This window comes from Zingiber officinale, chromosome 6A (genome assembly GCF_018446385.1).
Source record: "Zingiber officinale cultivar Zhangliang chromosome 6A, Zo_v1.1, whole genome shotgun sequence".
Taxonomy (NCBI): Eukaryota; Viridiplantae; Streptophyta; class Magnoliopsida; order Zingiberales; family Zingiberaceae; genus Zingiber; species Zingiber officinale.
In genome coordinates this window covers 79,182,630-79,254,718 of record NC_055997.1, presented here as the reverse complement: position 1 = coordinate 79,254,718, position 72,089 = coordinate 79,182,630, and the positions used below count along the sequence as shown (strand labels likewise).

At 39.6% G+C, this 72,089-nt stretch overlaps 3 protein-coding genes across 4 annotated transcripts; all 3 read right to left on the bottom strand.

Annotated features, from left to right (window-relative positions):
* Window positions 1-8,255: 8,255 nt before the first annotated feature.
* On the bottom strand, window positions 8,256-13,116 carry LOC121996683 (transcription factor-like protein DPB). Of its 2 annotated transcripts, XR_006116139.1 has the most exons (10): window positions 12,744-13,116; window positions 12,288-12,367; window positions 12,068-12,111; window positions 11,321-11,383; window positions 11,069-11,215; window positions 10,916-10,984; window positions 9,879-9,977; window positions 9,294-9,364; window positions 8,581-9,022; window positions 8,256-8,480 (listed from the first exon to the last, which is right to left on the bottom strand). XR_006116139.1 is itself a non-coding variant. In XM_042550727.1 (9 exons), exons 1-9 carry the CDS (start codon window positions 12,989-12,991, stop codon window positions 8,788-8,790), a joined length of 1,056 nt encoding a protein of 351 aa, XP_042406661.1. In that variant the 5' UTR covers window positions 12,992-13,116; the 3' UTR covers window positions 8,256-8,787. The 2 variants fall into 2 exon arrangements, 1 of the variants encoding a protein (XP_042406661.1); XM_042550727.1 differs by having other exon boundaries at window positions 8,256-9,022.
* Window positions 13,117-34,660: 21,544 nt separating this feature from the next.
* LOC121996682 (ranBP2-type zinc finger protein At1g67325-like) lies at window positions 34,661-38,396 on the bottom strand. Its single transcript, XM_042550726.1, has 8 exons — window positions 38,296-38,396; window positions 38,058-38,100; window positions 37,264-37,382; window positions 36,104-36,335; window positions 35,775-35,872; window positions 35,637-35,697; window positions 35,104-35,216; window positions 34,661-35,014 (listed from the first exon to the last, which is right to left on the bottom strand). The coding sequence occupies exons 1-8, from the start codon at window positions 38,308-38,310 to the stop codon at window positions 34,868-34,870; spliced, it is 828 nt and encodes a 275-aa protein (XP_042406660.1). The 5' UTR covers window positions 38,311-38,396; the 3' UTR covers window positions 34,661-34,867.
* A 1,454-nt stretch (window positions 38,397-39,850) lies between these two features.
* On the bottom strand, window positions 39,851-40,378 carry LOC121994966 (ethylene-responsive transcription factor ERF098-like). Its single transcript, XM_042548836.1, has one exon. It carries the CDS (start codon window positions 40,376-40,378, stop codon window positions 39,851-39,853), a length of 528 nt encoding a protein of 175 aa, XP_042404770.1.
* Between the last annotated feature and the right edge of the window lie 31,711 nt (window positions 40,379-72,089).

Here is a 72,089-nt window from a genome sequence, read left to right as displayed (position 1 = left end):
TCCGGGTAGCAGACCGAGTTCACACGAGATGAGGAGGGTATTATATACTTCCGAGACAGATTATGCGTACCTCAGTCTCATCCGGTCTTACAGGAGCTACTTCAGGAAGCTCATCGCTTTCGATTTGCTGTCCACCTAGGCGGTACCCATATGTACCAAGATTTGAGGTGTTTCTATTGGTGGAACGACATGAAAGACGACATGAAGGAAGACATCGTGGATTTTGTAGCTAGATATCTTGTCTGTCAGCAAGTGAAGGCTGAGCATCAGCGATCTGTCAGGTTACTTCAGTGGATTCCTATTCCTGAGTGGAAATAGGAACATATCACATTACCATGGACTTTGTGGTAGGTTTGCCGAGGACACGACGATGCCATGACGCGATTTGGGTAATCGTTGACCGATTAACCAAATCCGCGCACTCGTTAGCGATCCGGAAGACTGATTTCCTGGATCGATTGGTAGATCTATTTTGCCGGGAGATCATCATATCACGTGGTGGTTCGTTGACTATTATTTCAGATAGAGACCCCCGGTTCACATCTCGTTTCTGGCAGACTCTACAGCAGGCCTTGGGCACCCCGCTCCGATTCAGTACAGCTTTCCATCCTCAGACAGATGGATAGTCAGAGCGGACCATTTAGACTATAGAGGACTTGTTGAGACCTTGTGTATTGGATTTTGGAGGCAGTGGGGAGGACTATTTGTCATTGGTAGAGTTCGCTTACAACAACAGCTTTCATTCGGTTATCCAGATGACACCGTTTTGAAGCGTTGTATGGTAGGCCTTGTCGGACACCCACCCTCTGGGATGAGGTTGGGGATGCCCAGTTGTTGAGACCTCATAGAGCTCAGCATAAGGCAGAGTTGGTCCGTACTATCAGACAGAGGATGTCAGAGGGATAAGACTGCCAGAAGAGTTATGCTGACCGGAGTCGGAGACTCTTAGAGTTCTCTATTTGCGATAATGTATTTCTGCGAGTTTCAACCGCAAAAGGGGTGAAGAGATTTGGCTTCAGAGGAAAGCTAGCTCCACGATACATTGGACCTTTCTAGATCTCGGAAAGGATTGGAGTGGTAGCTTACCGGTTGGCACTACCACCGTCCCTGTCAGGCGTTCACGATGTATTTCACGTATCGAGGCTGAGGAGATATGTGCCCGATTCGACGCATGTGCTGGCAGATATTCCAGTTCTAGTTCAGCTTGACATTACATATGAGGAGGTTCCGGTACGGATTCTCGACCGGAAAGAGCGTTAGTTGCGGAACAAGACTGTCCGGCTGGTTAAAGTCGGATGACAGCATCATTCGGACGAGGAGGCTACTTGGGAGCTCGAGGATATGATCCGAGCTCGATATCCCCACCTTTTCACTCGAGGTATGTGATTTATTTACCGTTCAGCATTTATACTCTATATCTGTTATTAGTACTTGCTGATGGTAGATAACGAAATTTGGGGATCAAATTTTTATTAGTGGGGGAGAATGTAAAATACCGGAAAATAGGCGAATATTAATAAGAAAATTTTCTGGAATTTTTGGAAATTTTTCGGGAATTTTTCGGAACTCGTATGGACAAGTTAACGAGGATAAAATTTGGGTTCCCGAAAAGGCCTGTTTAGGCTACCAATTTAAGTGAGGAATTGTTTATTTTATAAATTCCTTTTTCTTATTTCTTTTCCTTTATTTTCTCTCTTCCTCGCCGTTTCCTTCTCTTCGCCCGCGCCTGCTCACCCGAACCCTAACCGCCAGCCACGGCGATTTTTCTTCCTCCCCTTCCATTTCTTCTTCTTCCCGAGATACCGCCGACCATAGGAGCCCTAGCGCCGACCTTCTGCCCGCGACGCTGGTCTCTCCTCTGTGCTCTAGCCTTGATTCACTGCCGACCTCTCCTCTACCCGCCGCCGCTGTGCCCTAGCCGGAAGCCGACGGCCACGGTTCCATCTCTCTCCAGCGGCCATTTTGTTGTTGTCCTTGCTATGCCCTAGCGCCGGCAGCCGACCACAGTGCCCTAGCCTTCCTTCTGCCGCAGCCGCCACAGGGAGCAGTGACGCCGCCTTTCCTCTTCTTCCTGTCCAAGCGCCGGTGAAGTGCAAGCACAATCGAGCAAAGCCTTCACATTTCTCTAGCGCCATCCTCCTTCCCTCTGTGCTGCCGAGCCGACTCTCACAGCCCACTTTCGTGCCCTAGTTGGGTGTACTGCCGCCGCTGCTCCTCTGCACAGTGCTGCCGTCGTTCGCCCTATTGTCGGCCAGCCGAACCCTAGATCGTTGCTTGCTCACCTGGGCCCTAGTTCCCTAATGCTGAAGCCTCTAACTCATGCCCTAGCAGTGAAGTCACTTGTTCTAATTCCAGTAGCAACCATCTCTTGTAGTTGGATCATGTGCTAATTGTTTTTGGTTTCTGGCAGCAAGGTTTTCAGTTGTATCAATTGGAAATTCTTCGACCTTGGATTTAAAAGTGATACATCCAGATTTAGGTGAGTTTAGAGGTGATTCCATTCTACATTGAATTTCATTAATAGTAATGGATAGTACCAATTGATTAGTTGATATTAGATTGATAAATGTATTTGTTGTATTCCATTTGGATAAGTTAATTGATGATCCAATTGAGGTTTATAAATTGGGTTTGTATTTAAGTTAGATTTCAGGGATTCGATTTAGCTAATTAATTTGTATATAATTAGCTAAACCTGTATGTCGTATTGATACAGCACTTTGACGCGAGACGAGTATCTCGGAGTCGGAATTGGACTTTTCTTTTATCGGAGGCGGGTACTTTTGACTTATTGTCTTTGATATGCTTAGTAATGAAATTAACAATTTGCATTAATTGTGTTTTCTTATTTGTTTCGGTTAATCACTGCCCGATACATGTTACCTGCTTGATTGATTGTTTGTTTGCATTTCGTATTGATACCTATCTGATTTCACATGCTCATGGGTAGTGATATAACCATGTTTTACCATGTCAGGACCTAGGTTTGATACCTTATTTGATCAGTATACCTTGATATGATTTATTTACTTTGGTGCACATTATCATATGTCCAGAGATTTATTAGCATATTACCATGCTTAGTGACATGCACCATTCGCATGATTGCATGCTGTGTGAGAGATTGCTCCATTATTGTCGAGCACTTTGCCAGTTTTCATCACTGTTCGGTGCTCCGTTGTGACGCTCATGGGTAGCGTGACACAGCGTGGTAGCACGTCAGTTTGACTCTTCCGGTGCTCCGTTGATCCGCTCATGGGTAGTGTGACGCAGCGTGTAGCACGTTAGAGATTCCTCCCCGTCATAGTGTACCGGGAGATGAGAGCATTGCGCTCCCCCATTTATGATTTGGAGTAGGAGTATGTATGTACTCCGACAGCATCCCGTCCACTCGATCACTCATCAGGAGTAGTGATGCAGAGTGCACGGTTGTCACAGCCCTACCCACTCGATCCCACTTTTGTTATGAGTTGGCTGACTGGCGTCAGAGGTGACCATGACATTGGCATCATATGCATGATGCATTTATTGATTGTATTTGGGTTTGCTACATTTATATGCTGCATATTGTTTGGATACCTATGTTTGACATGCATACAGGATTTCCCTATCACTCGGACTGTTTGTCCTTATACCCAGGTCCTGGTTAGTACAGTTTTTCTCCTGTTTTACTTCGATTTGCATTTACCTTTATTTTATCAGGAGACTGTACGTATGATTAGTGCTAGGTGTTATTTCTTTACTTTGCATATCAATTGTACCTGCTGAGTGTTGGACTCACCCCGCCTCCATTGTTGTTATATTTCAGGATGATGCTGTCAGGAGAGAGTTCTAGTTGCTGGTCCCCTGAAGACCCGAAGACTTACGGATCTACTGGTTTTGTTTGTTTTCTTTTTGACTATGTTATAGACTTGGTTTGTTTGGATACTTGGACTTTGTATGGATTTTGAGATGTTGATGGATTTTTGGTATGATTTGGATTTTATTCTACTACATGCCTGCCTGGACGGCAGAAGAGGTGAGTTAGTCGGATTTGAGCTTTACGAGTGTAGTGGAGTAGGGTGGATTTCGAGTCAGAGTACGATGGTTTTTGTTTACTATTATTAACTGCGTGGTTGTGACAGCCAGAGGCTGAATAAATTATATTAACTGCGTGGTGATTGTTGTTATTTATTGTTATTATTCCAGCCGCCTGTGGCTGAGGTATGTGAGGATGTAGAAAAGTTTCAGATTATCCACCGTACAGGGGAGATGCTGCCGAAATTTTCTCGGGCAGGGACTCCTCTGGGGCGTGACATTTTGTGCTTAAGGATTTAGAGAGAGTAGAAGTGCCTTGTGATGATGTTTTAATAATCAAGGCTGTTATAGTCAATTATAATATATATCGTACCTTTGTTGATACCGGTAACTCAATCAACATCATCTTCAAGGAGGTTTTTAAGCAACTATAGATAGATAAGAGTAAGCTCCAGCCCATGATGACGCAACTATACGACTTCACTGGCAATGAGGCTCAGCCATTCGGCTAGATTAAGTTGATCATATCCTTAGGGGAGGAGCCCCTAATGAGAACGCGTTGATCGACTTTTATTATAGGCGATGCGCCCTCAGCATACAACATTATTTTGGGTTGGCTGACTCTAAATAAATTTCAAGTAGTTGTTTCAACTTTCTACTAGAAAATAAAATTCTCCGTAAACGACAAGGTAGGGGAAGTTAGAGGTAACCAACTAGTAGCACATAAGTGTTACGTTGATATTATCAAAACTAAAGCTAATACTGTCCGGAATAGCTAACAGCTGGAAGTTAACACCATTCGAGAGGCACCCCCGACTTTGTCTATGAAGAGAAATAATAAGTGCAAATTCGATAGGCCAATCAGAGGCTACTACTAAAATAGCAACAGACTTATCTTGGGAGTTTAAAGTAGAGCTGGTTGCATGTTTAACACACAATAATGATGTCTTTGCTTGGGAGCCCAAGGAAATCACTGGCATATTGCCAATTATACCAAATTTAATCGTGTTTGAAAGCGGTGGAGATGACACGTTGAGTAGGTGGCACTACTATTAACCTAGAGAAGACCTCGAACTAGAGAAAAGGTTGAGGACTAGAGCGAAAAGGGGCTCAAAATACCTTCTTCCTCTTTGTGCACACAAAAAAGCAAGCCAACAAAATGTTATAACAAGAACTAGGGAAGATGTCTCTAGCACAGGCACTCTGATGCTCAAATCAGTATGGTGGCCGAGCGGAGAAAATGGAGTAGTAGTTTTCTAGTAAAATATGTATGCATGCATGTGTGAGTGCCTGAGCGTACCTAGCCAATGGAGAGGACCTCCCTTTTAATATCACCTCTTATAACCTTCATAATAATGAGGCGAGAAGGAATACTCGGTGTCAAAAGATGTCAGATAATGGAAGGTGTACAGTCTGGAATATGTACAGTTAGCATCCGAAGAATCTTCTATTACATGTGTGTGAATGGTCTCGTGTAAACACTGCAATAATGATAGAAACTAAGCAGCCACCCTCATAAGAAGGTTCCATTACATGTATATGTCAGACATCGGAATATTTCCTAACGAATAGCTATTATTTTCTGATAGGTTATTGTGATTCTTTGACAATGTGGTCTCCTGAGGAAGTCCGACCGGATCTTTATTCAACCGATTGCATATTATATTGGCATATATAAGCAAAAGGGTACTAAGTCCCGTAAGGTCGTCCATCCCTTGAGTCGCTCGGCTATATACTATGTGATGTTGGGGATCTGATATTGAAGTAGCAAGGAGCCAAGTCCCATAGACTCGACCGGTCATATGTTAGGATACTTGCCTCTGAAGGATGGGGAACTGAATCTCAAGAGATTCGATCGCTACTTTAAGCAGATCGTCCGTATGGTAGGAGACTTGCCTTTGAAGTGATAACCCGAGATCTAGAAGTTCGGCCAAGTCTATAATGAGAATTGTCTTATACATTTATCTTGGCAATGAGTGGAGCAACAAGCTCCCTAAGTCTGATCGGCTTAAGGGCCGACCATTCATATGTTGAAAGACTTGTACCATGAGAATGAGAAGCTGGGTCCTCTGAATCCAGCATGACTTATGATCGATTGGATGTGTGGTAGGTCGGTCATCCCTTAAACTTAATCGGCTATTGGTTGATTGAATATATAATAGGTGTCTTAGTACATGAATGAAGTGCTAGGTCCCTTAGGGTCCGACCTACTCTTTGATCGATCATCCTCGTACAAAAGATTTTAGCGTTGAACAAGAAGCAATAGTCCTTTTGAAAGTGATCTATTGGCTACCATCTCCCCTTAAGTCCACTTGTAACATTCCGTATCATTAGTTATATTAGTTGGCTAAAATTAATAGTTATCCGGTCATGTTTTAATTTATCCAGCTTTAGTTATTTCTCTTTATTTGGATCCAAGGCGATAAATGAGTTCGTAAGCAAATTTATTGTTCCAATGGGTAAGAATTTATTTATGTTATTTATTTATTTATTTTAGTTGACATAGTATATGATTCTTGCGATGATTAGCTCCTTCTTAAGGAAGTTTTTTTTTCAATCATTAAAATAAATAAAAAATATTTCATTCAGACGATCAATAGTTTTAGGTCTACTCTTTACCAGAAAAAAAAATCTCCTATGACATACCGCAATCAAGATTCAAACCTTACATCCCTTGATATCCATTAAAGAATTTACCTTGTACCATTACCTCAGTGATAAAAATTTATTTATGTTCTTTCAATTAATTAAATACATAAACTTAAATAACTTGTTAAATTAAATAAATAACTTAAATATATTTGTCTTAGATTTTTTAATATTTATGAATAGTAATTATAAATTATTTATAAATAATATTCACGAACAAAACTTATAAATTATATTCATCAATGCAATTTTTATCAAATAATAAATAAATTTATATTATCAAACTAAACAATCAAGCAAATAAACTTAAAAACATAAAAATTTTAAATAATTAAATAAACTTAAACAACTAAACTTATTGGAAAACCAATCAAGTCAAATTTAAAATACTATTTCAAGGACTTAGAGCATCCGTAATACTAATTCGTTATAATATCCACCACCTCATCAAAAAAACATGGAACTCATTGTCGCATACTTATTATAACAATATTTCTCTTTCACTCACATCCCTTTTAATATTAACATTCATTATTTATGGGCTCCACCGTCCACTCACTCATCTCGTTTACTATTTTTTAAATAATATTAAAAATTTTACAATTTAAAAATAAAATAAAATGAGAGAGAGTGTCAAGGGCTGTAAATGAACCAAGCGTTCGTGAACAAGTTTGGTATTCGGTTTGATAAGAGCTTATTTATGTTCGTTCAATATACATAAGATTAATTAAACAAACAAACTTGAACAGCTTGTTAAGCTAAACAAACAAGTTTGAAAACATATGTGTTCAGCTCGTTAACGTTCGTGAACAATGTTCAGAAACCATATTTATTAATAAAACTCTTTTCAATATGTTAAATAAATAATAAATAAATAAATAAATTTAAATTATCAATCTTAATAACCAATCAAACAATTAAAAGTTTCAAACAATCAAATAAGTTTGAATTGAGAGTTTGATAACATCTAAATGAACCAAACTCGAACCAAGCTCAAGCCAAGCTCGAACCAAGCTCAAGCCAAGCTTGAATTGAGAGTTTGATAACATCTAAACGAACCAAGCTCAAGCCAAGTTTCAAACAAGCTCAAACTCAAAAAAAAAAAATAATAAACCAAACCAAGATTGAACACTCATTTCAAAAGTTTGGTTCATTTTAAGATCGGCTCGGCTCGATTATCTTATCAAACAAGCTTGAACACCCCAAAACTCAGCTCGGCTTGTTTACAACCTTAAGAGTGTGTTCAAAGATGTTCAAACCTTTGACCAATCTCTCTCTTGTGTGAAAAGGAGATGTTAAATAAACATTATAATATCTATTTAACATCCCATTATGGATACTCTTATTCATTTTATACTCAATTTAACTACTCAATTTAACTGGGTCATTATCAAATAAATTTGAATATCACAAAATTTAAAATTTGATTCACTTGTTTGCAATCCTGCGACGAAAAAAAATCTCAGAAAACCAAATAATACCAAAATCCTTCTGGAATTTCAATCTATATATTTTAAAAGTACAAAAAATATCACAATATATAGTTTGTTTGAAATCTATTATCCACGTGGAATTCCAACCAACCGACAGATGTAAACAAATTTTACTGATTTGGCATTCTACAACATCACTACCAGGCCACCAACTTGTACAAATATTTTTGACCTGAAACACTTATTTAAAGAACCACATCTACAAAAGCAAATTACAAATAGCATAGAATTTTAAGATATTTTTCAATCCAATTTTGTTAACACAGATCTACACAATAAAATGGCTTCCTCGTACTGGTAAATAACAAAAGAACATGTCCACTGCACACAAATTGTTAAGGTTATTTAGTACCAGCAGCACTTCCTATATAACTCACAAAGGAACTATTGCATGAAGGTAGAAGAAATGAGGCACGATTACCTTACAATAACTTGACTTGGGAAGAAGGAAATGCAAGTGTTGAACCCTAAGCGGCCATTCCGACTCATTAAAACGGCTATGTTAGCAACCAACCCCAATTGGTTTCCCCAGCTTATAGACTTATTTATATTTACTTCACGAAGAAAATGGCAACCGATGACTCGATGTGGGGCACCGAGACAACAATGAGGTTGTAAACTTTTCAAGTTAATGTTCATTCTTCACGCGTGATTTTAGAATTCCAGGTTTTGGAGGAGAAGCTAATACTCTGGCCATGGAATTAGCCCTCGAAGATGGTGACGTATGATTCTGGCTCGCATTCATCAGGCTCGAACCATCACCTCCATTAGAGCAAGGTGTTAAAGAACCATCACTTTTCTCTCGTTTGCATAATCCCATCGCTTTAACGACGTACGAATCGTCATGTAGCTCAAAGGGAGTACTGCAGTTTAAAGTTACTACCAAGTCAGTGAAGGAGAGAATGGTGGATATGATCTAAATTTTGAAATGGGTCAAGGAGAATATTGCAGCGAGCAATATCTCCAAATCAAACAGCTGGTTTGTATCATTTGATAATCATCATTAATATTGCATTTTTTTACTTGAGAACACCAAAAATATAACAATGGGAAATCTAGGTTTTTACTGAGAAAGCAGGCTGTAAGATAATGCTCAGTATCATAGACGTCAAAGAGAGAATATAAAAGAGTTACCTGTTGAAGTCAAAATGTACAAGCTGCATGTCTTCTGATATTTCTACCTCAACCATAGCATGTGGACGAGTCTGTTGGTCATCATTTAAAAGAAAATATTAACTTATCATGTGGCTAAATTGCATTAGCAGTTCCTAAGAACTTTGAGCCTCCGGTTTAGGGTTTCATAAGTGACCAAATATGCATGCATGATCTAACATTAGATCACATAAGCGACCAAATGTTACAAATGTAGTGTATTCTAGAAATTTAAACAATATCCTTTTATATAAGAATTCAAAATTGATAATTAAGCTTTGATATTGATGACTAACAAATTGAAAGGGTAGGAGAAGCATTACAAATTCATATCAGCAACTTGAGAAACCAAATTGCTTGCATCTATTATTATTACATGTCAATAAACCGCAGTAGACTAGTTTTTGTTACCAAATATAAGCAAGCATCTCAAATCCACACTTCAATAATGTCTAACTGCCATTTAAACATTTATCTGGAAACAAGTGGCCCATTCTTAAAATGTAACTCCAATAGCCATTAAAAATCTAAAACGCAGAGGCATAAAAGAAAAATTCAACCTTGTACCTGAGCCAAGATAAAGGGCAAAGCAACGCCACCAGATGGCAGATTTCCCGATCCATATAAACTATCATTCCTTTGCACCAATTTTTGGAGACCTACAAACTAGTAAAAAAATGGAGAAAATTAAATCATTACTAAGCTGAAGAGATAAAGTGATAAGCCAGTTGCAATATAGGCTAGCATTTCTGATCATCTTTAGAAAATGGATGTATCCTTTCACCATAACAGTGCATAAAAGGAAATTTCTAATTCATGAAGTTACCATGACCATAGTGAACCTTTGTATACTTAGCACTTTGAACTGGCCGACAAAGAATGAACAGAGATTGTTAAAGCTAAAATAAGTAAATAACTAGCCTAACATATTCACAATAGAGATTTGGTTGGCAATTGGCATTAAGACAATTCAGATGGTTTTTAATGTGGTTTAGACACTATTAAAATGACTTGGTGAAGATACTTTATTCAACAGGAACATTTTTTTTAGAATGATAGATTTATAATGCTTGTTTAGCCTTGTTAGCATTCTGGTTAAGTTAATGATAGACAGCATAAAAAAATCTGAATTTTGTGAGGGGATCCTCATACTAATGATACTAAGAAAATGGAAATGGACATTATAAAAGAAAATCCTGGAGATAACAGGCATCAAGGTGGCTATATAACTATCATATAAAATATATACACTTTTAAGAAACTAAAAACGGATGACTAATTGGGAATGAATAAAGATAATTTGGCATGCACTCACCTTTTTTTAGCAAAAGATCAGCCCCCAATTTGACAAAACGGATACTAGAAACTTACAAAGTACAGTGGCTTTCATTGTTATTTTATTAGCCAACAATATTGCTTGAACCTAGAATTACTAGCACCTTTAATCCCTACTCGGATGAGTCATTGAGAGTCGGATTCTAAAGATATAGTTAGAAATAGCTGAGTACAGAATACAGATAAAGAAATGACTATCAAATAAAAAAGTATAAGAGACCACCATTTGTAATTGGAAGTAGGTAAAAAATATTAGCAACAAGTCATACTTGATCATGCAATTCTTGCAAATATGCAGTTTTTTTATCAATTCTACTCCTCAATCCAACTCGCTCTGCCTGTGACAAAATACATAAGTACAAATCAGTAGTTCAAGGTAACATGGTGCAAATAGTAGATTGGAGTATAAGACAGGAACAAACCTTTAATTCTTCAATGTCATTTAGACTAGTTCGAGGTAAGCCTTTCCAATGTATTTCCTTTTTATCCTTAGAGAGAATATCCATAGCCATGAGAACATTTAGTGCATCATATACCCTTCGCCGTATGTTCTTCTCATCATATTGTTGCTGCCTCAGAGATACATATCAGATAATGCACTTTCCAAAATCAAACTAGTTGAAGAAAGTAAACAATACATACAATCTTCATAGCACAGCCAATTTGTCAGATACCTGATCGTTAGATCCTGGATTATTGGGGGGGTTTGCAAATTCAGTAACAAGTTCATCTGCAACCTGAAAAATGAATTAAAGAAATATGAGGCTTCAACCAGAAAAGTCAGGCAAATACACTTCAAGCCAAGAGAGAATTCTAAAAGTGAACTGGAATTTCATAACTGCTGTCAACTTAAGATTACTCAAACTCTTCATCTAGCCCCTCTATGTTAGACATCCAACACATCAGACACCCTCATTGTTCACTTCTAAAAATCTTAGAAGCAACTGTGTGAAGCACAAAAGTGATAAGACAGTGGAAAGATAGTCAAGCGATTAGAAATTGAGTCGTTGAAAGTGAGCAGTTGGTGACAGAAGCAGTACCATAACTACAACACCAATCTGTTGTGCCAAAATAAATGACACCAAAGCATTTTTTTTAAGACATCCTTATTAGGAGAAGCAGCAATAACTAAACCTGCATTCTTTAAAAAGGAAAGTTTAGCAATATAGTTCAATTTGGCAAATTTATAAAATGATACATGGAACACAAAATCCAGCCTATGTCAAAATACCCCTAACCTGTGTAAAGGAATCTAGAAGTACTTGAAACATGAGATCAGCATTACTAGTTTCTGGTAACTGATAGGCACAGTCATATCGATTGATGCCATAAGAGGAAAAGATTTAATAAACAAAATATTAATGTGTACTTTACCAATCATATATTATTAAAATTTCAACAAAAGCCAAGGTAAACCTAACCTCATTGTAAGTGGTTCGCCCCTTGCTTTCAACTTTCTCACATACTGAGCAGATAGACATGGCAAGAAAACCAAAGAGCAAAAGTTCAAATAATTATTAAATATAGAAATAGGAAAATAAAATAGAGTAGTTAATCAGATAGTATAAGATAAACATACTGGTTTAAATTTTCATAGCAGCCAATTCAGAACATATTACAGCTAATATGGAAGAGAATTACCTTTCATGCTGAATTGACGAAGTCCCCTTCCACTTTTATCACCTGCAACAGCTCGAGCACTCCTTTTTTTCTTTTTACCACTGCATAGAACACTCTCCATCAGTCCTACAAATAGTTCTTCTCCATAATGAGATTTGATCTACTGAATTCACAAATCCTCAGAAACTTTCCCATTGGAAATATTTAGCAGTAACTAAATAAATGGAGAATTATTTTATGCAAGTTGGATGGCAGAAGTTATCGAATTTTCAAGTAATTCGGTAGAACAATCGTATATGGAATCTCATTAGTGATGCACGCTTCTAAATTCCCATTTGTTCCGACGAAACAGAAACCACATCACGCCCAATTATCCACACTCATTAGCACCAATTCCGGTGCGCTGTCATCTACGGGTTATCAAATTGTCCATCAATGAACACAATTCGACTGTAAAACCCAAACAAACCCCCTCACCTCACGGCTCCTTTGGGCGTCCCCGCGTCGTCCCCGTGAATGTCGAGGTGGTTCAGACTGACCAAGGTATTCTCGCTGGCGGCAGTCATCGCCGCTATCTCACTCCGGCTGGAGGGAGAGCCGGCGCTGCCGCTAGTGGAGGCCGACTGGCCGCCAGAGAAGGCCGGCGCGCCGAGCGAGAAGAGGCAGCCACCAGCGCCTCCGCGGGCCTTGGGGAAGCTCGTGGCGCTACTGCTTCCTCCCTCCATCTCCACGATCGCCGAACGAGGACAAGATCGCGCGAGCGGATCGAGGGAGGGGGAGCTAACCCTAACGTAGAAGGAGCGAGGAGAAAGAGGGAAGGGAAAGAAGCGTGTTTTGTTTGTTTGTTTGTTGGGTCGTGGGCGGGTTGAAGGTTGCTTACGAAAAAGCCAAGTGGGGACGACACTAGATTTGACACGTGGGAAGTTCTATCTGGCCAAACTACTATGCACGGTGATGTTTCGTTCCAGTAACATATGATGAAATCGACCATTTCACCGTTTCTCTGATCAACGAATAGGATCATCATAGCCACAGGGCAACGATGCTAGCAGGAGAGAATTTCTCACACCTCTAATAATCAAGTCTTTACTTCAACCCATTAATAAATAAATTATCCTTCGTAGATAGTTCCTAAGAATATTAGATTTATAAGTTATTTATTATAAATATTTTTTTATTTATCTAAGTAGTCGTTAAAATTTTTTTATAAAACTGAGTGATATTAGACATTAGGAGCGGCCCCAGATATAACATGACAATTAAAATTAAGATAAGGTGGCGATCAAAGTTAAAGGAACCTAGTGTTCCATTTCAGTACTAAGACATCTATCATATATCTGATCAATCAATAGCCGATCGAATTTAAGGATAGTTGACCTACAATGAAGTCAGTCGACAACAAACTCGGTCAGGTTTACACAGCTCAGCACGCTTGTCTCCTATATGTACAGAAGATAAATGTGTAATTCTCATTATAGACCCGATCGGACTTCTGGATCTCAAGTTATCATTTTAGGAACAAGCCTCCTAACGTATGGACAATCGGCTAAAAGTGCTGATCGAATCTCTCAGGACTCAATTCTCCATTCCTCAGAGGAAAGTATCTTAGCATATTATCAATCAGTCATAGAACTGATCAGACATAAAGAGCTTAGCTCCATATTACTTTAATATCAAAGCTCCAGCATTACACAATATATAACCGTGCAGCTAATAGGCCGAACGACCCTACTTATTGGGTACTCTGCTTATGTAGTACTCTGCTAATACACAACTGGTCGGCTAAATTTTCGACCGAGATATCTTTAGGGAACAACATTGTCAAAGAATCACAACAACTTATAAGAAAATAATAACTATTCGTTAGAGAATATTCTTCTGTTACAATATATATATTCAATGGAACTTTCTTATGAAGGTGACTATACAATTAACTTCTATTATTATTGGGGAGGTTACATGAGACTGTTCATATAGCAAAAGATTCCTCAGATGATAATTGTACAAATTCCAGAATGTACATCTTCCATTATTCAATATCTTTTGACACCGAATATTCCCTGTCATCTCATTATTGCAGAGTTATAAGAGGTAATATAAAGGGGTTCTCTCCCGGGGAAGTACATTTTTATATATTACTATGCAACATTACTCCTTACTATGCTCACTCAATTTTATTGCAGTTCTTCTCCACTTTTCGCTCGATCATCTACTGACTTGAGCATTAAAGGACCTATGCCAGAGACCCCTTCCTTGGTTTTTGCCCTAATATTCTGTGGGCTTACTTTTTCGTGTGTGCAAAGAAGAGAGAAGCACCCAGAGCACTTTTTCTACCCCAGTTTATCATCTTTTTCTCCCGTGTAAAATCTTCTTCTGGTCAACCGCATCGCCACCTACCTAGCACGTCATCTCCTCTGGTTTTAGACAAGATCAAATTTGGCGTCTTCTGTGGGAACTTTTACATGAATCTGAAAGGTAGAGATGAAAAAACTGGACGATTCACCACCGTCACTTTGTCTCAAGAAGATTTTGAGTTACTAGTAGTTGCTTGAGCACAAAAGTTAATGCAACAACAGCAAGCAACTGTCGCTGGCACATTGCCCCACAATCCAACCGCATACATCCAGGACGGACCCTCGCGCTAAAAGAAGGACTCGAATAGAAGGCCCAACTAGGTTTCAGCCAATCCCTCCACCAGTAGCTAGTTTCATACAACCACTCATTCAACCAGTCAACCTGCCACCTATGCTACCATCCCCAATAGCGCATCATCGGGTACTATTTCACACTCCTTTCTAGGAGATAGCCAAAAAGAAAGGTCCCAAGTATCATCTTCTGGGATGTGCCCATGCGGGATTTGTGCAAGGGGAAATCCTCGAGGGTCAGCGACACTCCTGAGCGGATAAGCATGTCATTCTCCCATGAAACATTGGAAGACAAGCTGTCAAAACATTATCGATGTTGGGAATTTCGGGCCGTAAAAATCACTTTTTCGCATTGCGGAAACCTCGAACCCCAAGCCACCGGATCCGTGCGAAGTAAAATAAAACAAAAACTTTACGAGTACGAGTTTCTTACATCTAGATCTACACTAGAAGAAGGAAGTTACCCTCGATGCGATGCCCTTCGCAATCCCGCTCGTCCAACGGTTCACCGGATCTCGAGATCGTCAAGCGTACGATCCTCTAGAAGTATCCACACGAACAAACTAGGTGGAGAGGCCAAACAAAAGGTGTGCTAGCACCTATGAAGTGTTCGGCCAAGGAGGAGGAGAGGGAGAAGAGAATGAGAGCAAGAGGAAGAAGATGGAATAAAATGCCTTGAATGAAAAATGAATTCCATTCATCACAATAAGTGGTCGGCCACTATTGTAACCTCCTCTCATTTAATGTGGACATTAAAATGAGGAAGAGATTTGTAACCTCCATGAGGTGGCACACACATGTTCTAAATATGATGATGTGTAACACCATTATTGGCCACTTAATGCCAACTCACAAATGATGTGGCATAAAGTCAAGTCAAACATGACTTTTCCTCTTCCTCTCAAGTCAAGTCAAACTTGACATTATAACTCCCATGGTTGATTTAATCCAACCATTTGATTCAAGCCAATTTAATATAATGAATCTAATTCATTTAATTAAATTAACTCAATGGGTCATAATCTAAATTAGACTCATTGAACACATGAATCAACTTGAGTCCAACTCAATTAGTACAATTAGGATTACTCTTAATCCAATTTGATTCATCACATGAATCTAACCGTCTTGGTTCATCATATGAACCTAATCTCCATCTAATTGTCCTTTGTGTGTGACCCTATAGGTTCTTATAACGTTGACAATGCTCCTAAACCCATTTAGAAGCATAAGTAATGAGCGGTATCTAGCAACACATCATTACTACCCAAGTTATAAGAATGTTGAGATCCAACATCACCTTCTGACTATTAATTGTGACTCCTCACAATATATGACATTGTCCTTCTATCCTAGACATCTAGATTGACTAATGTGAGGCATAGACCATGTCATCTTCTAATCAATGTAAATCTTGAACTCCAAGTAGACTCACTAAATCAAATGAGCTCAATATCTCATATTGACTCATTTGGGCATGGTCATGCACTTCGTGGTCTCACTCTATCAAAAATATCGATGTCACTCCCGTCATATAGGAGGGATAGATCCCATCTACATCACTCACATCCCTCCGCATAATTTGTTACATACCCAGTAATCGCCTTTATAGTCCACCCAGTTACGGGTGACGTTTGACGAAACCAAAGTACATAACTCCTTATGTAGGGAACCATAGTGACTTCAGGTCTAAGGACTAGTAGTCATACTAATAGTCATATGAGAAAGTATATGACACTCATATAACGATCCATGATATTTTCTCATGGCGGGTCATTCAGTATACATTCTCCAATGCATACCCATGTGTCAACTTGATATCTCCATATCCATGACTTGTGAGATCAAGTCATCGAGTTGACCTACATGCTAGTATTATTGCATTAACATTGTCCCTGAATGTTAATACTCGACTAGGAATGATTAAGAGTAGTGTTCCCTATATCATCTCACTATCGATTCAACCAATCGATTGATATAGGTAAGAACCTTCTACTCAAGGACGCTATTATACTTAGTTTATTTGGCACCAATACAAGTAAGCATAATAACCAAAAATCAAATGCCTTTATATATAAGAAATATGATACAATGAGTCCATACAACAATCATCAAATGATTGGCTCTAGGGCTCTAACTAACAATCTTCCACTAGCACTAGTGCCAATCAATGTAGGCTCTAAGCCCCAATGACCTAGTGTGACCATCATGCTTCCTCTGTGGCAAAGCCTTGGTCAAGGGATCTGCGATGTTAACCTCTGTGGGTACTCTGCAAATCTTCACATCTCCTCTCTCAATAATCTCTCGAATGAGATGGAAGCGTCGTAGTATGTGTTTGGTCTATTGGTGTGAGCGAGGTTCCTTGGCCAGTGTTATAGCTCCATTGTTGTCACAATAGAGCTCAATAGGGTTAGCGATACTAGGAACCACCCCAAGTTCAGTGATGAACTTGCGGATCCAAACTGCCTCCTTTGTTGTCTCTAATGCAGCAATGTACTCGGCCTCTGTCGTAGAATCAGCTACTGTGTCCTGCTTCGAACTCTTCCATCTCACAGCACCACCATTTATACAAAACACGAACCCTGACTGCGATCGATAATCATCCTGGTCGGTTTGGAAGCTAGCATCACTGTAACCCTTTACAGCTAGCTCATCATTGCTTCCATATATCAAGAAATATTCTTTAATCATTCTCAAGTACTTAAGAATATTCTTGACCGCTATCCAGTGACTTTCACCTGGATCTGACTAGTATCTGCTCGTCATGCTCAAAGCATACGAGACATCAGGTCGAGTACATAGCATGGTGTACATGATAGATCCTATGGCTGAGGCATAAGGGATCTGATCCATGCGGTCTTTCTCTTCTCTAAAAGAGAGACCTTGAGTCTTCGAAAGACTCACGCCATGTGACATCGACAGAAATCCCTTCTTGGAGTTCTGCATGGCAAACCGTAGGAGTACCTTGTCAATATATGTACTCTGACTTAGGCCAAGCAATCTCTTAGATCTATCTCTATAGATCTGTATGTCTATAATGCGAGATACGTCACCTAAGTCCTTCATTTAGAAATAACTCCCTAGCCAGGTCTTGACAGACTGAAGCAAAGGGATGTCTTTCCCAATGAGTAGTATGTCATCCACATACAATATGATGAAGACAACTATATCCCCTACAACCTTCTTGTAGACACAAGGTTCATCTTCATTCTTGATGAAACCAAACTATTTGAATGCATCATCGAATTGAAGATTCCAGCTCCGAAAAGCTTGCTTTAGTCCATAAATGGACCTATGCAGCTTGCATACTCTGCCAGTATGCTGTGGATCTACAAAACCCTCAGGTTGTGTCATGTACACATCCTCGAGCAGGTTTCCATTCAGAAACGTGGTTTTGACATCCATCTGTCATATCTCATAGTCATGGTATGCTGCAATAGCAAGCATAATCCGAATGGACTTAAACATCGCTACTGGAGAAAAGGTTTCATCATAGTCAATACCATGAATTTGCTTGAAACTTTTAGCTACCAAGCGACTCTTATAGATAAGTCCATCCATGTCAGTCTTTCTCTTAAAGACCCACTTACACCCAATTGGTTTTACCCCTTCAGGTGGATCAACCAAAGTCTATACTTGGTTGGTGTACATGGATTTCATCTCGGATCTCATGGCCTCTAGCCATTTCTCGGAATTTGGTCTCATTACAGCTTCCTGATAGGTGGTAGGCTCATCCTCTATGAGCACAACATCATCATGGTCAAACAAGAGAAATGAGTATCTCTCAGGTTGACGACGTACCCTATCAGACTTGCGAAGAGGTATGTCTACTTGAACTGGTTGTTGTTCCTCAACTCTTTGTAGAACAACATCATCCACAACACTTTGTAGTTCCAGTTCAACTTCCATCAAGGCTTCAGTGCTATGGTCCGCATCTTGAACTTCTTCAAGATCGAACGTACTCCCACTAGTCTTTCTAGAAACAAAATCCCTTTCTAGAAAGACCCCAGTCTTTGCCACAACTACCTTGTGCTGACTGGGAATGTAGAAGTAATATTCCTTAGTTTCCTTGGGATATCCAATAAAGTAGTACTTGTCGGATTTGGGTCCTAATTTATCTGAGACTTGACATCGAACGTAAGCCTCACAACCCTAAATCATCATAAAAGACACCTGGGCATCTCTCCCAGTCCATATCCTATATAGTGTCTTTATCACGGCCTTGGATGGAACTCGGTTGAGTATAAAAGCTGCCGTGTCTAGAGCATAGCCCCAAAGAAATGTAGGAAGATCTATGTGACTCATCATAGACCGTACCATATCTAATAGGGTACGATTCCTCCTTTCGGATACACCATTCCACTGTGGTGTTCCAGGAGGAGTGAGTTGGGATAAAATCTCACACTCAGCTAGATAGTCACGAAACTCATGGCTAAGGTATTCTCCACCTCGATCTGATCAAAGTATCTTAATACTCTTGCCAAGCTGGTTCTGTATTTCATTCTTGAATTCGTTGAACTTTTCAAAGGATTCTGACTTATGTATCATCAAGTACACATAACCATATCTACTAAAGTCATCAGTAAATGTGATGAAGTACTTATAACTGCCTCTAGCAGCGACATTGAAAGGGCCACATACATCACTATGTATAAGTCCTAACAAATCAGTCGCTCTCTCATTGTGCCCACTAAAGGGAGCATTGGTCATCTTGCCTAGTAGGCATGACTTGCACGTCTCATAAGATTCAAAATCAAATGAGTCTAGCAAATCATCCTTATGGAGCTAGGATATGCGCTTGTCATTTATATGACTTAAGCGACAGTGTCAGAGATAGGTTTGGTTCATGTCATTTGGCTTGAACCTCTTGGTATTTATGTTATATATAGGGATCTCAAGGTCTAGAATATAGAGTTCGTTCATCAGAGGTGCACTACAATAGAACATGTCTTTTAAATAAACAGAACAACATTTGTCCTTTATTATAAAAGAGAAACCTTTCTTGTCCAAATAAGAAACTGAAATTATGTTCTTAGTTAAAGCAGGCACATAACAACAATCATCCAACTCTAGTACAAGCCCAGAGGGCAGAGATAGAAAATAAATCCCTACAACAACAGCAGCAACCCGTGCTCTATTGCCTACGCGTAGGTCCACCTCGCCCTTTGTCAATGCCCTGCTATTTCTCAGCGCCTGCACATTAGTACAAATGTGAGAAACACATCCGGTATCTAATACCCATGATGAAGAAATAGATAGATTGACTTCTATAACATATATACCTGAAGTGGAAGTCTCACTCCTCTTCTTCTTAAGATCTTCCAGGTACACTTTACAGTTCCTCTTCGAGTACCCGGTCTGACCGCAGTAGAAGCAGGTAGCATCCTTGGCGACCCCTCCTTTAGGCTTCAGTGCCTTGCCTTTGCCCTTGGCTTGGGACTTTCCTTTACCTTTGGGCTTGCCCTTGCCCTTGTGTTTCTGAACCATCAGAACAGAGTGGGGCTTAACCTTCTTAAGGTTCAGCTCAGCAGTTCTTAACATGCTAAGTAGCTCGGGCAGTGGCTTGTCAATTTTGTTCATGTTGTAGTTTAGAACGAATTGACTATAGCTATCCGGCAAGGATTGCAAGATCAGGTCAGTGGCCAGCTCTTGGCCAAGCGGGAATCCCAACCTCTGTAGGTTTTCTATGTACCCAATCATTTTGAGTACATATGGGCCTACGGGAGCCCCATCTGACATCTTGCACTGAAATAGTGTCCTTGAGATCTCAAATCTCTCGTGTCGCGCTTGTCCTTGATACAGTTGACGAAGATGTTCAACCATATCGTAAGCGCCCATCAACTCGTGTTGCTTCTGAAGCTCAGAGTTCATGGTCACGAGCATTAGATAGGACACATCTAATGCATCATCTTGATGCTTCTTATAAGCATCTTTGTCAGCTCGCGTGGCATTGGCAGGAGCAGCCTCCGGAATGGGTTGCTCCAGAACGTACAGTTTACGTTCTTGGGTGAGAACTATTCTCAGATTCCTGTACCAGTCCAGGAAATTTGCTCCGTTAAGCTTGTCCTTGTCAAGGACAGAACGTAGAGAGAAGGTGTTCATGTTTGACGTCATGGTTATCTACAACAGAAAAATGCAGAAAATAAATATCATATTCTTTTAATCATTTAATTATGCCTTTAACTAAATGATGCTCCCACTGAATTCTATAACTCATGTGGGACAAGATCCACATCATACTAACTCTTGAGTTAGCTTTGGCTAAAACGCCCAAGACTTAGTATGATCGGTAGGTAACAATTTACCAATTTCATCTCTATGCAACTCTTGTTTATAGGATCAAGATCCGTATTTATATTAAAACTCGAGTTAGCTTTGGCTAATACGCCAAAGAATTAATATAAATGTGATTTTGACCTATCTACCAACCATTGGAAAATGCCTATAGTTAAACTCGATCCAATTGAGTTAACTAGTTACTCAATCTAATTGAGTTGTACTCACCCATGTGTTGATAAGCGGGACCAAGATTGTCCCTCCGTACCCTACCAAGATAATATGTGTTGCTCTGCTTTGGCAGATTCAACAACACATGTGATCGAGGTAGTAATAGGTATCACGGCTTTGAGTTGACGCGATTGAGATCTAATTTAATCGAGAGGGTGCATCTTGTACACGATTTAGATCTAATCTAATTGCTAGGCACTAATTAATTACTAATTATGCATCACATACACTCAAGCAATTAATTAAATTATTTGTGATTAGTCATGGCCCTACTATGATCTTCTCAAGCCAATGAGAAGGTCGGATGGTCAACCTAGGGTCAACAGCTTCTCAAGCACCTCCCTTTGACCACCTTGTATTGCTCGCGCCCTCCTCGTAACTCCGTCTCGAGTGGACCTTCCACTGCTCCAATTTTATACATTATAATTTTAAAACTCGAGTTACATTCGAGTCTAAACTAATTTACAACAAGAATATAAAAATAGAGAAAGGCACGACGCGCAGATCGCGAATCAAATATACAACACACACATCACATGACGGCACGCAGGCCGTATTATGAATTACAACACATTTCCAATCAGATTGGGTCTTTTTGGGCCATGACTATCACAAAATAATACATAATTCTAAATTATATAATTTCTATAATTTTCTGTAATTTTTACTACAATTTTTATGAGTAAAATTCCCAGCGGTTCCGTTTAGCGGGTTTTTGGGCGCAATCGCGGAACGAATCCCCTTGCGGGGCCAGGGGCAGCGCCCCTACCTGCGATCTAACCATCACGAGTATTCTTTAGCGATCCTACAGTGCCTTATCCCGCTGTCCCAAAAAGATTTGGGGTGAAACCTTGCCGTTTCGGAAAAATATTCTCGGTAGTCGAAGCCTACAAGTGTCGAAACACTTATGCTTCGCTTCTACGAGAAAAATACTCATAAAAACTATAAAAATAGGAAATTTACATAATATTACAGAACTGCTATTTTTCATAAAAATACAAAATAAACTCGTACAAGACTTCACACGTGGCTCTGATACCACTGTTGGAAATTTCGGACCGCAAAAATCGCTTTTTCGCGTTGTGGAAACCCCGAACCCCAAGCCACCGGATCCATGCGAAGTAAAATAAAACAAAAATTTTACGAGTACGAGTTTCTTACATCTAGATCTACACTAGGAGAAGGAAGTTACCCTCGATGCGATGCCCTTCGCAATCCCGCTCGTCCAACGGTTCGCCGGATCTCGAGATCGTCAAGCGTACGATCCTCTAGAAGTATCCACACGAACAAACTAGGTGGAGAGGTCAAACAAAAGGTGTGCTAGCACCTATGAAGTGTTCGGCCAAGGAGGAGGAGAGGAAGAAGAGAATGAGAGCAAGAGGAAGAAGATGGAATAAAATGCCTTGAATGAAAAATGAATTCCATTCATCACAATAAGTGGTCGGCCACTATTGTAACCTCCTCTCATTTAATGTGCCCATTAAAATGAGGAGGAGATTTGTAACCTCCATGAGGTGACACACACATGTTCTAAACATGATGATGTGTAACATCATTATTGGCCACTTAATGCCAACTCACAAATGATGTGGCATAAAGTCAAGTCAAACTTGACTTTTCCTCCTCCTCTCAAGTCAAGTCAAACTTGACATTATAACTCCCATGGTTGATTTAATCCAACCATTTGATTCAAGCCAATTTAATATAATGAATCTAATTCATTATATTTAATTAAATTAATTCAATGGGTCATAATCTAAATTAGACTCATTGAACACATGAATCAACTTGAGTCCAACTCAATTAGTATAATTAGGATTACTCTTAATCCAATTTGATTCATCACATGAATCTAACCGTCTTGGTTCATCATATGAACCTAATCTCCATCTAATTATCCTTTGTGTGTGACCCTATAGGTTCTTATAACGTTGGCAATGCTCCTAAACTCATTTAGAAGCATAAGTAATGAGCGATATCTAGCAACACATCATTACTACCCAAGTTATAAGAATGTTGAGATCCAACATCACCTTCTGACTACTAATTGTGACTCCTCACAATATATGATATTGTCCTTCTATCCTAGACATCTAGATTGATCAATGTGAGGCATAGACCGTGTCATCCTCTAATCAATCTAAATCTTGAACTCCAAGTAGACTCACTAAATCAAATGATCTCAATATCTCATATTGACTCATTTGGGCATGGTCATGCACTTCGTGGTCTCACTCTATCAAAAATATCGATGTCACTCCCGTCATATAAGAGGGATAGATCTCATCTACATCACTCACATCCCTCCGCATAATTTGTTATATACCCAGTAATCGCCTTTATAGTCCACCCAGTTACAGGTGACGTTTGACGAAACCAAAGTACATAACTCCTTATGTAGGAAACCATAGTGACTTCAGGTCTAAGGACTAGTAGTCATACTAATAGTCACATGAGAAAGTATATGACACTCATATAACGATCCATGATACTTTCTCATGGCGGGTCATTCAGTATACATTTTCCAATGCATACTCATGTGTCAACTTGATATCTCCATATCCATGACTTCTAAGATCAAGTCATCAAGTTGACCTACATGCTAGTCTTATTGCATTAACATTGTCCCTGAATGTTAATACTCGACTAGGAATGATTAAGAGTAGTGTTCTCTATATCATCTCACTATCGATTCAACCAATCGATTGATATAGGTAAGAACCTTCTACTCAAGGACGCTATTATACTTAGTTTATTTGGCACCAATACAAGTAAGCATAATAACCAAAAACCAAATGCCTTTATATATAAGAAATATGATACAATGAGTCCATACAACAATCATCAAATGATTGGATCTAGGGCTCTAACTAACAATCGACCCCTGATGACCAGGGAATATGGAGGGTCAATTGGTCTAGAAGATCACCTCCTTAAGTTCGAGAACGCCACCCTCCTTCATCAATACATGGATGGCGTGAAGTGTTAAGTGTTCCTCATCACACTCTTTAGCTCGACATAGAGGTGGTTCAAACGATTGTCGGCCGAATTCATCTGTTGTTTTAAAGATTTATACAAGGCTTTTCTCCATCATTTCACCAGCATTCGTTATTACTACAAAACCACCTTGAGGCTCTTTTCACTCAAGCAAGGGTCCAAGGAGATGCTTAGAGCCTATATCAAAAAGATCAACCAGGTGGCTATGGATGTTCCCTTGGTCACCCCTAAGATCTTAATGAGCGCTTTTCTCAAGGGCTTGCAGATAACGATTTTTTTCGCTGCCTGATTAGGAAACCCCCAAGTGACTTTGATCAGCTACTTGGTTAGACGACAAAGTATATTGATATAGAGGAAGCTCAATTCGCTCAGAAGAAGGAAATCACTGCACCCACTCCATCACTTGTTGCGAAGCACCGAGCTCCTCCCTTGCCTCTTCCTCATAAAGGACCCCAAGAAGGTCCTCAACCTCATCACCAAGAGTTATGGCATCAATCTGTACAACACATGGAGGCCGAGCGGAGAAGATTCCCCGAGCCTCTTAGATGGGCTCCATCAAAATTTTGTACATATCATCAATCAAGGACATACAACATTCAGGATTGTTATTATTACAATCGAGAGGCGCATCAAGCAACCAACCAAGCGTTCCTCTATCAGTCGTCGTCTCCCAACTGTCATCGTTTTTAAAGGCCGGCCTGACCATCCCGAAGAGAACATCAGAGTGTCAAGCGATGCCAAAGAATGCCTCGACAACAAGAGAATCAGGCCCAGGATCTCACCCGAGCGTAGCAGGATCATCCCCCGATGCGGTAGGAGGAAAATTGTAATAACGCCACTCAAGGGATATCAACCTTATCATTGGAGGCCCAACAAAAGGAGACTCCAATTGGGTTAGGAAGTCGTACGCCCACCGGCTGGAGATTCAGACTGTCAAATCTAGCCAAGAGCAGGCACAAGGGCCCAAGATTAGTTTCAAACCCAAGGATTTGGAAGGAGACAAAGTACCCCATCATGATGCTTTGATTATTAAGGCTACCATAGCCAATTATAACATACATCGCACCATTGTTGACACAGACAGGTCTGTCAACATTATCTTCAAGAAGGCATTTAAGAAGCTGCAGATAGAGCTAAGTGAGCTCCAACCCATGATGACTCCTCGATATTGGTTCACAAGTAATGAAGTGCACTGCTCAGCCAAATTAAGCTGGACATATCTTTAGAGGAGGAGCCCCTTATGAGGACGTGTCAATCGAATTTCATTGTGGTAGATGTACCCTTAGCATATAATATCATTTTGAGTCAACTGACATTAAATGAATTTTGGACAGTTATTTTAACCTTTTGTCAGAAAATAAAATTCTCCATGGATGATCAGGTGGGGGAAGTTAGAGGAAACCAACTAATAGCACGCAAGTATTACGTTGATATTGTCAAGACTGAGGCCAACACTACCCAAAAAAGCCAGCGGTTGGAAGTTAATACCATTCGGGAAGCACCCCCAACTCTAATCTATAAAGAGAAGGAAGAAGTACTAATTCAGCTCAGTCGACCAGATATTACTACTCAGATAGTAGCTGACATGTCCCTAGAGCTTAAAGTGGAGTTGGTTGATTATTTAACACGTAATAATGATGTCTTCACCTGGACACCTAAGGAAATAGCTGGCATGTTACCGACTATAATGGAGCATGTGCTCTATGTCCACACGGATGCCAGACTAGTCAAACAGAGAAAGAGATATTTCGAGGTTGACAAAAATAAAATCATCTAGTCAGAGGTGGACAAATTACTAGAGGCCAACTATATCCAAGAAGTATAATTCCTAAGTTGGCTAGCTAACGTGGTCTTGGTGTTTAAGACAGGAAATAAATGGTAGGTTTACATTGATTTCAGAGATCTTAACAAGGCATGCCCCAAAGATTATTATCCCTTGCCATGAATTGATCAAGTGGTGGACTCAACCTCTAGCTGCAAGTTGATATGTATGTTGGATGTATACCAGGGTTACCATCAAGTTTCGCTCGTCAAAAAATATCAAGAGAATGTTAGCTTCATAATTGCTTAAGGGACTTATTATTATAATGATATGTCGTTCAAACTAAAAAATGCAGGAGTCACTTACCAACGGCTTATGAACAAAGTGTTACGAAAACAAATCGGGCAGAATATGGAAGTTTATCTAGATGATATTCTTATCAAATCTCTTTACATAGTCGATCTATTCTCTGATATAGAAGAAACTTGTTAGACCTTAAGGGAGTATGGACTTAAGCTTAACCCCGACAAATGTCTGTTCAAATAAAAGAACAGGCATTTCCTGGGCTATATAGTGACTGAGTGGGGAATTGAAGCTAATCCAAGCAAAGTGCTGACTCTCCAAGATATGGCTCCCTCACACAATCTCAAGGAAGCACAATGACTGATCGTGTGTATTATGACGTTATCTCGATTCATATCAAGATCAGTTGACCGGAGCCTGCCTTTCTTCAAAATACTCCGCTAGACTATAAAATTTCAATGGGATGCTGACTGCGATAAGGCGTTCGAAGAGTTGAAAAAAAAATTTGTCCACCCTGCCCATACTCGCTAAATTAATAGTGGGTGAGCCATTGTATGTGTATTTGTCTACTAATGTGAGTGTTGTTGAGTCAGTGTTAGTATGGTACGAGGGAAAGGAACATCAGCTTGTATATTTTCTAAGTCATCTATTGAAAAATGCTGAATATCATTGCCCCATGCCTGAAAAATTAGCATACAGGTTGGTCCTAGCCGCTCGGAGATTACATCCCTATTTTTTATCTCATCTTATCATTGCACTAACTAATAGCATTCTAAGACGAGTATACTTATCAATCCAGAGGCTTCAGGGAGGTTGATTAAATGGACCATGGAGCTTAGTGAGTATGATATACAATATCAACCCTGAGTGGCCATCAAAGCTCAAGTCCTAGTTGATTTTATAATAGAGATCCAAAACCCAGAGCTGAAGAAAACCTGAAAGATATATGTAGATAGATCATCAATCTGGCAAGGTAGTGGAGTAAAAATTCTTATGATCTCACCCAAGGAGGACAAATTGTAGTTGTCCATCCGGCTAAATTACCGAGCTACCAACAATAAAGAAGAATATGAAGCATTTATAGTTGCCTATAGGCTGCAAGATATGTGGGAGCCGCTCAGGTCTTAATTTATTCAGACTCTCAGTTAATCGCTCAACAACTATCGGATAATTTTTAGATCAACAATGAGCAGCTCAAACTATATGCAGAGACATTTGACAAGTTAAAAGTTGAATTCCAAGAGGTAATTAAACCGAAGATTCCCTGATCGGAAAATCAAAATGTAGATGATATAAGTTAGCCTCCTCTATAACTCCATGGAATTTGGACAAACCTATAGAGTAAATGTAAGACCAAAAGAAATTTAGATATCTCCACAATGGTATAATATTGTCAACTTTGGACCTAAACCCTCATAGTTTTGCTCTTGGGTTCTACCCAAAAGACCTCATACCAATAGAGATATCTTTTTCTTATAAACTCATGATCTTTCCCATGTATTTTTAATGTGAGATTATGTTTGTAACCTTACAACTCCAACAATCTCCCCTCAAACAAAGGACCACAGGATCCTCCATGTCTAATTCTTGGTCCAGGTCATCCGACCCCTTGGTCCAACTGATCTACTAGGAGTTCCTTGCCTAGCCACAACTAAGACTTCCTGCATGGTGTCTGGTCCTCTTGATCCGGACATAGCAGCCCCCATTTCCTTTATTCAAGGCCAATATTTTACTCACATGGCTCAATTAGACCATAGCTCTTGTGCATAATCGGCGGTTAGGTCTTCTGGCAGTCCGGACTCTAATACCAATTGTAGGACCAAAAGGAATTTAGATATCTCCATAATGGTATGATATTATCTACTTTGAGCCTAAACCCTCATGGTTTTACTCTTGGGCTCTACCCAAAAGGCTTCATACTAATGGAGATATTTTTCTCTTATAAACCCATGATCTTTCTAATATGTTTTCAATGTGGGACTATACTTGCAACCTTACAACCCCAATAGTAAACACTCTTAGTAGCTCACATCGAGAGACAGGTCGACCTAGAATTACAAACCGACTTGAGGACGACATTACAAATCGAGAGGAGGAGGTGCACGGCCGTGTGTTTTCACACAGCTGTATCACCTTTGGCCGAGAGGACGAAGGGCACGGCCCATTAAGGAAAACTGCCCATTAAGGAAAATTTATCAATTAATTCACCGAAACTGAAACTCGATCCTTTGTTACCTGAAAAATTAAGAAAACATCTTGCCACTACACCTTTGCCCTGGGGGCTGGGATTGAGTTTTATGTTGAGGGAGAGGGAATGCGTCGTTATCCCATTTTCCCTTCTTTCACCCTATTCATGTATCCCTATAACACTTATATTAGAAAATTAAAGGGGGTGCCCCCGCCTAGCCCTTGGTAATGAGCATTCTATTTGTATATGACTGTGTACTGAAACATAGAATAGGCGAACAAGCTATGATGTGATTGTTGGAAATATTTCATTTTACAAATATTTCCTTATTAAGTGGCACATACTTGTTAAGATTTTATTTACACAATCTTTTGTTTTAATTAAGAGGTCATATATTGTAAGATTTTAATGTGCATAATTAATTGAAATCTTACATTAATATGCATATCATATCTTTTAATATAGTATGATTATCTCATCATGATTTGACATAATATTAAGAATTGATTCAATGATGGTAATAGTCCCTATAAATAGTGGTCTTAGGGTCCCTAAACATATACACCTTTCAAGAATAACAACACCATTTATAAAAGAGGCTTGGAGTGTTTAAAAGGCTCTAAAGCATTAAGCAACAAAAGTGGTATTCAAGCATTCTTCAAAGAGCAATGATATGCTCAAGGAAAAAATCTCAAGGAAAAGTTCAAGGATAGATACATAAATTCATGGCCCACCATTTTATGGGCCCCATCATTTTATGTGTCTATCCTTGAGCTTTTCCTTGAGTTTTTTTCATTGAGCACATCATGAAGATAAGGGATATAGCGGCTCAATTAAAGATACTTGAGGTGGAAATATCTGAAACTTTCCTTATGCACTACATTTTATGCACTCTTCCTCATCAATATGGTCCTTTCAAAATATCCTAGAATACACATAAGGATAAGTGATCAATCAATGAGTTAATGATCATGTGTGTACAAAAGGAAGGAAAGTTGTTGATGGAAGTAAGTGATAATGTTCTTATGACTACACAAGGGAAGCCACAAAAATAAGCCAAAGTTAAGCGAAAAGGGAAAGCGAAGATTTCATCCCAACTTGACATCAAGAAGGAATCCAAGTGTTTCTTTTATAAAAAGAAGGGGCACACGAAGAAGATTGTACCAAATTTAAGGATTGGTTTGAAAAGAAAGGTATTTCTATCTCATTTGTCTGTTATAAATCTAATATGATTAGTACAATTTATAACACTTAGTGGATTGATTATGGTTCTACAATTCATGTCACAAATATCTTGCAGGATATGCAAAGCCTAAGGAACCCAGTAAGAAGTGAGCAAAGGATTTATTATGGAAACAAGATATGCTCACATGTGGAGGCAATTGAAACATACGTTTTAATTATAAATAGTAGTTTTATTTTAAAGTTAGAAAAATTATTTTATATTCCTAATTTTGTAAAAAAAAAAAACCTATTTTAAAGCTGGTACTATTTGAATACTCTTTTAAATTTTTAAATAACTTTGTGAATTTATTTTATAAATCCAATCTTGTTGGAAATGGTACAATGATTGATGACCTTTATTCCATATCTTTGCAAAATAATAGCAATATCACTATACATGTCCGAGTGGATATTAAAAGATGTGTTATAAATGAGGATTTCTCCACTTTGTAGCACCAGGGATTGGGACATATTTCCATATAGAGGATTAAAAGATTAGTAAATGATGGAGTACTCGGTACTTCTACCTGCTTTATAATAATAGTGAAGCATTAAGTACCTTTAAGATATTTAAGACGGAGGTAGAAAAAAATGTGAGAAAACAAATTAAGATTGTGAGAACAGGATACAGGTGGAAAATATTATGGAAGATACTTTGAGAGTGGACAAGCACTTGGTCCATTTGTGAAGTTTCTTCAAGAAAATATGATTGTTGCCCAATACACCATGCTTGGTTCACAAGACAAGAATGGTGTGGCTAAAAGAAAAAACCAAACTTTGATTAATATGGTTAAGAGTATGCGTAGCTACTCCAAACTTCCTAAATAATTGTGGACTGAAGCTCTTAAAACGACAGTATATATATTAAGTTTAGTTCTAACTAAGGTTGTTTCAAAGACGTCATTTGGGTTATGGAAAGGTTGGAAACTGAGTTTACTACATATATGCATTTGAGGATGTCTGTCTGAAGTAAGAGTTTATAACTCACAAGAAAAGAAACTTGACCTAAGGACTATAAGTGGGTATTTCATTGGATATACAGAAAAGTCCAAAGGATATAGAATTTATTGTCCATCTCATAGCATTAGAATTGTGGGATCAAGAAATACAAATTTCTTAAGAATGACTTGGATGGTGGGAGTGATCATTCTCAAGACATAGTTTTTGAGAAAGATCACATTAATGATCAACCACCTTGTTCAAGTTATGGGCGGGTTGTCATTCACACCCCTCAAGTACAAATGGGTGTTAGACAACCAATTAAGGAGATTCCATAAAATATTGATGAAAATCTAGTCGATCAAATTGTTAATGAGGAACAAGTAACAAGCAATTGTTCAATCGATTGAACAACAAGTTCCTCAAGAGAATAACTTAAAAAGATCTACTAGAATAAGGAAATTAGCAATACCTAGTGACCATGTTGTGTATCTACAAGAATCATGTTTTAATGTTGGAGCCGAAAATGACCTTGAAACATTTTCATAAGCTATAAATTGTAGTGAATCAAAATTTTGGTATGATGCTATGAAAGAAGAATTGAATTCTATGGAGTCTGAGATCTTATCAAGTTGCCCGATAATGCAAAAACCATAGGATGTAAATGGGTCTTCAAAACAAACGACTCATTGGGCGACATTGAGAGATATAAAGCAAGACTCGTGGCTAAAGGATTCACTCAAAGGGAAGGAATCAACTACAAAGAGACATTTTCTTCTATCTCTAAGAAAGATTCATTTCACATTATTATGGCATTGGTTGCAAAATTTGACTTAGAATTGCAACAAATGGATGTAAAAACTATGTTTCTTAATGGATACCAAAAGGAAGAAGTTTATATGAAACAATCAGAAGGTTTTTTCTCTAGTAATGGTTAACACTTGGTATGCAAACTCAAGAAATCCATATATGAATTGAAACAAGTTTCCCATCAATGGTATTTGAAATTTCATGATGTCATCTCTTCATTTGGTTTCTTGGAGAATGTCATGAATCAATGTATATACTAGAAGGTCAATGGGACCAAGATTTTTTTCCTTATTCTCTAAGTGGATGATATTTTACTTGCAACTAGGGTAAGCATTCAGTTAATTCGGTTAATTTGGTATTAATTTTATATAAATTCTTTTTATTATTTTTACACAAATTCAGTTAATTCGGTATTAACCAAAATAACTAATTTTTAATTTAATTTGGTTAATTCGATTTTAGTAAAACTTTCATTTGATTCGATTAGCCAATATTAAATTGGTTTTTGATTAATTCAGTTAATTATAGATCAAATTAACTAAATGCTCACTTGGGACCAATGATGAGGGTTTACTATATGAGGTAAAATGATTTCTCTCTAAGAATTTTGATATGAAAGATATGAGTGATGTTTCTTATGTCATTGGCATTAAGATACACAGAGGCGGATTTCAAGAAATATTAAGCATGTCTCAAGAAACCTATATCAATAAGTTTTAGAGAGATTTTGGATGAAAAATTGTTCACCAAATATAGCTCTCATTGTGAAAGGTGACAAATTCAACATGGATCAATGTCTAACAAATGACTTTGAAAGAGAATTATGCTTTTGCTGTCGGAAGCTTGATGTATGCTCAAGTCTGCACTAGACCTAACATTGTATTTGTTGTTGGTATGTTGGGAAGATATCAGAGTAATCCTGGTATAAACCACTAGAAAGCTGCAAAGAAGATAATGAGATACCTTCAAGGGACCAAAGACTACATGCTTGTATTTAGATGAGCTGAGAATTTAGAAGTGATTGGCTACTCTGATTCAAAATACGTCGACTGCATTGATTCACGAAAAGCAAATACTGATTGCCACTTCCACTATGGAGGCTAAGTTTGCATCTTGTTTTTAGGTGACCTCGCATGGTGTATGGATGAAGAGTTTCATTTCGGGGCTTAGAATTGTGAATTCTATTTCTAAGACATTGAGGAAATATTGTGACAATTCAGTTAATGTCTTTATGGCTAAGAACAATAAAAGTAGGAGTCAAACTAAATATATTGACATTAAGTATCTAGTCATAAAAGAGCGTGTTAAAAATAAGACAATGGTTATTGAACACATTAGCATTGAATTAATGATTGTTGATCTTTTGACTAAAGGCATGCCACCGTTGAAATTTAGGGATCAAGTAGAGAGGATGGGACTTGGTTCCCTTATGTAATTTTTGTTGTTAGAACAATTTGGTTATCAATGAAACTCAATTATGATTTTTTTTTTCCCATATTTGTATACACATTAATTAATTTGAGAAATATTATTAAAGTTGGACCTTGAATAAACATAAGATTTATTCATTAAGATATATTGGTTGGGAAGAATGATACAATGTAATACATGGAAGATAATATTTGCGTTTAGAAGACCTATCATCATGATTTATGTGTCGTATACACTCATTTAGTGAATAATAAGATAAATATATGTCAAGTGGGAGAATACTAGAAATATTTTATTTTACAAACCTTTCATGTGACACATATCTGTTAAGATTTTATTTATGCATAATCTTGTCTTAATTAAGAGGTCATATTTTATAAGATTTAAATATGCATAATTAATTGAAATCTCACCTTAATACGCATATCATATCTTTCAATATGATATTATTATCTCCTCATGATTTGCGATTGACTCAATAATAGTAATGAGTCTCTATAAATGACCTTTAGGATCCGTAAACATACACATCTTTCAAGAATAATAACATCATCTGTAGAAGAAGTTTGAAGTACTTATAAAGTTCTAAAGTATTAAGCAACAAAAGTGGTGTTCAAATGTTCTTCAAATATTAATGACTGAAGATAACAATTAATTTATTTTTCTACATTCAATTATCATATTTATTTGGAATGATTTAAAAGTTCTAACCATGATCCTTTCTCCAAAGAGGAAGGGTTCAAATATTTATTCAAATATATATAATCTATATTATTCGTAATATATTAAAAATAAAAAACACTATCAATTTTATAAATCGAATATTTTTTATAAAATTGTAAAAACAATGACATTGTTGGTGGAAATATCAAACTTAATAAAAGCGAAAATGTTCTAGAGGAGAGGCTCCTCTTAGGCATTTCTTAGAACACACCGAAGTGTAATCCGAGCCGTCCCCATGGGTTAGCGATATTGGTGCTCGAGTGGCAAATTTGTTGAATTGTGCATAGGTTGATTCCCAAGAGTTATATCGCCCTGGAGTATGCCCTTCCACTCTTGTGTCAATTATCAATCGAGATTTATCTGTATGTATTGAGCTGTTTAGGATGAGTGTCTGAATTGAGCCGTTTAGGTGAGTGAATCATCTTTTACTGATCAAGAAAATACAGACGTAGCACAGTGAATTCTTGGATGATCATCGCCCTAGGTTATGTCCTCCCAATAATATTGAACCAGCAACATCATCTTTTACTGAATTGAGTATCTCCGACATCACACTGACAGTGTAACTGAATGACAGAGTTGCTTGTTACTCCAACACAACATGATCTACACGTAGAGATTCCTCTTAGGCATTTCTTAGAACACACCAAAGCCATTATATCTACGAACTCCCAGCAACCAAATCGACACATACCACAAAGCGGGCCATCATCGCAGTCAGCAGAGAAACACTCTTAACAGGCACATGTTCGGTCACCCTCCAAGCAGATAACTTATCACTACACTGCCCATCCATGTCAGCGAAGGCGAAGTATTTAACGAAATTGGTTGAATCGGATAAAATACTGAGGGAAAAACAGCAGAATGGCACAATAGACTGTTAATATGATCACAATCTATCACAACTATGAAGTCTTACAATTTAAAAAAGTTCTTTCGAGTTCAAAATCAATAATTAGCAACCAGCATTCAGAGCAACACAGCAAAGAGGTGCACATCAAACAGAAACCTGTAGATCAACAAGATTTAACTATTTGAACGCACATAAATCAGCAGGCATCAGCTCTCAGAGTTAGTTGCTCGATGATGGCTTCTCATTTCCGCACCCTTTCCGGTTACACACAGTGCGGAAGGGGTAGTTGACATTGTTGCATTTCTCACAAGTCCAGCTACCCTCAGGGGCATCAGATTGTTCCTTGCCACTGCCACGGTTAGGAGCCTAAAACACAGCCAGTACAAATTCATGACAGTTAAGTTATATAATAGAACCAAAACAAAAAAATAAAACCAATCTAAGCTGTATAATACCAGCGCAGGTCTAGGAGCTCCACATTTCTTCATGTTACAGGTTGTTCTGAATGCGAAGTTAACATTTTCACATTTAGGGCATACCCAATCGCCCTCTGATAACCCATCAGGGCCTATAGATTCAAATAATATCAAACATAACCAATGTCAAATTAAGAAGAAATAGGCATGATATCATCTAGTTCTAATAGATAGAACTAAGCAAAAAGTGGGACAAATAGGTATTATAATACTTCATGTAAATTCAAGTGATATGAAGCACACACAATGCAGCTCTACATTCAAGTAAGTGCTAGTATTGCCATTTTCCTCAGCAACATGGGCTTTCGAGGAGAGAAGAAAGATGTATGATTGAAGAGAATCCTATATGCTAAATGAATAGGTTTCAGGGCAACTTACATAAAATTAAACTGACTGAAACGCAACAGTGGCTAATGTTTTCAAAACATTGCAAGGATAATTGCAATTCTCTTTTGTAAAATGTATGGAAACAACACAGCAGCATGCATAATAGAAAAAGAAAGTAAAATAACCTCCGCGGCGTTTCCTTGAAGCACTATTATCTAATTGCTCTGCACTTGTTGGACCTGAAAGCTGCAGGAGGAAAAAAAACAATAACATAAGATTATGCAATAGCCCTAAAATAATGTAGCGAATAAACAAAGGATTACCGGCATTGGGAAACCACGATAGCCATAACCATATCTGTTCATCATTGGATCAGGTCCACCATATCTATCCATGACAGGGCCAAGTCCATAGCCATACACTACAAAACACAAATACAAAGATATTATATTTAAAATTCATCAAACAAATCTATATACAGGCAATGAAAATCCATAGGCCAATATATGAAAAACAAATAAAAAACAATGAAAATACAATCAACAACAACAGACCCACAAGACAAGCAAATCTCTTAAACATCACTTAGAACCGAAAAAAATGCAATGTGACTGCAAGAACATAGCCAAATAGAGATAAATAGATGACAAACCTCCAATTGGCCCTCCAATTGACCCTGATGGACCATATGGAGACATAAGGCCATATAGACCAGCAGCACCTGTCGGTGGCCCATAGTCATAGCGCAACCCATGAAGAGGTGGAAGGGGGGAACCAAATCCACCAGACATTCCATGTGGCATAGGTGGTGGACCCACCACTCCACCATAATAACTAGGCAACTGACGATCAAACCCACCAGGGTAAGGAGCCGCTCCAGGTCTCTGCAGTTGAGTAGAAACAGCTAATATTACATATATTATCTTACTCCACTATTAAAAAACAAGCAAATACAAACATGACACAAAGATCAAATTAAAATTGGAGATTTGAGGCAAACCCTCAGTTCCATCGTCAAGAATATCTCATTAGACAGTAGGGATGCAACTACTTGGATACAAGGGAAAAGAGGGTAAGTGTAAAAAAAATATGTATATAAATAATGAAGCTGCCTATGTAATTTAGTGGTCCTTTCCCTCATCTTCCATCAAGTAACCAGACCCTAGAAAATCCATTATTTAATTCTACTTATAAACCAAAACAAACTAAATTAAAAAAGGATGGCCACTTCAAATAAAAATGAATAAAAAAAAGACAAATTTCTTTTGAATCATTTACAACATTAAGAATTTCAATTTGATATAATTAATAAAAATGAAAAATATTCATTGATAATGCAATTAAACCCAAACCAAACTGATAATCCCAAACAAATCTTCAGCTCAATAACAAAAAGGTTACCATGCTTATTTGGTTCAGCTTCTCAAAATACAATACAAATTGATTGCCGTCAATTATCCAATAACAAAAAAGAAAAAAGACAACTGTTTGGCAATTGGAAAAATGAAGTACAGTTTCATCTACTGGGATAGCCACTTTATAGAATAAAAATCTTACTTAAATCCTGGCAGTCTCAAATATGATGAACAGAACAAAATGTCTACGCCTCTCAATCAAAAAAGTGTACGAGTCCTTACAATGGTTATTTTAATCTGCTAAACTTAGTTGGCACAACAATCTATAACTACTTTGGTGCTTGTAAACATATCATATTAAATTACATCATAAAGGACAGTAAAATAAACAATAATGAGCACAGCTAAAATTAAACATGCATTCAGATAATTGAAGAAAAATAATGTAAAAGCTTACTGGACTGGGACTGGCAGATGGACGAGCAGTACCACAACTCCCACGATTACATACTGTTCTAAAACTGAAGTTCACATTTCCACATTTAGGGCAAGTCCAATCTCCATCACGCCTAAAACCTTAACATGAAAATAAATTGCAATAATAGTATAAAAATATTTATATTGTCTAATGAACACAAGGAACATTTTAAAACAGCATTATTAAATGGAAGGAAGAGTGTCTTAAAACTCTTTGGATAGTTCAATGAAAAAACCCAGTCTGCACTTAGAACAATGAAAAGACATAAATAACAACATAAGCAATACCATAGAACCTCTACTTCACCACGTTTATGTTCCTAAGAGATTATCATCCCACTGTTGAAAAGTGAGGTGAGCCGTATCTGAACAAGACACATTGCAGACAACTCCATGCTAAACTATTTCAACAGGAAGCCATGTCAATTATTACAGTTCATCCGGCCAGACTTCATTAGGCAACCAACCAGACTTTTAAGTAACCAAACCTAACTTCAGAGAATAACAGTGAATATATAGATAATTACCTGAGTACCAAACGCTGACAGATTTTACACATAGAACAAGGTGAAACATTCAACAAACTTCCAGAGAACATGAAGTAAACAGGGATGTGAATACACTAATCAAAAGCAAAAAAACAACCACGCCACAGCAGCATGAATGCCACGAAACCAACCACCACAGAAAGAGGCATACACCAATTGGTAAAGAGAGGAAACAATAGGAAGTAAAAGAAAGTCTAAGAACGACTTCCTTAATTATAAACCCTACCCTCACTGCGCGACCTTTTGGACCCTAAGCCACGATCGTCAACCTAAACAAACAAACACCAGAAAGAACCAAACGTCACCACATCGAGAAAATCCCTGAACCAGAGCAAGATTACAGCAGAATAAAGAACTGAACCGAAACCCTAGATCTCGATCTCGATTGGCCAGATCAGAACCCCAAGCGGCGTGGCAGGAACTGAAGAGGAAGAGGAGATTGGAGAAGGCAGAAGATAGATCACCTTAGCGGAGGCCATGAAAGATGAAAGGAAGGGCGGATGTCGTCCGACGTTGAGAGAGGAGGAGCCGCCTCGAACGGGCAGCGATTCTCGAAGCGGCGAGAGGGTTTGCTCTCGAAAGCAGGATCTTCTCGTTTTATAGCGACTTGATGGGCTTCGATCGGCTTCCGTGTCAGCTACTCACAAGGGCTGTATTCTACGGCCCGGTCCGGTTCTGACCTTTTAAAATTTCCAAGGTTTTGGAAAAAAAAAATAATAACCAAAATTCTTTTTTAAAAAAATAAACAATATCCGGATTCGACATTTAAATAGCTAACTTATTACCATCAATTTAGGGGGCGTTTGGTTTAGGGGAATAGGAGTGAGGATTGGGAATGAAAATCATTGATTGTCATTGTTAATGTTTTGATTATAGGAATAGGAATACAAATAAGGGATTGAATTCTTGAAATTAGGTAATAACTCATTCCCATGTACCTCCCCTTCAATGAGTAATTACCCTATTTTCATCAATCAAAATATTCCCTTATTCCAAAAATACCCTTGACCTAAAATTAAAATTTTCTCCCTTAATACCAAATATCAAAATATATTTATTTATTTTTTCTTTCATATCATTTTTCTCTCCTTGTTCTCTCTCATCATATTTTCTCTCTCATCATTTTATCACACACTTTCTCTCTCCTTAATCTTTTCTATCACACTCTCTTTCCTCTTTTTTGCTCATTACATTTTCTCTCTCATCATACTTTCTCTCTCCTCAATCTTTTCCATCGCACTCTCTTCCTTCTTTTTCTCTCATCATACTTTCTCTCTCCTCAATCTCTCCCATCACATTATCTTTTCTCTTTTTTCCTTATCACACTTTTTGCTCTCATCACACTTTCTCTCTCCTCAATCTCTCTTGTCACACTCCTTCTTTTTTTTCCTCAACACACTTTCTCTCTCATCATACTTTCTCTCTCCTCAATCTCTCCCATCACACCACTACTCTCTTTTTTCCTCATCATACTTTCTCTCTCATCATACTTTCTCTCTCCTCAATCTCTCTCATCACACTCTCTCCCCTCATTTTTCTCATTACATTTTCTCTCTCTTCATCCTCTGCCACATACTTTTTCTCACATCATATTTTCTCTCTCATCTTCTCTCATCATGATCTCTCCTATCACACTCTATTTTCTCATTTTCTCTCATCACACTTCTTTCTCTTCATTATTTCTCATCACACTTTCTCTCACATCAGACTTTCTCCCTCATCATTCTCTTTCATCATATTTTTCTCTCACATTTATCTTTCTCTCACATCTAATTTTTTCTTTTATTTTCTTTTAAGGGTAAAAAGTGAAATTTTGATTTATTCCGATAGAAAATATGCAACTAACCAAACATTGTTTTTAAGAGTGATATTCATGCTCATACCCATTCTCATTCCACAATACAATGATTCCCATTCCGATTCCTATTCCTAGGAAAGAACCAAACGCCCCCTTATTTATTTTGTCGTCCTGGAATGGCTATTTATCTTTTAATTACATTCGGGTTCAACGATCATCGCTCAACAGTTCACTAGCAATTCGACGAAGAACCGCCGCGAAATCGGCGACAGCGGCGGCACGAGGAACAACCCGACCTTGCTTTCCTCCTCGACCTCCTCCGCTTGCGCCGATCGTTCCTTCATCGCCGCCCTGGGTGATTCCGTCTCCATTGCTCCTTTCCACTTTCCGCTCCATGAAAAAATCGGAGGAGGCAGGGGAAGAAGGGGATCCACCGATTGGCAGGCGGATAGGCCGATCTCGTTGGGGAAGTTGAGGATTGCCTTGCGGCCGCACATCTGGAAGGCGGCGCGGTCGTATGTGCGGGCGGCGTCCACGGCGGCATCGAATGTCTCGAGCCAAACGCGGGATCCACGGCGGTTGGGATCCCGGATCTCCGCTGCGAACTTGCCCCATGGCCGCTGGCGGACGCCGCGGAACGCCGGTCCCTTGGGGACGCGATCCTGCTCCGCGGGGTGGCCCAATTGAGATGGCAGGAGAGGGGGCGGCGACGGTGAGGGAGGACCATGGATGGGAGGGGAAAACATCATCTCGGGTGCGTCGGGACCCGCGGCGACAGGAAGCGGAAGGAGGGAGTATTGAGGTGGAGAGTTTGAGGATGATACGAGAGGAGTCACTGCGGTGAATGAGTTAAAATCAGGTAAAATTGAATTAACTGAGCGGTTCAATTTTCAAAATTTTTTTTAAATAAATCTTGGTTAAATTGAATATTAATTTAATTATTTTTATTTAACAATATAATTAGTAAATAAAATATATAATTAATTAAATAAAATTTAAATTTAATTGATTTGGTTTTTCGAATTTGATTCGATTTGTTTGATTTTTATAGAAAAAATTGAGATTAATTGGTTAAAAAAATTTTGATTTGTGTGATTTTCGTTTAGTTTTATCGAATGCTCAGGAATTGACGGATGAAATCGAGAGCGGCGTCGCCGCGGTGCCACCGACGAGTGCGTCCATACTAAAATTGGAAAAGTAGATTTCAAAAGAGGGAAAGGGCTCAACGAAGTTATGCGGTGGATATTTTATAGGGACAAAATGGTTTTCAAAAAATGGTGTCGGAAATTAATGGGACATGGCCACCATCGTCCAAACTTGCTCACTACGAACCGCCCATCGAACAAGGTTGTTGGCAGTGAAATTGAACCGGGCTCAATCAAACCTGTTGGATCACAGCTGGCGTATTAATTGAGCAGTATATACAAATGATAATAAATATTTATAATTTGGATTAATGTTTGGTTCGCTCCTATAAATTGAAATGAGAATTAGTATGTATTATTATGAAATGAGAATGGTATAAGTTTGAGTATTATTTTTAAAAATAATATTTAGTTAATTAAATAATTTCAATTAGAATCAACTTAAATTTATTTTTTTATCTAGAGGAAAAATAAGAAAAAAAATTAAATATGAACTGATCCGGTGGTAAGGCCGGGGGGCTCTCATGAGGGAAATGTCAACGACACGTGGAGGCCAACAGTCAAAGGGAGGTCAACCCCATGGGTTCGATGAGCGGGCGGGACATGTCGATCACTAGGCAATGACCTTCATCCGAGAGAACAACCATTTGGCCGCGAGCCCAGATTTCCAATGAAGAAAATCATATGGCCGAGCGGATAGTCCGCTCGGCCACGGTGCAAGGCAAGAGTAAAGGCCGAGCAGTCTGGCCGCTCGGCCAAGGTGTCAGGCTACGAGAGACGAACCGGCGTCTATAAACCCTCCGGCCGGAAGACCGTCGAGCTCCGACGTTAAAAATCGAGAGACGAACCGGCGTCTATAAACCCTCCCGCCGGAAGACCATCGAGCTCCGACGTTAAAAATCGAGAGACGAACCGGAGTCTATAAACCCTCCGGCCGGAAGACCGTCGAGCTCCGACGTTAAAAATCGAGAGACGAGCCGGCGTCTATAAATCCTCCGGCCGGAAGACCGTCGAGCTCCGACGTTAAAAATCGAGAGACGAACCGGCGTCTATAAACCCTCCGGCCGGAAGACCGTCGAGCTCCGACGTTAAAAATCGATCTGGTGATAAGGCCGGGGGGGGCCCTCATGAGGGAAAGGTCAACGACACGTGGAGGTCAACAGTCAAAGGGGGGTCAACCCCATGGGCTCGACGAGCGGGCGAGACATGTCGATCACTAGGCAATGACCTTCATCCGAGAGAACAACCATCTGGCCGTGAGCCTAGATTTCCAATGAAGAAAATCATATGGCCGAGCGGATAGTCCGCTCGGCCGCGGTGCAAGGCAAGAGTAAAGGCCGAGCAGTCTGCCCGCTCGGCCAGGGTGTCAGGCTATGAGAGCCGAGCAGGCGACGACCCTGAACCTTCCCGGACAGACGCCCACCTACGCCAGATCAAAGGCAAATGTTCTGGCTGAGCGGCTTGATGGTTGATCCGGGAAGAGGAAGTCAAAAAGTATGGGACAGTGGGGACATCATATTAGTAACCCCTATTGCTGACAACAGACATGTTCGAGGACCATGCCATACTCAGTATCGTACGACAAAGGGTTCTGCTGTCCCACCAAGGAGACGCTCAGACTGTAGCAGTGTGGCGTCAAACATGCTCTTCTGACAAGCCCATGCTGCGGTATGGTATAGGACACGTGTACACCTCGGTTTGTGTGCATCAAGCTCCCATAGCTCTATATAAGAGCCCTTAGACTTCACCGGAGGTATAATCTGTTGGTTGCTACTCAGAAAACCTAATGGTTCCACTGTACAAAAATTTTGTACAAAGGTCTGAACCTTTTTCCTAGCTATCATGTGTTCTTTTAAATTAAACTTGGATCGCCTGCGGAACTTAACACGTTTGTGTTGGTGCAACCTTAGGTCAAGGTTGACCTGGTTGACCCGACTCGAGTTGACCTGACTCGAGTTGACCTGACTCGAGTTGTATTTTGATCTTTGACGAGAATAGAAAAGTTGTATCTTGATGTTTGACAAGAATACAAACTTGGGAGATTGTGGGTGCAACCTTCGGTCAAGGTTGACCTGGTTGACCCGACTTGAGTTAACTTGATTCGGGAAAAGTCCAAGTATGAAGACTTGGCACGGAAAAGTCCAAGTAGGGAGCTTGGCACGGGAAAAGTCCAAGTATGGAGACTTAGCACGGAAAAGTCCAAGCAGGGAGCTTGGCACGGGAAAAGTCCAAGTATGGAGACTTGGCACGGAAAAGTCCAAGCAGGGAGCTTGGCACGAGAGAAGTCCAAGTATGGAAGCTTGACATGGGAAGTCGGAGAAGGCTCGGCAGCTCGTTCTCCGGACTAGGTCAGAGAGGGCTCGGGAGCTCGTTCTCTGGACCAGACATGGTCAGAGAGGGCTCGGTAGCTCGTTCTCTGGACCGGATGAAGTCGGAGAGGGCTCGGTAGCTCGTTCTCCGGACTAGGTCAGAGAGGGCTCGGTAGCTCGTTCTCTGGACCGGACGTGGAAGTCGGAGAGGGCTCGGTAGCTCGTTCTCCGGACTAGGTCAGAGAGGGCTCGGTAGCTCGTTCTCTGGACCGGACGTGGAAGTCGGAGAGGGCTCGGTAGCTCATTCTCCAGACTAGGTCAGAGAGGGCTCGGGAGCTCGTTCTCTGGACTATGTCAGAGAGGGCTCGGGAGCTCGTTCTCTGGACCGGACGTGGAAGTCGGAGAGGGCTCGGTAGCTCGTTCTCGGGACTAGGTCAGAGAGAGCTCGGGAGCTCGTTCTCTGGACCGGACGAAGTCGGAGAGGGCTCGGTAGCTCGTTCTCCGGACTAGGTCAGAGAGGGCTCGGTAGCTCGTTCTCTGGACCGGATGAGGGAGTCGGAGAGGGCTCGGTAGCTCGTTCTCCAGACTAGGTCAGAGAGGGCTCGGTAGCTCGTTCTCACGACCAGGAAGGCCTTAGGGTTTAGGGCTGGGAAGCTCTAAAATCTACATAGGCATTGGATCGATTTGTTGACCGATCCAGTGATACTTTGGTTTATCTGATCGGTCTGGTGACCGATCAGCAACCAAACAGAAGCGTACTGTGGGTTATCTGATCGGTCTGTAGACCGATCAGGAAGCGATGTTATCTGAGGAAGCGAGGGGATTCAGAGAAGGGGGGATCGGTCTGAGGACCAATCCACCTGTATCCTGATCGGTCCACAGACCGATCAGGGCCCTAAACCAACTCTCTGTGAGAGTTGGGATCGGTCTGGGGACCGATCAGCCTAGGGCCAGATCGGTCCCTAGACCGATCAGGCCATAGCCTGATCGGTCCAGGCCTAGCCGTTGAGACACAACGGCTAGATTTCTGTGTTGTTCTTTGTCTTCTTCTTCGCAGATGCAGATATATCTCGAGGTTGTGGGCCTCTACAGTACTACTTCTTCTTGTTCCTCACGACTGCGAGTTGAGCTTTGCTGAGCTCTCATTTTCCTGAAGCTTCGTGGAAGCTTCCTTCGGCTGGTTCCTGCTGTTGTAGGTGTTTCGTGAAGTTGCTACTTTATCCAGTCGACGAGAAGGCAAGCTGTGTTTTTACATTCTTACTGCCTTTGTATTGTGCTGTATCATTGTACTCCTATCTTGCTGTTGCAAGAAGTTTGTGGCGAGGTTTCTCCACCCAGAAGGAGTTTCTATTAGCCGGTTTTCCGGGGTCTCATCCACCGACGGATTGATAGGCTTCGTCCACCTTACGGACACGCCGAGGAGTAGGAGTTTCATCTCCGAACCTCGTTACATCGTCGAGTTTAAGGTTTGGTATTCTTTGTTTCATTTTTACATTGTATTTCCGCTGCGCTAACTAAAATTGTAGGAAGAAACACGAATTTGGGGTCGGCTATTCACACCCCTCCTCTCTAGCCTCGACCGTCGATCCTAACAAGTGGTATCAGAGTAAAGGTTGCTCTTCGTCGGATTAACACCCGAGGGAGCACAAGCTAGAGAATGGATCAACTTGGAGAAGACATCACGATTCCACCCTTCTACGATCGCGACGACTTCGCATATTGGAAGGTAAGAATGAAGTATTTTCTTATGACTAATCTAGTTAATTGGAATTGTGTCCAAATAGGTTTTACTCCTCCGGTGGATAAAGAAGGAGAACCTCTCGAGAAGAAGAAGTGGACGAAGGGACAAATCCACCAATCCATGATCAATGATGAGGTAACAAAAATTCTTGAATTTTCATTACCTAATGATATGTTGTGCAAGATAGGTGGATACAACAATGCTAAGGAATTATGAAACAACTTGGCTAAGTTCCATGAGGAGAGCTCCACTTCAAGTCATGAAGAGGAGTCAAGTGAGCCAAGTAGCTCACATCATGGAGGAAAGGAATTAGAAGTTGAGGGCTACTCAACATCTAAGGAAGAGGAGGAGGAGAGTTCTTCTTCAAGATTGGAGCAAGAAGAAGAAGCCTCTACTTCCGGAAGGGATGAAGAAGAAAGCATACAACCATCCTCAACCCTAGGTAACTCAAGCAATTTACTTTCAAGTAAATTACATATAATGTGCTTTGAGTGTAGGGAATTTGGGCATTACAAGAGTAAATGTCCAAAGAGGATTAGGAAGACTTCACCGGCGCCAAAGGTCAAGGAAGCCGGAGTCCCGATACGCAAGGGCAAGGAGCACATGGTGTGTTTCCAATGCAAGCAAAGGGGACATTATAGGAGCCAGTGTCCGAGGGGGAGGCAACCTCACAAGGACAAGAGACCGAGCACATTGATAGGGGGAGCTAAGGCAAACCCTAAGGTAACCTTTAAGGCACATTCTTGCAATTTGAATAAGACACATGTTAATAGTAGTTTTGTTGCAATTGTCAATAAAGATAGGCATGATAACAATAGAAATCAATACATGTGCTTAGGTGTCAAACATGTTAGCCTAGGTAAGGACAATTCTAGAAATGCTAACCCTAGAATTAACTCATCTAAGGCTAAGGAGAACCTAGGTAGAAATCCCAAAACAACTAGACATATGCCTAGGAATACCTCAAAGATAAATGACAAATTAAAACTTGAGGTATTAGAAAAGGAAAATCAAGTCTTGAGGTCAAGACTTGACAATTTAGAAAATACCCTTAAGAATTTAGAAAAGTCAACTCTAGGGTCTAAGGGTCAAAAACCAAAGCCCAAGGACATGAGAGGTTTGTATCACAAACCTAAGTCTCAAGTAGTTAAGCCCACTTATCATGATATTCCATTCGATTATGGAACAAGACCTAGGGCTAGGAAGACCATCACCAAGGTCACAAGGGGAGTCACCCCTAGAGTTGATCTTGATGAGTCTCAAATGACCAAGGCTTTAAAGCCTAGGAGGGTCATTAGGAGGGTTGCTAGGGAAGTCATCCCTAGTGAATATTTAGTGAACCCAATGAGCTCAAATAGGTATTGGGTTCCTAGGAGCGTGATTCCATCATGCTAGATGAATTAGGGTGTGCCAACCTTAATTGAATAGGTAGTTAACCTAATCATGGAAAAAGGTGGCACTTTAGGAATGTTCAAGGTGTAATCAAGCCTTGAAAATGAGATTAAGAAATTATTCCTAAGGTGATTAGCATGTGCCAACCATATTCGAGAAATTCTCTAGAGTCAATCTAATTAGCACATAGTGATCTAAAAATCTTTAGCATATGATTTTAGGTCTATTACAATTAGGAATATGGAATTTATGACAAAATGATCAAAATTATCAAAAATGACAACTAAGGCTAGAATTAGGTATTTTCTATACCTTTATATATTATTTGTCATGTATTGTTTGTCATATGCCATGTCATGACATCATATTTAATTTATTATCATTTGAAATGTCATGATAATACTTAGGTTAGCTATATGTCATGCCTTATTTAAGTTTCATACTTTATGTCATGACATCATGACATTGGCACATGTTTCCACTTATGATATTATTTTATGCCATGTCATCATCTCTTGCATGTATGATCAATTAAATTGATTTAAGGATAAAAACATAATTTGATATGGAAATCAAATTGTTGTTTAGAAAATGCATGAGAACTTAGATTAAGATGACCTAAACCATATCTCACATCAAAATTGACTTGGATGTGTTTGATACACCTTAGATGTGTGTGAGATATTAGGATCATGAGTTAGGATCAAGGTGCATAGTTCTTGTACCTAGATGAGCCTAATTCAAAATGGAGGATCATAGGGAAAGCTTGTGTACAAGTCATGTACATTTAGCCCTAAGATTATGGTTATAAATTGAATGGTTTAAAATCATTTCAAAATTGATTTGAAAAACCTTGATGAAGCTTTTCTAGTGATAGCATTCATCATTGAGCAAGTTGATACAAAGATGGATTAACCTTGAGCTATTTCAAAGTTTTTCAAACTTTGTATCAAGATTTAAAAATAGAAGTTATTTTCATAGAAAACTATTTTTCCATGATAATATATGTTATGAGGAATGTATCCTCAAAATTTTACAATTTTTGGAATTTTCTGTAATTTTTTAGGGGTTTCTGAATTTCGGGAGGGAAAAATTCAGAACTCTAATCAGAGAGTTGTGGACCGATCAGAGAAGAGCCTGATCGGTCCAGAGTAGTGTGGATCGGTCACTGGACCGATCCAGGGAAGTGTGGATCGGTCTGGTGACCGATCCAGTAAAGGGCTGCCAAAATGCTGATTTTCGACTGATTGTCTGAAATTTTAGCTGGAAGTTGGTATTTTAGATTTCTAAATGATTGAAACTCTCCAAGACATTGTTGGTGCAATGGTCAAGGGGGAGTTGACCTTTAGGGAAAGTTTTACCTATTGGTCAAGCAAGAGTTGACTTTTAGGGGGAGTTTTTACTCGTCAAGATGAGTGATATGGGATGGTCACTATGTTGATTGTTGTATTTAGTATCAAGGGGGAAATTAAGGGTTTCAATGAAAGGTATGAGACTTTCATTAGGAAGAAACTCTTGACCTTGATTCACTCTTTTTGATGTGTGTCAAAAAGGGGGAGAATGTTTAGAAAATGTTCAAGGAAGAACATTGGAGTTTGGGGAGAATGTTCAAGGAAGAACATTGATCGGAAAAGTCCAAGCAGGGAGCTTGGCACGGGAAAAGTCCAAGTATGGAGACTTGGCACGGAAAAGTCCAAGCAGGGAGCTTGGCATGGGAGAAGTCCAAGTATGGAAGCTTGGCATGGGAAGTCGGAGAGGGCTCGGTAGCTCGTTCTCCGGACTAGGTCAGAGAGGGCTCGGGAGCTCGTTCTCTGGACCGGACGAAGTCGGAGAGGGCTCGGTAGCTCGTTCTCCGGACTAGGTCAGAGAGGGCTCGGGAGCTCGTTCTCTGGACCGGACGTGGAAGTCGGAGAGGGCTCGGTAGCTCGTTCTCCGGACTAGGTCAGAGAGGGCTCGGTAGCTCGTTCTCTGGACCGGACGTGGAAGTCAGAGAGGGCTCGGTAACTCGTTCTCCGGACTAGGTCAGAGAGGGCTCGGTAGCTCGTTCTCTGGACCGGACGTGGAAGTCGGAGAGGGCTCGGTAGCTCGTTCTCCGAACTAGGTCAGAGAGGGCTCGGGAGCTCATTCTCTGGACTAGGTTAGAGAGGGCTCGGGAGCTCGTTCTCTGGACCGGACATGGAAGTCGGAGAGGGCTCGGTAGCTCGTTCTCGGGACTAGGTCAGAGAGGGCTCGGGTGCTCGTTCTCTGGACCGGACGAAGTCGGAGAGGTCTCGGTAGCTCGTTTTCCGGACTAGGTCAGAGAGGGCTCGGTAGCTCGTTCTCTGGATCGGATGAGGGAGTCGGAGAGGGCTCGGTAGCTCGTTCTCCAAACTAGGTCAGAGAGGGCTCGGTAGCTCGTTCTCACGACCAGGAAGGCCTTAGGGTTTAGGGCTGGGAAGCTCTAAAATCTACATAGGCATTGGATCGGTCTGTTGACCGATCCAGTGATACTTTAGTTTATCTGATCGGTCTGGTGACCGATCAGCAACCAAACAGAAGCGTACTGTGGGTTATCTGATCGGTCTGTAGACCGATCAGGAAGCGATGTTATCTGAGGAAGCGAGGGGATTCAGAGAAGGGGGGATCGGTCTGAGGACCGATCCACCTGTATCCTGATCGGTCCACAGACCGATCAGGGCCCTAAACCAACTCTCTGTGAGAGTTGGGATCGATCTGGGGACCGATCAGCCTATGGCCTGATCGGTCCCCAGACCGATCAGGGATGTCCTAGACCGATCAGGCCATAGCCTGATCGGTCCAGGCCTAGCCGTTGAGACACAACGGCTAGATTTCTGTGTTGTTCTTTGTCTTCTTCTTCGTAGATGCAGATATATCTCAAGGTTGTGGGCCTCTACAGTACTACTTCTTCTTGTTCCTCACGACTGCGAGTTGAGCTTTGCTGAACTCTCATTTTCCTGAAGCTTCGTGGAAGCTGCTTCGGCTGGTTCCTGCTGTTGTAGGTGTTTTGTGAAGTTGCTGCTTCATCCAGTCGACGAGAAGGCAAGCTGTGTTTTTACATTCTTACTGCCTTTGTATTGTGCTGTATCTTTGTACTCCTATCTTGCTGTTGCAAGAAGTTTGTGGCGAGGTTTCTCCACCCAGAAGGAGTTTCTATTAGCCGGTTTTCCGGGGTCTCATCCACCGACGGATTGATAGGCTTCGTCCACCTTATGAACACGCCGAGGAGTAGGAGTTTCATCTCCGAACCTCGTTACATCGTCGAGTTTAAGGTTTGATATTCTTTGTTTCATTTCTACATTGTATTTCCGCTGCGCTAACTAAAATTGTAGGAAGAAACGCGAATTTGGGGTCGGCTATTCACACCCCCCCTCTCTAGCCTCGACCGTCGATCCTAACAGTTTGATCCAAAGTTTAATTTATTTGTTCTTTTAGGTTTAGACTTGGATCTCCTGCGGAACTTAACACTTTCGATCCAAATCACCTAGGTTATTAATTCTATTAAATATTAATTTCCAAAATTGGCTTCCAGTACTGACGTGGCGAGGCACATGACCTTACTGGATATGGGAGCAACCACCACTGACTAGACAAAGCCTTTTAAGGAAAACTAATATTTAATTTCCTTAAATAACTTTAGGTCAACCGAAAAGAACAATCAAATCACAAGGGAAAAAAACAAAATAAAAGAACACAAAATCGAAAATAAATTCGAAATACTAGAATCGCATGCCTCTTGTATTTGGTATTATTTCCAAAAATAACTAGTATGATGCGGAAAGGAAAAATACTAGTTATACCTTTTAGAAAGACCTCTTGATCTTCTACCGTATTCCTCTTCTAACCTCGGACGTTGTGTGGGCAACGATCTTCCGAGATGAGAACCACCAAGCACCTTCTTCTTCCTTACAAGTTTCGGCCATCAAAACTTCTCCTAGGATGAAGAGGTTCGGCCACCACTACCATGCTCCAAGGGATGCTAGAAACAAAACTTTCTTTCTCTCCTTCTTCTTCTTCTTCTCTAAACTTGATCCGGCCATCATATGAATTTCCACAAGAAGGATGAGGTTCGGCCATCAAAGAGAAGAGAGGAGGAGAGGATGGTCGGCCACACCAAGGAAGAAAAAGAGGGAGAAAATAGAATAGAGTTGTTCACCATGAAGCCTTCTCTACCCCCTCTTTTATAATCCTTGGTCTTGGCAAATAAGGAAAATTTAATAAAAACTTCCTTAATTCTTTTGCCATTGAAAAGGAAAATTTATTTAATTAAAAACAAATTTTCTTTTCAGTTTACAATGGCCGGCCACACTATAAAATTTCCAAGCAAATAAAATTTTAAACACAAATTAAAACTTCCTTATTTGCTTCCGGAAATTTATAAAAAATTTCTCCAATAATTTTTCCCTTCATGATGGGCTAATAAAAAGGAAATTTTATAAATTAAAATCTTTCTTTTAACATGTGGATAAAAAGAAAGTTATCTCTAAAAATTAAAATCTCTTTTAATCTACAAATAAGGAAAGATATTAAATCTTTTCTTAATCTTTTGTAGAAACTAATAAAAGAGAATTTTTTTAATTTTTAAACTTTCTTTTAAATAATAAACATGATTAATAGGAAAGTTTTTACCAAAATTAAAATCAACCTTTTAATCTACAAATAAGGAAAGAGATTTAGCTCTTCTCTTAATCTTTTGTAGAATCTTATAAAAGGAAAGATTTAAAATTTTAAACTCTCTTTTAAATTATGTTATCCACATAAGAAAAATTTTAAAAATAAAAATATTTTTATTTAAATTTGGGCCGGCCACACCAAGCTTGAACCCAAGCTAGGGCCGGCCACCTTGAAGCACCCATGAACCAAACTTTGGCCGGCCCTAGCTTGGTCTCCAAGCTAGCTTGCCCGGCCCCTATGGGATGGGTAAGAAGGTGGGTATAGGTGGGTATAGTACTCTATAATTTAGAGACTACGATAGGGACCGAGAGGAGGAATTGGTTTTGGTCTCCCGATAAAATTAAGCATCCCGTGTTTGCCCCGAACACACAACTTAATTTTATCAATAATAATTCATTCCACTAGAGAACTATTATTGAACTATCGCACCAATCCCAAATTACATTTTGGGCTCCTTCTTATTATGAGTGTGTTAGTCTCCTTGTGTTTAAGATGTCGAATGCCCACTAATAAGTAAGTTACTGACAACTCACTTAATTAATATCTAGCTCCAAGAGTAGTACCACTCAACTTCATCGTCATGTCGGACTAAGTCCACCTGCAGGGTTTAACATGACAATCCTTATGAGCTCCTCTTGGGGACATTCTCAACCTAGATCACTAGGACACAGTTTCCTTCTATAATCAACAACACACACTATAAGTGATATCATTTCCCAACTTATCGGGCTTATTGATTTATCGAACTAAATCTCATCCATTGATAAATTAAAGAAATAAATATCAAATATATGTGCTTGTTATTATATTAGGATTAGGAGCACACACTTCCATAATAACTGGGGGGTCTTTGTTCCTTTATAAAGTCAGTATAAAAGAAACGACCTCAAATGGTCCTACTCAATACACTCTAAGTGTACTAGTGTAATTATATAGTTAAGATAAACTAATACCTAATTACACTACGACCTTCCAATGATTTGTTCCGTTCCATCTTGGTCGTGAGCTACTGTTTATAATTTATAAGGAACCGATAACATGATCTTCTGTGTGTGACACCACACACCATGTTATCTACAATATAAATTAATTGAACAATTACATTTATCATAAATATAGACATTTGACCAATGTGATTCTTATTTCTAAATAAATATTTATACCAAAAGCTAGGCTTTTAGTATACATTCTAACATAATCTTCAATCCTTGAAGCCACTTTCTTGTTTTCCCCTTATCTGACTTGAGCATCGGAGGGTCGTCATCGGGAACCCTTTCCCGGCTCGACTTCTTTGCAGGTTCGCCGGAGCTCCATACGGTCAGTCAGATAGCCACGTCATCGGTTGGGAGAGCGCTACGTGCCCAGCGTCCATCGATTCAGCATTCGGACAGGATCATAAACAAAAGTTAAATGTGAGAGAAAAATATGATGAGAGAGAAAGTGTGATGTAAGAGAAAGTATGATGTGAGAGAAAGTATGGTGGGAAAAAAATAAAGAGAGGAAAAGTGTGGTGAGAGAAAATGAGAAGAGAGTGTGATGTGATAGGAGAGATTGAGAATAGAAAAAGTATAATAAGAGAGAAAGTGTGTTGAAAGAGAAAGTGTCATGGGAAAAAATGAAGACACTTAAAGTGTGATGAAAGAAAATGAGGGAAGATTAGGAGAGAGAAAGTATGAGGAGAGAGAAAGTAAGATGAGAGAGGAAATGTGATGGAAAAATAAAGAGAGGAAAAGTGTGACGAGAGAAAATGTAAAATATCGAATAATGGCGAATAATAATAAGGAAATTTTTAGAAATTTTCTTGGAATTTTTAGGAGCTCGTATGGACGAGTTTTACGGGGATAAAAATAGGGCTCTGGGAAAGCCTGTTTAGGCTACCCATTTAAGCGAGGAAAAGTTTTATTTCCTTTTTCTTTTCCCTCGTTTTTTCCCCGCGTGCCTTTCCTCCCGGGCCCCCCCCCCCCCCCCCCCCCCGCGACACCGATCTTAGCCCTAACCGGCGCCGCACGCGACGGTTACTCCCCTTCCTTGCGATTTAAGCTCTCGGTTAGGGGAAGCCTCGCCTCCGCCCGACTCTTCTCCTCCTTATCTTTTTCATCGCGCCGCCGTCGCCACAGCCGACGCCACTTCACCTCTGCCCTAGGGTTGTCCGCCTACCTCTCATCACTGCCCGACGATGCCACCGGCGCCCGTCACCCCTCGCCGTGGAGGTCCCAGTGGCGCCGCCGACCTCCCCTGTGCCCTAGCGCTACTGTTTCTCTCTGCCCTAGCGACGACAGCCGGCGTGCAGATTTGACCTAGGGCTCAAATTCACCTGCACATCTCTCCCATTTGCCCGATTCAGTCACGTAAGTTCTCTGTGATAGTGCTGATTCAGGGTTTCTGGTGGCCGGATTGGAGGTAGGTTTCCCTCCTGTATTAGGATTTAGGAGTAGGTGTTATTCTTGCTGAATTTGACAACCAAACTGAGTTGCGTAGGGATCTCATCACTTCCGGTCAGATCCGAGGAAAACTGTAGCTTCTTGCTAGAACCAGCACTGTCCCACCGTTGGAGTTCTGTTCCGACAGTGGGGGGAAACTTTTGGAGCTTAATCTGAGTGGTATCACAGCGTGTACCTCCGACAACGACCAGCGGAGAAATCACTATATCTGGGTGAGTTTTGGATTGAGGTAAAGACATTGTTGTTAGTATAAATATAGATTACAGGGTTAGTAGGATTATGTAGATTGGATTAGCTTTAGATTTTTTATCTAATGTTATGATTAGGGTTAAAGGCAATTAACCCTAGTTAATCGTTGGATTTAATTTAGGAAGGTTGAGGTTTAGGGTTTTTCCCTAAATTGTTTTTAAGGATTTTTATTTAGCTATTCGTTTAATTTGTTGCTAAATAAAAATGTATGTTTGATATCACATGACCTTGACACGAGACAAGTATCTCGACGTCGTATTGGGATCGATTGGACCTTTCTTATTGGAGGCGGGTACTTTAACTTTATGTCATTTGATATGCATAGTAATGTTTTTAACAAATAGCAATGATTGTGTTTCTTATTTACTTCGGTTGATCACTACCCGATCTGTTACATGCTTGTTTGTTTATTTGCTATGCACATCATGTTAGTATTTACCTGATTATGCATACTTATAGAGGTAGTGACACAACCATGTTATTTATTATGTTCAGGACTTAGGGTTTTTGATACCTTATCTGATCTGTGTACCTTTGATTTGGTTCATTATCCTATGGTACACATTTTATATTTATGTATGGATATTGCTATGCTGTTCAGGATATTGCCATGTTTAGTGTCATGCATCATCTCACATGATTGCATGTTGTGCGATAGTTTGCTCCATTATTGTCGAGCACATCGCCAGTTACATGTATCTGTACACACCACCACTCATGCGTTAGTGGTATATCAGACAGGTGTGTGACAGTTCTGCTGTTTGGCTCCGTTGGTATGGTGACTCAGCGTGGTAGCCGGCAGACAGTTCTGCTCTGTTTGGCTCCACTGGTTTAGTGTAGCAGTGTGGTAGCCCCAGGCGGTTGGACTCTGTTTGGCTCCGTTGGTCCGCTCATAGGTAGTGTGACGCAGCATGGTAGCCGGCAGAGATTCCTCCCCGTCATCGTGTACCGAGAGATGAGAGCATTGAGCTCCCCCATTTATGATTTGGAGTAGGAGGATAGGTGTACTCCAACAGCATCCCGTCCACTCGGTCACTCATCAGAAGCAGTGATGGCAGAGTGCACGGTTGTCACAGCCCTACCCACTCGGTTTCACCATTGTGTGTGAGATGGCTGACTGGCGTCAGGGGTGACCATGACATTGACATCATATGCATGATGCATTTATTGCTTGTGTTTGCTGTATTTACTTGCTGTATTTATATGGATGCATATGATTGACATGCATACTGGATTTTGATACTTCTCGGTCTGACGACCCTGTTATACTTATACCCTGGTCCTGGTTAGTAAAGTTTTCTCCTGCTTTATTCAGTTGCATTTATCCTTCTTGTATCAGGAGACTGTACGCATGATTAGTGCTGGTTGTTATTTTCTTTAGTAGGCATATCAGTTGTTACTCGCTAAGTGTTGGGTTTACACCCTCCTCCGTTGCTATTTTCAGGTTGATGCTGTCTGGAGAGTTCCAGTCGCTAGTCCCCTGCAGACCACGAGGACGTTTGTTGATCTTTTAGTTTTTTTTCTCCTTTATTAGACTTGTGCTATTTTGATACATCTGGACTTGTATCAGTTTACTATATGGATATTGTTGATGACTTTCATTTGGATTTGTTTTACTGCATGTCTGCCTAGGCGGTAGAAGAGGTGAGTGGATTTATTCCGTCGGATTTATGCTTTATGGGTGTAGTGGAGTAGGAAATATATTTTGAGCTTTATGGGTGTAGTTGAGTAGGGTTGTTTTTGAGTCTTCTTATCATTGCTTTAGTTGTTCACTATTAAACTGCATGGATGTTTGGATGTGTGTTATGTTTTATTATTATTATTGCTCCCGGCGTGTTGGCTGATGTATATGTGGCCCTGGAGGGCATTGTAGAAGTTTCAGATTGTTAGCTGTATAGGAGAGATGCTGCCGAAATTTCTTCGGACAGGGACTCCCCCGGGGCGTGATAGAAAATGATGAGAGAGTATGTGATGGGATAGAATGAAGAGAGGAAAAGTGTGATAAAATAAAATGAGGGAAGATTATGAAAGAGAAAGTGTGATGAGAGAGAAAATGTGATGGGAAAAATAAAGAGAGAGAAGTGTGATGAGAGAAAATGATCGGAAAGAGTGTGTGATGGGATAGAATGAAGAGAGGAAAAGTGTGATAAAAGAAAATGAGAAGAGAGATTATAATAGAAGAGATTGAGGAGAGAGAAAGTGCGATAGAAAAAAATATAGAAAAAGAAAATGGGGAGAGAGAGTGCGTGTAATGGAAGAGAATACAAGAAAAATGGTAAAGAATACATGATGAGAGAGAAAATATGTTGATAGAGAAAGTATGATGAGAAAGATTAAGGAAAGATAAAGTATGATAAGAGAGAATAAGAAGAGAGAAAACGAAATGAAAGAAAAATTTAACAAATATATTAATTGTATTTTTGTCCAAAACTTAATCTTCATTTTCGTTCCTATCAAAATCCAAGGGAAGAAGTGGGTTTCATCAATATTCAAATTTTTAGATTTTACTCTAAAATCTAGATTTCATTCACATCAATAAAACATAAGATTTAATAATGAATTTATTTCCTCATTCTCAAACTCTTAAACTAAACGCCACCTAATAATATATAATTTGGATTATATTCTAATCCAAAAAGTTAATAGGTCAAATATACTCCTAGTTTGTTTTATTACCATCAATCACCGTCGAGTGTGGTGACCGCCGCTGTTAGTCGTCGCCGTCAATTGTTACACACCAACTAAAAAAGATAATCCTAATTATAAAGATCATCTCATCGTATATAATTTTTTAATCAAATAGGATAATATAATATAAATTATATTACATTATAAGTTTAATTATATTACAAACTTAATTATATTATGTCCACCTAAATAAAATGCACAATTCAAAAATTCAAGAAACAAATTGGATTGTAGATATGCCGACGGAGAAATAAATCATAAATAAATTCAGAACAACTTGGATTAAAAAGAGATAGAGAGAGGACGTCGACAACAAAATCTATTCGCACGTGACCTTGTTAGATTAAATTAAGGCGTACACATTGACTAGAAGTCAAATGAAATATAAACTAAAATTAAATCCTTTATCCCTGTTTAATGACGCCCACAGGATGGTTCAACGCCTCTCTAGATCTTTAAGGGAAAAAAAACATTAAAAAAAGTAATTTGGTCAAAGTGACGAACCTGAGTCTGACCGCCGCTTTGTGGTTTCCGATAAGGGTTGACGTCTGACGATATTGGAGTTTGTGTTCAACTCGCGGCAAACAAACATTTCACATTGCGGCTGCCTCACATCCGTCTATTAAAATTTAAATTATATTTAAATTTTAAAACTGAGAATAATTGGGGAAAATGTATTAAATAAAAAAAAATTGCAAGAAAAAAAATAAGATTGAAATAGTAAGTGTAGCAAATTCTACGAACAGTTAGTTTAAAATTATCATGTACTATTATTCTAATAATTCTAGTGTTAATTATGAATAAACATGATACAACATTTAATCTAAGTATAACTTACTCTCTAAAAAAAAGGGTAAATAGGGGTCGTTGGATCTAGTGACAAGGTCCCCCTTAGGTTATAATCACTAATTATGATCCTTCTAAAAGTAGACGATGATTAAGATTGATGCGCCATTATAGAAGCAAAAGTTTATATTGGATACCTTAAGATTGTCTACCTACACAAGTCAATATTAAGAATATGAATTGAGACATAGATCAAGTGTTTGTTAGCCTAGAAGTGAAGCCAAAACTCTAGGATCATTTTCTCTAACTGTCTTTCCTCTACCTTCTTTGCACTTTTCTTTGTGATCACGTTCTATCTTCTTGCTCTGTGTCACGCTCTGTTTTTTTTTGTCTAGATCACACTCTGTCTTTCTATTATGATCTCTCTCTAGTTTCCTTCTCTCTCTTACCCTCAATGTTTCCCTTTCACATTTAGACATTGATTCACATTTGTGACAACCATCACTTCTAATTTAGTCTAAACTGTTAGGATTGATTGGTAGGCTAGTACTCGATTACCGATCCCTATGGATTCAATCTTATTATGACTTGAAGATACTTCCGTGCACTTGCGGATTTGCTACATATCAAGTTTTTTGTGTCGTTTCCTGGGACTGGCATAGATTGATATTAGCTGAATATTTGACTGACTAGATTAGACCATTTTTTTCTTTTCATTTCTTGTTCTTATTATTTACTTTCTTTTTACTTCGCACTTATTTTTCATGCTATGTTTTGTTTTAAACTTCCATTCCTATTAAATTTTACTCTTCCTTTTAGGATTTTGAAATATGATTAAGTGGAAGTCATGAGGATAGTTAATATCATCGGACCCTTGAAGGATTACTCAATGTCCATATCCCGGGCTTCAAGATCTTGTATTGTCAGACCCCTAATCAAGGCTAATGATTTTTAATTAAAACCATGATTGATCTATATCATCTAACAACAATAGTTTGGGAGCACACTTCAAGAGGACCCGTATCGGCACCTAGATCGTTATCTGACCTAGTGCAATACACTAAAGCAAGATGATGTTCCCAAAGATACAATAAGATTAATGTGATTCAGTTTTTCTCTAACTAGCAAGGCAAGTGATTGGTTCTATTCATTTACACCAGCAAACATATTTACTTGGGAATAGATGGAGAAGCATTTTCTTAGTAAATACTTTCCTCAAGTCAAGACAACAGAAATGAGATGTCAAATCATAAAATTTCAACAAGTAAAAGGGGAGTCATTGGTTACAACTTGGGAAAGACTCAAGGGATTATTATTACAGTGTCCTCACTATGGCCTAGAAGAATGATTTATACTTCATCTATTTTACGCAGGGATTTCCACATAAGCCAGGACTTCAATAGATTTAGTAACTAGGGTTCCTTAATGAAGAAGAATGTTCAGAAAGCTTTTTCACTTATAGAGAAAATGATGTCAAATATAAGTATGTCAGGAGAAAATTGAAATACAAGAGAAAGTCATTTTCATGAAGGTGAAAGAGATGTAAAGTAATGGATGACAAGTGTCGAAGGTGCGAATCAAGGCACTAATAAAGCAAGTATATGTTGGAACCCCAAGGTTGTTTTGGTGTGATCAACAAGTTAAGTTAGGTCCTGTTTGTTCTAACCTTGTGTCTAAGTGTGCAGGAGCTTAGGAACACAGGTAGTCGAGCGGAAGACGCGGCTAGTGAGAAGGACGGCACGTTGTGCGTCCGAGGGACGAGATGCTACGGAAGAGTACACCGGCGGACGAGAAAGAAGTGCGCGGTGGTTCCGAGGGACGAAAGCCGGAACGGAAGATTGCTCGGGGAGCAAGAGACGCAGCTAGCGAGAAGGTTGACGACCGAGGGACTAAGACTGCAGATGAGAAGGAAACACACGACAATTCCGAGGGACGAGAAGCCGGAGGGAAGCACGCTTGAGAAGACCGGAACTTGGGTTCGGGTGAGCCCTATTCCGGATAGCAGAGATCACTCAATCAAGTGGATCCGGAGCAGAGGACCCGGATGAAAGTCAACTAGAGTTGACTCAACACCCGGGGTGCTCGGAACTGTCCGGGGCGCCCGGACCAGCCCGGGGCGCCCGGACCAGCCCGGGGCGCTCGGACAAGCCCGGGGCGCCCGGACCAGTCCTGGGCGCCCGGAAGTCAGTTTTTTACCAGATCGAGCTTTGACTCGATCTGAACATTGGGGGATAAAATTTATCCCCCCCAGGGCGCCCGGAACCCTTCCAGGCGCCCCGACCAAGGCTATAAATATAGCCTTGGTCCAGAAGCTTTGAATCAACTCAGTAATTAGCATTCCAAACACTTGTGCGCTCACTGTTCTAGTTTAGCTTCTGTTTTTGTGCTTTCACCGGTGTAAGAGGCTTCTCCGCCCGAAGGAGTTTTTAGTGCGATCACTTTCCTTGGATTAACAACCTCTTCGGTTGTAACCAAGTCAAACATGGTGCCTCGTTTCTTTCTTGTATTTCTGCTTAGCTAATTTTATACAAGTGTTAGTTTAAGAGTTCGAGAAGGGTTGTTTTTGTTTTTTTTACAGGGCTATTCAAACCCCCTTCTAGCCGACCCAACGGTCCTACAAGTGGTATCAGAGCCAAGGCGCTTCAGGAGGACTAACCGCCGAACGAAGCAACGAGATGGCCGAACCAAGCATTCACCCGCCGAAATTCGAAGGGGATTTTGCCACTTGGAAAAAACATATGCAGGTATTTGTTACAACAGATATTGAATTATTTTTAATAATAAAACTTGGCTTTCAAGCTCCAGAGGACAAGGAAATAGATAAATGGACAAAAAAGGAGCAGACCGACTTCGTGGCGAACGACAAAGCAGAGTACCATCTGCTAAGCGTTCTTCCGCCTCAAGAAGTCAACAGGATCGGTAAATACAACTCTGCAAAGGAACTTTGGGAGAAGTTCCTCGAGCTGCACGAAGGAACGTCCGAAGCCAAGCTCGCCAGAAGAGATCTGTTTCACAATCAGCTCAACAGTCTGCGACTTGGGGAAGACGAGTCAGTCGCGCATTTGCACTCGAGAATAAAAGAAATTATCATCGGACTTTCGAATCTCGGAGAAAAGGTAAGTAATCGAGATTCGCTCAGGTACGCTTTAAATTCCTTTCCTAGAAATACCAAATGGGCATCATTAGTAGATGCATTTTACATTTCTAAAGATTTAGAAAAGATTTCATTAGAAGAATTCTTTTCAACATTTGAAGTGCATGAGTCAAGATGCACAGGAATGAAGGAGCCTAAAAGCAACGTCGCCCTTAAAGCCTCGAGAGACGAACCAGAATCGGAATCCTCTCTCGACGATGAGGAAATGGTAATGATGGTAAGAAGATTCAAGAAACTTTGTAAATCTAGATCCACTAACCATCCGCAGGGAAAGAGGAGAAGAACGATCCGCTGCTACCACTGCGACGAAGAAGGGCACGTCAAGGACAACTGCCCCAAGCTGAAGAACAAGGACAAGGAGAAGGGTAAGAAGCCTATCCAAAAGCGAAAGGCCCTAAAGGCGACGTGGGACGATACATCGTCCGAATCGGAAGTCGAAGCTTTCTCCGGACTCGCACTGATGGCGAGTCATCAAGACAACGACTGCGATTCAAGCTCTTCTGAAATGAGCATCGAGAGCATCGATGAAGGGGGAGACACGTCGGAAGAAAGCAGCAGCTCAGGGGGAGAAACGGACAACGAGATCGACAAGGTAAGTCAGGTACGATCTCTTCCTCCCGATAAAATGTTTAAGTTTGTTAAACTTTTAACAAAAGATTGCTGCAAATTAGAAAGTGAAAATAAAAATTTAAAAGTAATTCTAGCTAAGTCTTGTCCCTTAGAAGAATTAGATAAATTAAAACTAGCAAATGAAAAATTGAAACTTGAAAATGATGATTTGAAAATTCAAGTAGATAACTTGAGAAACCATGCATGTTCATCTAAAACCAATATTAGAATATTTAATAATTTAAATTGGTACTTTAAATATCACCCTAGACAAATTAGGTACATTTCAAGAAAATATGTTCCTAAAAACTTTTTAGTTAATCCAGTAGGTTGGAACCTATATTGGGTTCCTAAATCATGCTTAAACTAAATTTTAAAATTAAAATTAGCGCTTTAAGTGAGAAAATTAAACAATGAATTTCTTTATGAGGCTTTGTCTAAGGAAGTGGTTGTTGCTCCAATAACCAAGAAGGCCCAGTGTCTCGCCACGACCTGGAAGCTAAAATATTGAAATAAATATTTAATTAACTTTCTGTCAAAGCATTAAATTTAGAATTAATTAATGCTGTCAAAGTTTTTTCAAACAATTTTTCAAAATTTTTTTACTTAGAAATTTTTTGAAAATTCTCTTTAACACTTAGAAAAATTCTCAAAAGATGTCTTTAGTTAAAGGTTATAATGAAATTGAAAGTTTCTGCTTCAAGTTTTTTTTTTAAAATGCCTAAGTTAGATTTTTTTATAATTTCCCTTCGAAAATTTTATTTATTTTTTCCAATTATTGCAATTATTACAAATTATTTCAATATTTTCTACGTCTTTAACCCTTAGATTTTTTTCTTGAAACCCCATTTTTTGTGTGATCAAAGGGGGAGAAAGATTAATATAAGTATAGGGGGAGGTAGACCAAAATATTAACTCATTTTATTTTTGCACTTAAATTGCAAATTAAGTTAGTTTACTTAATTTTATTTAATGTCTATTTTACCCTAGCTTAACTTGGGTTGATCACACCAAAAAGGGGGAGATTGTTGGAACCCCAAGGTTGTTTTGGTGTGATCAACAAGTTAAGTTAGGTCATGTTTGTTTCTAACCTTGTGTCTAAGTGTGCAGGAGCTAAGGAACACAGGTAGTCGAGCGGAAGACGCATCTAGTGAGAAGGACGGCACGCTGTGCGTCCGAGGGACGAGGCGCTGCGGAAGAGTACACCGGCGGACGAGAAGGAAGTGCGCGGTGGTTCCAAGGGATGAAAGCCGGAGTGGAAGATTGCTCGGGGAGCAAGAGACGCAGCTAGCGAGAAGGTCGACGACCGAGGGACGAAGACTGCGGATGAGTACGCTGGCGGACGAGAAGGAAACACACGGTAATTCCGAGGGACGAGAAGCCGGAGGGAAGCACACTTGAGAAGACCGGAACTTGGGTTCGGGTGAGCCCTATTCCGGATAGCAGAGATCACCCAATCAAGCGGATCCAGAGCAGAGGATCCGGACGAAAGTCAACTAGAGTTGACTCAACACCCGGGGTGCCCGAAACTGTCCGGGGCGCTCGGACCAGCCCGGGGCGCCCGGAAGTCAGTTTTTTACCAAATCGAGCTTTGACTCGATCTGAACGTTGGGGGATAAAATTTATCCCTCCAGGGCGTCCGGAACCCTTCCAGGCGCCCCGACCAAGGCTATAAATATAGCCTTGGTCCAGAAGCTTTGAATCAACTCAGTAATTAGCATTCCAAACACTTGTGCGCTCACTGTTCTAGTTTAGCTTCTATTTTTTTGCTTTCACCGGTGTAAGAGGCTTCTCCGCCCGAAGGAGTTTTTAGTGCGATCACTTTCCTTGGATTAACAACCTCCCCGGTTGTAACCAAGTCAAACAGGGTGCCTCGTTTCTTTCTTGCATTTCTGCTTAGCTAATTTTATACAAGTGTTAGTTTAAGAGTTCGAGAAGGGTTGCTTTTGTTTTTTTTTACAGGGCTATTCAACCCCCCTTCTAGTCGGTCCAACGGTCCTACAGTATAACCATCACCAACCCCCATACGGAACAACATTGAGCAAGGCAAATTACCAAAAGGATGAAGCTCCATAATTGGAAAGGGATTTTCAGACAAAGCCAACTTCACAGCATGAAAAGTCGTTATGCAAGGTTCCTTAAAGATGCATTGACTCCAAAAAGGAAATTGGAAGGACGGAGTGTCATAAAATATCTAAGGAAGGTAGCTCTCTTATGTGAGAAGGGAGACCCTTCAAGCTATAGGATTCTGGAAACTTTTCCATACCATGCACTATTAGTGACATCTATATCGAAAGAGCTATTTGTGACTTGGGATACAGAGTGAACATCAAGTTGTATGCATTATTCAAAAGGATGGGACGGGAAGAATTAAAACTTGCAGATGTATCCTTACAAGTGGTGGATTATTCGATTCAGCGTCCTTTGGGGAAAATAGACGATGTGCCAATTGAGATCGAAGGATACATGCTACCAACAAATTCCATAGTCTTAGACATGAAAGAAGACCCACAAACTCCACTTTTATTATGGAGGTCGTTTCTAGCTACCATTAGTGCAGTGATCGACATTAAAAATCATCAACTCTCATTAATGATAGGTGGAGAGAAGGTTAAATTTGACTTATCAAAGGCTATCTAACAACCTTCTGAAATTGACACATGTTGTAGGGTGGAGGTGTTGTGATGTGTGGGAAATCTGCAAGTGCACAGAGATGTTGCCAATTAATAAAAGACATCGATTCCATGAAGACTGTGAATCAAATACTAGTTAGAATTACAAAATAGGTTATCTATGTTGGTACCCCAGAGTTATTTTGATGTGATCAAATAAGTTAGGTTAGGTCATGTTTGTGTTTAATCCTATGTATAGGTATGCAGGAATTTAGGAGCATAGGATATCGAGTAAAAGACACAGCTAGTGAAAAGGACGACACGGGAGAGAGTCGATGGGCTCGATGCGTCTGAGGGACGAGATGCTACGGAAGAGTACGCGGGCGGATGAGAAGGAGACGCGCGGTGTTTTCGATGGACGAGAAGCTAGGAGCGGAAACTTACTCGAGAAGGCCAAAAGTTGGATTCAGGTGAACCCTACTTCAGATGGCCGAGATCACCCAAGTAAAAGGAACCGGAGTAGAATACCCTGACCGAGGTGAGCGAGACCGGAGTGGAAGGCCGAGACTGAAAAAGTCAACCTAGTTGACTTTCCTGGTCCGGGCGCCCGGAATCGAAGTTTATCCGGATCACGTTTGACCGCGATCAGTTGCGAAGGGAATAAAAATTTATTCCCCTCCAGGCATCTGGAACCCTTCCAGACGCCCCAAGCAAGGCTATATAAGCAGCCTTGCTCCCAAAGCTAAACTACAATGCAGAATAGTTTGACACAACACTTGTGCTTGAGTTTGTTAGAGTTTAGCTTTGCTTTGTAAGCCGTGCATGTTGTAAGAGGTTTCTTCACCCAGAGGAGATTTTTTTAGTATACTTTTTCACTTTGAATTAACAACCTCTCCAGTTGTAACCAAGTAATTCGCTGTGTCTCTTTCTTTTCAATTTATTTCTTATTTTGTTTATGCAAATGTTTTACTTTATGTTATAAGTCCGAGAAATGTTGTTTTTGCTTAATTTGTGCAGGGGCTATTCACCCCCCCTTTAGCTGACCGCCAAGGGTCCTAACAATCTAGATAATCAAAGATTTGTGTGTGTTACTAAAACAAGGAATAAAGCTAGAGTTGAGAGAGAGGGAGAGAGAGAGAGAGTTGTGCACAAGAGAATTGAGAGAGAGGCAGAGAGATCAAAGCAAGTGAGTAAAGAGAATAAAGAAGGTTCAGTGGTGAAGGCAGTTCTAGGACTTTTGTTTCACCCAAATGATTGTAAATACCTAATCTATGTTTGGTTTTCTATTCTCAATGTGTATTTATGTAAGTAGACCATCCTATGGTATCCGATGTAAACTTTTACTTCTACAACGGCGTATCAACTCAAATCGTCTAACGTATTAGGTATGATCTATTAAGTTCTATGATCGCTTAGGGTTCCTCGTAGTAAATCAGGTTACACTTTCATATCTAACTCTCCGCGTCTCAATTTTCTATGGGTCGAAGGGTTTGGGGTTCTCTTTTCAATTCATCCCCAATTCTTTGTGTTATACGAATCTCATATTTTTGGCATCGAGATCATGTTAATATGGTAGATCCAGACCATAAATATACATTTCATTAAATAAGAAATATGCAAACATATAAATTAACTGAAAATATGTTCATATAACAAAAGAGCTACTCCCTACATCCTAGAATCATAAGAACTACTCTATAATAAAGGAATTACAATCCAAAGACACTAATGAAGCATTCCCACAAATCAAAATATATAATAGAGATAAGAAATGGATAGGGGAAAAAAATCCCAATGTCTTTGGTGTGGTTTCCTTGAGTCAAAGGTGGACGAATCATTGGAGTGGATGAAGATGATGTCTCTAGGGTTTCCCCAAAAGCGAAAACTCTCTCCCAAGGAGGGGGACGAAGTCCTTCTATCTAAGCCCCCGAATTGATCTGATTGAATCCCCTTTTATAGGTGCTAAGGTTGGTCTTGTAACACGACCCATGCCACTAGGCACGGGAGGCCGTGTCATGTGAGGAAGCTCAGATCACGGCCCGTGGCATAGCGGTAGAGCCTACCACGGGCTGTGGCGCTGGCCACGACCGCCTACGACAGGGCATCAGAGTTTACCATGACCCGTGGCACTAATAGGGCAAGGCTTTTAACTTGGTCTTTTCGCTCCCCGTTTTGTCCAATCTTCACTCTTATCATTCAAAACACACAAGGGCAATAACTAAGAACAATAAAACACAAAAATGAAGAATAAAACTAAGTTATATCAAATTATACATGCAAAAGTGAGTCAAATGTAGTGCGAAAACACAATAAAAATCCTATATATTTCACACTTATCATGTTGCACAAAGTTGTTCAAGAGAGTTTGCATAATGAGCAATATGGGGAGGAAGAAGATCTCAACTTACAATACAGAGTGGATAAAAATCCAGACCTATTTAGGGTGGAAGAGAAAAACAATGACTCTGAATCAATAAAAGATGATAGAGAAAAGGTGAAGGCCCCTCATGTTGAGTTGAAGTCGCTCCCTTCGAACCTCAGATATGAATTTCTATGATCGAACTCTACTTTCCCCATGATTGTAAATGCCAATTTGACTAAGTCTGAAACTCAGAGACTACTAGAGGAGCTCAAACGACATAGAAAAGTAAACCTATCTTATTGCATGCAAAGAATATTACTTAAGAATGATTATAAATCCTTAGTAGAACCTATCTAAGCCCCCGAATTGATCTGATTGAATCCCCTTTTATAGGTGCTAAGGTTGGTCTTGTAACACGACCCATGCCACTAGGCACGGGAGGCCGTGTCATGTGAGGAAGCTCAGATCACGGCCCGTGGCATAGCGGTAGAGCCTGCCACGGGCTGTGGCGCTGGCCACGACCGCCTACGACAGGGCATCAGAGTTTACCATGACCCGTGGCACTAATAGGGCAAGGCTTTTAACTTGGTCTTTTCGCTCCCCGTTTTAAATCCTTAGTAGAACACTAAAGGTGATTAAACCCAAATATGAAAGAAGTGGTTTAAAAAGAAGTGCTGAAATTATTGGATGTAAGGATGTGATGTGTGCATATCATATAAGTTTTTTATCATAATTTGATACACATCCTATCCCACTTTATATGCATATATTTCATGTTTTCATCTTTGTGTATTTTATTTTGTTACTTTTAGTTCGGAGAACTAATTGTTTCTTATTTTCATTGATAGGACATGAATTTAGAGCTAAAATCACTACAAGAAAATCTGTAATCAACAACAATTAAAAGACAACTATTTTGAGGGAAAATCGTTGTTTTAGAGCCTTTAACAACGGTTTTAACAAAAATTATTATCTTTTTGCGCTTTTTTTTTAACAAAAATAATGGTTTTTGAAAAATCGTTGTCTTTTAGCATTGTTTAGAGGGGCTATGACAACGGATTTTTAAAATCATTGTGTTTAACTGTTGTTACAAGGGCTACGACAACGATTTTTCCGAATGTTGTCTTTTTTTACTTTTTTAGATTTCAAGACAATAGATATTTTGGTTAAAATATTAATTTCCTTAAACTTAAATATTTCACAAAGTTTCAAGCGCAAAAAAAAAAAAAAAAACCCTTCCTTCATTCATCAAAGACTCACCTCCTTTGCCAAAGACTCGCCTCCATCGCCCTCGATGCTTCTCCGGCAACTCGAAGGTGAGGCATTCGACTATCGCAACTCGACGGCAAGGTGTTTGACTCTTCACTGTGACTCCTTTCACATTCTTCGGCTTCTTGGCCCGAGCACTGACGAGACTCCTCTCATAGTTAGACTGATCTACCTTCGCCTTCCTTCACTTCACCCTGATGGCGCTCCTCGTCGTGGCATGCTTTGCTCCTCTAACTCTAAGCCCCTCGCCTCTCCTCTCCCTTGCCATTGCTGCTCGCCATCTCCACCAAGGAAGCGATTACTCACCTCCCGCGAACTCCACTACTAGAATATGTATGTTCCAGATACCTCTGCATAAATTGATCTTTCATAAGGTTAGTAATAATTCTGACTCAATATAACCTAATTAGCCTTTTGTATAATTTCTAAATCAATAAATTTCAATAAAGTTTCTGTGTTCAACTCTAATCTTCCATCCATCTGAAGAGTATATGGAATGTTCAGAAATAGGAATGTCTTTCATTTAAGTAGCTACTCTTGTAGGAATACAAATGTTTTTTTTAACGTTGATCAAGGGTGTAAATCTTAATGGCTTGGCAAAGTCTACTTTTGAGAAATCCTAAAATAATTGACAATCATTTAATTTCTTTTTAATGGCTTGATGATTTGAACAAGTTAAGTTTATGGATGGAAATAGGTTTTCTCAAGATGAATTGGAAAACATGAAGCTGATGATAGAAAGTAATATTTACAAGTATCTAAGTATTTTACTGGAAGGACGAGAACGCTTTGAAGAGGAGGCTTTGGCTAGAATTGGAAAGATATTATTTGATGAAGAACATTCTACTAAAGGTACCATGGATTTTTATTTTTCATATTTTCTTTGGTAAATTATGTCTTCAAATTGCTTGTATTTTTAATCATTATACATTCCTTTAGATAATATATACTCCACAAGTTTGCATCGATGCTTAAGATTATATTGGACTTGCTCCTTGTTCCTCTCTGATTGGTTGAGGTGTGATGTGTATTTTTATTATTAATAATTATTATTTATGGATACAAATGTTTGATTTACATTACATTTTTTTTTATACTTTTGGATCACAGCTAGTTGATTGTAACAATCATCTAATTCCTTGTTCTAGGATATTTTCTAGTTGAGATTGTTAGATTATGGATGCCTTAGATTTTTTCCATCTCTAATTGCTGCTTCAGTTGTCTTTGTTTCTAGATACACAATTGATGTAAAAAGTCATCCTTGGTAAGATAACTACTTGAGATGGATCTATGTCATAATTATATTGTGTCATAGATCTATGTCATAACTACTTGAGATAGATCTCTTTAATTTGCACAGTAAGAAACTTACTGAGTGCACTGGCTATAATGGAGTTGACATGAAGGATGGCATCTAACCTCAAGGGTTAACTGGTAAGTACTTCGACGATTGCAATGAGAAGGATATGAGTAACCATGCCAAGTATGAAGAACTGGCAAGAAAGATTTGGATTTAAGCAAGAAGATGGTTAAAGTCAATGAGAAAGAACATTCAAGGCAAGATGATAAATAGCATCTACCAAGATCCTTTAATTTCATGCAATAATATGTAGTCGAGAGGAGTAGTTTTGATTCTAATTAAAATTTCTTTATGTACGAATAATTATGTTTGTTATAGAAGTGTAAAGATGATAATTTGTATACTTATATTGGTTGTTTATTTAATAATATGTTGTTGATTGGAGTATATTTTATTTTCATTCTTTTTCTATTTATCTATGGTATTAAAAGACAATAATTTAAAATCATTACAGAACTATTGTCTATCGCATTTAAAAGAAAATGAATTTTAAACACTACGAAACTGTTATTATTGGTATTAAAAGATAATGGTTTAAAAATCGTTGTCGTTGAGGGTACCTTTAACAACACCATCAGTTACAATAGTTTTGGAGTGTCAACGACAACGGATTATCTTTTAACTTTTTTGTAGTAGTGAATGGAGCATTAAACATTAAGTCTTATTATCAAGCCGAACACATGAAGCATCCATGAAGAAAAAGAATTCAAAACCCCATCAAATGAAGTTTTGAGCAAGGAACACGTTTCGGCAATGTCCCATGACATAAACGTGTTCATAAGAAAAAGGGTGTAAAACAACCCCAAAAGACCTCCTAACAGAGCCAACAATGGGCACTGTGCTGTTGGGTATAGCTGATGGTGGAAATGGCCATTTTCCTGAGCCAAACACGGGCGCCCATGGCGGGCACCACAGGCCGTGGCGAAGCTTTGCCTGCACTGGAGACTGAATTTTGATCAGCCATAACTTTTCTCTCAGTTCAAGTTATGGGTCTAGCCAAATATCAAAATGTATATAACTTCAATATCTACAACTTTACTTCAGAGTCCAACTTGAGAAAACAAAATCTAATGGTCTAAACATTTGGTTTGGTGGATCCCTGTAAATCTGGCAGATCTGCCCTGCTCGACCCAAACTGTAGACCAACTTTGAATAGTCATAACTTTCAGCTCAGTTGAATTCAAGGGTCTAACCACATATGAAAATATAGATAATTTCAATATCTGCAACTTTGATTCAGAGTTTAACTTGAGAAAATCAGGTTTAAGAGTCGAAAACCCAGTTTTGGTGGAGCCAAGTAATTCTATAGATCTAGACAACTTGGGTGGAGGTATAAAAGGGTCAAGTAAACCCTTGTTTGGGGACTCTTGGACCATAGGACTTCATCCTCCTTCTTGGGAGAGGTTTTCTCCCTCTAAAAGAAACCCTAGATCCATCATCTTCATCCACTCTGGTGATTCGTCCACCTCCGACGCAAAGGAACCACTCCGAAAACATCAGGAATCGTCACGATAAGCATTCCTTCTTCTCTCTCACACATTTTGATTGTAAAAATGCTTTTATTTATGTCTTTGGTTTATAATTCCTTTGTTATGGAGCAGTTCTTTTGATTTTAGGATGTAGGGAGTAGCCCCTTTTGCTGTGTGAATATTTTTTCATTTGATTCAGATGTTTGCATGTTACTTGTTCGATGAAATGTGTGTTTATGGTTCAGATCTATTGTTTTAACATGATCTCGATGCCAAAAGCACAAGATATATATTCTATGAGAGTTTAGGAATGAACCGAAAGGAGAACTTGACCCTTCGACCCTTAAAAAATAAGATGGGGAGAGTAAAATATGAAAGTATAACCTAGTTTACTATGAGGAGCCCTAGGCCATCATAAAGCCTAATGGATCAAACATAATTTATTGTAGACAATGACTAGGGTTGATACGCCATTATAAAAGTAAAAATTCACATCAAATATCATAGGATGGTCTACCTATATAAATACCCATTGAGGATAAGAAACCAAACATATATTAGGTGTTTGCAATCATTTGGATAAAATCAAAGTCCTAGAATAACTTCACTCTTCACTCACTCCTCTGACTCGGCTCTCTTCGCTACCTCTCCCTCAATTCTCTCATGCTTAGTGAAGGGCGCTGGAATTCCGTTCTGTTTAAATTTTCCCATACAAAAATTGTACAAGTACAGAACTATTCCTAGCAACCCGCATGTTTGATCAGACATGTGTTTGATTAATCAAGTAAGTTCTTGACAAATCAAAGCACACCTTGATCGAAGTACAAGATCGCTGGCCTCTTGTGTTGGTATTTAAAATCGATACAAAGAAAACTCGACTAATTACGCAGCGGAATTAAAGAATTAGTTGTACATTTTCTTTGTAGCTAAAGACCTCTTGACCTTCTACCGTATTCCTCTCCTCTTCTTGGACGTCATGTGGGCGATGATCTACCAAGACAAAAACCACCCTTCTTCTCTTATCTTCCAAACCCCCGGCCACAAAAGGAGCTCTAGGATGGGGCACCTTCTCTTCTTCTTCCTATTCTTTCCTATTCTTTCCTCTTCTTCCTCTTTTTCCTCTTCTTCAAGCCGCCGCCCACCAAGGAGGATAAGCAAGAGCCGCCGGCCCCTAGCAAGGAAGGGGCGCCGGCCCTAAGCAAGGAGAGATGAGGGGGGTGCCGACCCTTAGGAAGGTGGAGGAGGCTTGTGGGAATTATGTGTCGCCGGCCCTAGCAAGGGAAGAGGGGCATCGACCACAAGGAGGGAAGAGGATTGTGGAAAAATTAGATTTTAGGGGGCACCAACTACACCTTTTAGAACCTTTGCTGTCGGTTACAAAGAAAGAAAAAAAATAGAATTCTGTTTAGAAAAAATCTCCCTTTCTATAACCTTACTGTCCACCCTAGGAGGATGGAGAAAACCAAACCAAAACCAAGTTAAACCAAACTAAGTTATGGATGGGTGGATGCGAGGCTTTATGTAGAGGCTACAATAGGGACATAGAGGAGGAATTGGTATAGGCCTCCTGATGGGCTTGGGCTTCCTATGTTCGGCCCGAACACCCAACCCAAGTTCATCAATAATAACTCATACCACTAAAGGGTTATTATTGAACTACCGCATCAATCCCATCTTACAATATGGTCTCCTTCTTATCATGAGTGCGTTAAACTCCTTGTGTTTAAGATATCGTATGCCCATTAATTAATTGAGTTACTAACAACCCAATTAATTAACATCTGATTCCAAGAGCAATACCACTCAACTTTATTATCATGTCGGACTATGTCCACCTGTAGGATTTACATGATAATCCTTATGAGTTCTTCAAGGGGACATCATCAGCCTAAATAATTAGGACACAATTTCCTTCTATAATCAACAACACACCATATAAACAATACTATTTCCTAACTCATCAGGCCTATTGATTTAACGAATAAATCTCACCCATTGATAAGTTAGAGAAATAAATACTAAGTGTATGTGCTTGTTATTATATAGGGATTAAAAGGACGCACATCCATAATAACAGAGGTTCTGTTCTTTTATGTAGTCAGTACAAATCGAACAACCTCAAACGGTCTTGCTCAATACACACATAGTGTACTAGTGTAATTTTATAGTCAAGACAAGCTAATATCAAATTTCACTACAACCG

Excerpts from the sequence above, each read along its gene's own strand:
- LOC121994966 (XM_042548836.1), bottom strand. The coding sequence starts at position 40,378 with ATGATGTTTTCCCCTCCCATCCATGGTCCTCCCTCACCGTCGCCGCCC.
- LOC121996682 (XM_042550726.1), bottom strand. Across the intron at positions 37,383-38,057 it reads CAAAAGGTCGCGCAGTGAGG|GTTTTAGGCGTGATGGAGAT; the intron begins GTAGGGTTTATA and ends TTTCATGTTAAG. Across the intron at positions 35,698-35,774 it reads ATCGTGGTTTCCCAATGCCG|CTTTCAGGTCCAACAAGTGC; the intron begins GTAATCCTTTGT and ends TTCCTCCTGCAG.
- LOC121996683 (XM_042550727.1), bottom strand. The coding sequence starts at position 12,991 with ATGGAGGGAGGAAGCAGTAGCGCCACGAGCTTCCCCAAGGCCCGCGGA. Across the intron at positions 11,216-11,320 it reads ATCCAGGATCTAACGATCAG|CAACAATATGATGAGAAGAA; the intron begins GTATCTGACAAA and ends TCTCTGAGGCAG. Across the intron at positions 10,985-11,068 it reads ATGACATTGAAGAATTAAAG|GCAGAGCGAGTTGGATTGAG; the intron begins GTTTGTTCCTGT and ends ATTTTGTCACAG.